We start from the raw sequence: 72,089 nt of genomic DNA, 5'->3' as shown, positions 1-72,089 counted from the left end.
TCTCTAAAAAAGAATAAAAATAAAAATCACCAAGAGGTTTAAACATGTGTCTCGCCTTCCTAAGCTAGCCCATTGGACCAGCCTTCTGAGTAGCAATAGGGAGGAGTAGGGGTGAAAGTGGATTAGGCTAAACCGAGTTTTGTCCCAAAAAGTAAGTCCATATCAAAAAATTTCAATTTGACCTGACCCGATAGCATAGTATAAGTCTAACTATTAGCCTGACCTGACTCATTTATAAAAATAAATGGCTTGTCCTGACCCGTTAGCATGTTAATTTTTAACTTTCAAGCAGGATATTAACCAACTTCACAAAATACTCAAATTTTGTTGTTAAAACAAAAATAACAATTTAAATGTTCAAACAAAACCATAAATCACAACAACAACTTATCACAATCTGCATTTAAGTCACTTTTAAAAGCAAGATGCCCAAACTAAATAAAAAATATTTCATCAGATCCAATAAATCAATCTAGACTATGTAAATTAAAATAACTGAATGAAGGAAGTACTAGCCCGTTTTCCTCTCCGGTGTTACTGGTCCGAAAGAAGGACGGCTCGTGGAGATTTTGCGTAGATTATCGCGCGTTGAACGTCATTACATTGAAGGATTGATTCCTCATTCCAACCACTGACGAGCTCTTAGATGAACTCCACAGCGCACAGTGGTTCTCGAAGTTGGATTTGAGCTCGGGGTACCATCAGATTCGCATGGACCCATCCGACATTGACAAAACGGCTTTCAGAACACACGATGGGCACTACGAGTTTCTGGTCATGCCTTTCGGCCTTTGTAATGCGCCAGCAACATTTCAATCAACCATGAATAGGTTGTTTCGTCCTTTTCTTCGTCAATTTGTGATTGTTTTTTTGATGATATTTTGGTTTATAGCAAAACAGAGGATGAACATGTGAAACACTTACGACAAAATTTTGAGTGTTTACTGCAGAATCAATTTTTTCTCAAGAAGTCTAAGTGTTCCTTCGCACAACGCTCCATTGATTACTTGGGTCACATAATTTCCAAAGGGGGCGTCGGGCCTGACCCATAAAAAATTAGAACCATGGTAGAATGGCCTTTACCTACTACCTTGAAGCAGCTGCGCGGTTTTTTGGGTTTAATTGGGTTTTATCGAAAGTTCGTCCAACGTTATGCTACCATTGTTGCCCCCTCACCGACATGTTAAAAAAGGATGCGTTTGAATGGACTGAAGAAGGCCGTCAGGCGTTTGATAACCTCAAAGTGGCAATGACACAGGCTCCCGTTTTACGTCTCCCTGACTTTGAGTCAGAATTTGTACTGGAGACAGACGCGTCCGGTTTGGGAATGGGTGCTGTTCTTTTACAATAAGGACACCCGATTTGTTTTTTCAGCAAGAAATTTTGTAACCGGTTGTCAAAGGCGTCTACGTACGTCTGAAAGCTGCACACCATAACCGAGGCAGAGCTAAGATGGCTGCCTTATTTGCTGGGGAGACACTTCACAATCCACACTAATCAACGGAGCCTGAGGGAACTCATGACGCAGATCATTCAGACTCTAGAACAACAGTACTACTTGTCCAAACTCTTAGGGTATGATTATACCATTGCGTATAAGCCAGGTGCATCCAATCGAGTTGCTGATGCCCTCTCGCGCATGGACGTTCCGTCTGCAGAATTGCTAGTCATCACGGTGCCCCAATTCGAGTTCATTTCCAAGATGAAGGAATCCTATCACAGTGAGCCTGATGTGCAACGAATTTTGCAACAATTGGAAACTGACCCTCATTCTCATCCTCACTTGAGGGTCGTGAAAGGGGTGCTGTTATACAAAGACAAGATTTCTATTCCGTCCAATTCCCCACTTAAACAGTTGCTCTTACTGGAGTTCAATGCCTCTCCTTTGGCTAGGCATATAGGAATCAACAAGACCATTGCGCGTTTACAAGAGAATTTCTACTGCCAGGGTATGAAATCTGATGTAGTTACTTTTGTGAAATAGTGTCTGGTGTGCCAACAGGTAAAATCTTCTACTCAAGCACCAATTGGATTGCTGCAACCAATTGAAATCCCTACATGCGTATGGGAAGACGTGTCCCTGGACTTCATCGTGGGGCTTCCTTCTTTCCAAAATCACACAGTGATCTTAGTGGTGGTCGATCGTTTTTCTAAAGCGGCGCATTTTGGGATGCTCTCTACCCATTTTACAGCAGCCAAGGTGGCAGATATGTTTGCTCAGCAGGTTTGTAAACTACACAGTACGCCGAAGAGCATGATCTCAGACCGCGATCCCATATTTTTGAGTCGCTTTTGGCAAGAGCTCTTTAAATTCAGTGGCACCAAGCTATGCTTATCCACTGCGTACCACCCCCAAAGCGATGGACAGACGGAGATAGTTAATCGCACGGTCCAGCAATACCTTCGTTCCTTTGTTCATGAGCAGCCTCGTCTGTGGGGAAAGTTTCTTCATTGGGCTGAATGGTGCTATAACACCACCGTCCACTTGTCGACTGGTATGACGCCTTTTCAGGTTGTCTATGGAAGGGAACCCCCAACTATCTCAGCTTATACTTTGGGTAGCAGTTCATTAGAAGCTGTGGAGGCTGAGCTCGAAACAAGGGAGATGATCCTGACCAAGCTTAAACACCGTTTGTTGAAAGCTCAAGAGAGCATGAAAAGGTCTGCAGATCAACACCGATGACATCATGAGTTCAAAGAAGGGGATTGGGTTATGGTGTGACTCAAACCATACCGTCAAACGTCAGTGGCAGGAATTCGTTCCCAAAAGCTAGCTAAACGTTTCTATGGCCCATATCAAATTGTGCGTTGTATCAACCTAGTGGCCTTCGAGCTGGACTTACCAACAAGGTCTAAGATTCACCCTGTTTTTCACGCATCTATGCTTAAGCCTTTTCACGCTGCTAATGCAAGTGTCCCTGATCAGCTGCTGCCTCTACCGGCTGAGGCCATCGACAATAAACTCATTGTTCAACCCTTGAGCGTGTTAGATGTGCAACCGAGATCTGAACCTAATATGACTAATGTAACGCCCGGCCGCTTCAATAATCAATGACAATCCCCACATATTAACACGAGACTTTTCAGTGTGCTTTTTCCTCACTCGCACACTTCCTGGGAAAACTTCCCAAGAGGTCACCCGTCCCAGAATTGCTCCAAGTCAAGCACGCTTAACTATGGAGTTCTTCCGTTCTGGGCTACCGAAAAGCAGACGCATCTTGTTTTTATAGGTAGTACCAATTAATTCTTATAAGCTATCCCAAACTGTGCAGTCTCATACCTGCAGAGTCTTTGGAATCTCTCTCTTTCGGGTGTCGATTCGATTCATTCATGCATGTAACCCCTCGCTGGAAGCCTGTCAGGAGCCGCTCCTTGTCCATGCCTCTTTGCACCGGCGATCACTCCCCGCCCTCGTTAGCGCTCGGGATGTTACAACTAAGGTCTTAATCCAATGGTAAGGCTTGTATCCAGAGGATGCTTCTTGGGAATTGTTGTCTGATGTGCAGAACGTGTACCCTGACTTCCACCTTGAGGACAAGGATTGTCTTGATGGGGTAGGGGATGTTATGAGCCCACAACTTGAGGAATCTTTGGGCTAGGATGCTGTAAGCATGATCTATGCAGATGGGGACATAGACGAGGCTGTTCCAGAAGATGGGCTGGATCAACAAATTACCCCACTAGCTAGGTGGGCCAAACGTCAGAAGAATAAGCCAAAGTGGATGCATGACTATCATGTGGCTTAGGATGAGGGATGTTGAATGTTCTAGAAGGATTGCATTGCTGTAATAGTTAGTTAGCGAGAATATCGCTACATTGTTAGCAGCTGGCCGTCGTTTATTTTCCTTGCATTCTGTTATGCTTGTTGAAAGAGGTGGTGATCACCTGACTGTGTATAAAGGCACCATAGTTCTTCCATTAATGAATAAGCAATCTTCAGTATTTCTTTGTTAGTGTTTCTTTGTATTTGAAGGAGGTCCCTCACCCTCGAAGTGAGGTTTTATCATACAGACTCTAAAATAATTTTTTAAAATCCTAATCGAATACCATGTGATTTTTTTTCCATCCATTAAAATCCGAATTGAATACCAATAGATTTTTTTGTCCAAAAATAATTCATTAAAATTCTTTGAAATCTCAATCTAATACACCCCGTAACTCTAATATCATAGGTGTTAGATGGGGACATATTAATTATTTTCTATGTTTTGTATTTCTCTAACACATAAAATCATTAAAAATGATGATGAATCTTTTGAAATTGAGACGATAAATATTTTTGCAAACTTATTTTATATAAACACCGACATATAAATTTCAAATTATGTATATTAATCCAATATGTTGTTTACATAATTCTTAACGTTCGACGCACATAACTGACATAAGTGATCTCTCTGTCTAACATTAAATTATGGAAAGCGTATTTGTCCTTTTAAGTGACATAACTTATATCATTTTACTCTCATAAAGAGATGATATCCATACTTTTATATTTTTTTTGTCCACTTTCTCTTCTCCTTTATCTATCTCTTTCTCTCACTTAAAATGACACAACTTTACATCCTTTAAGATGATACACACTTTTCTCTTATAGTTTATTATTTAGAAAAATATTATATTTATAAGTTTTTGTTTATAAACTCTTCTAGTTTACTTATGTCTTACTCTTGCTGATAAAATATTCTTGAATATAATTTGTAAGTTTATAATTTTTTTTTATCAATATAACAATCTTCCTTAGGAAAATATTAAGTTAGTGAAGAGTAAAATTATGTACAATATTCGTATTCTTGAATAATAGAATAAATTAAACAGTGTTTCCCACAAGGAGGGAGAGGGAGACTTGTTCGCTAGGAACAGAGAATATACAAAAAGGAAGATCCTTCTTCTCTCTTCTCTCACTTTCTCCATACGCATTCTTACTTCCAACAACATTCAACATTTCTCACTGTAAGATCCTCTCTCTCTCTCTCTCTCTCACACACACCCACACACCAACTTTTAATACATTTTTTTTTTGTTTTTACTCAAACTGTTACTATTTTGGTTCTGGCGGGAACTGAAATTTTGCGCCGTTTTCGGTGATTTTAGCTTAATGCGTCGCTTATATAGACTTTATTGTCGTGCTATTATTATTTTTCATTTCAATTTTTGTCTTAGAGATCTTTGTTGGTTGGTTTTGTGTCGCATCAGCTTATCAATTTTTTTATCCTGGGAAATGGTTAGGGTTTCTGCTTCAGAGACACGAAGCTATGATAAATGATTTTGAATGACAATGAGATTGAGATGCAGTTCAAAACATGTTTAGAGTTGTGAGAGTGTCTCTGCTTATTTTCAATGACTTCGTTTTCATTTAAAAACAAAGTTCACATTTTTTATGTTTTTTTTCCTCCCCAACATAAAGTGCAAGCACAGTCTAGTTAAGCTACTTTAGTACTGAGGTAGCTTCGAATTATAATTCATTGCAGTGGCTTCTGTTTTGCACTTTCTTATAGCTTGTTCAGGAATTGTAAGATCATATCACTTAAAAGGGTTCTGTTGTGCTGAATTCTCAATGAGGGGTTCTCTATTTCTTCTCTCTGTCTGACAGGAACTGAGGCTTTATTTCAATGCCTCTTTTGAGGAGAAAGCCTTTTGCCTTGGCTGAGCCACCTAAGGATTTGGAGCCAACTGAGACTGTTTATCAAATTCGGTTTACGAAAGAAATATTTCGAGATTATCAGTATCCTTTGTTACTCAGCTGTATTTTTCAAATTGGAAGTGGTTAAACAGGATTATTAGTTTCTGTGATTTAGCTTTTTCAACTATCTCGAAAATTCACTGATGGTATTAGTCTTTAGCATTCCATTCTTGATGAGAATACTGCTTAGTATTCCTTAACATGAATTAGTGAATATTTGAACCGGATAAATCTATACCGCCAGAGGGTTTGGATGTGCAAAGTCACTGGAAAAACTTGCTTGACTTATGAAGGCGCTCTGGTGTCAGAAAAATATGCAACTGAGAAAGTTCAACAGTTTCCTAAAGAATTAATGGCACCTGCTCTAAGGATTATTCAGTACAGTAAGTACTATTCAGTTCTCAAATGAAGTGTATGTTGATAAAATGATGTGTCTAATTTTTTTTTTTTTTTTTTTTGTCTTTATGGCCTGATATAGATTATTTCCTTTTGTTCTGCATGGGTGATTCTAAATTTCTAATGTTGTCTGCATTTGGTGAATTTAAATTTACTTGGTTTCATAAAATATCTTTCAATCTGCTGAGTCTATAAGAATGCATAGTTGTTAAAAACTTAATATCCGGTATATACATGCTTGTGTCAGAAAGTAAGATGCTTGCGAAGTACATTGTGTGCAGATGCACTTGTAATGGGATGTGTACATTGAAATCCACAGTCAGACTTGTCACTTGAAGGTGTGACGTTGCTTACTTGAATGGTTGAACCAAAGTGTCATACTCTTTTGATAATTTGATCCACTAATGGTATTCGAAAATCGAAGGAGAAAAGGAAGTAGCTTTAGACTGTACATTCTACCCTGCTCTGAAGTTTGGGATTCCTATGTTGTCTGAGTTTGTGGTTGTCTAGTGTCTACCAAAGGTTTCAAATCAAGTGTTCCAATTTTTGGTCAGGAAAGTAGCCTATCAATTTGCAACTTACTGGTTCAATGCATGTATTACCTTTTACTGGTTGTTTATAAATTATGATATACTGAGCCTTATGTATAGCACCTATGTGGATCAGGTTGGAGATGAGTAAGCTTTGGCTAATTAGCAGATATTTTATTGCATTAATAGATTACTGTGTTGCTGGCAAAACAAACCATACAATTTTATTTAAGCTTGCTTGTGTATATCCAGTTGGACCATCACCAATTTGTTTTGGTAGACGAAAGTTTTGGGGAGGGGAATTTGCCTCATTCCAAGGTTAGGACATGCCACATGCTTTAGTGCGGGCTTAAAAGTGATACTTATAGATGACCTGCTATTTGGTCATAGAATGCTGTGCAACAAATGAAAGAGTTTGCGAAATTCATCCTATGTTTTATAGGCAAGCCCTCGGTACACAAGGTTCCCCAATTTTGCGAGGGTAGGGGTGCGGGTCTATTGTATGCATTTTTACCCTTGTATTTCTGCAAAGAAACTGTTTTCTAGATTTGAATCCATGACCTTCCGGTCACAAAGGAGTAACTTTACCATTGCTCCAAGACTCACCCTGATCCTATGTATTATGGATGATCATAAAAAAAAAAACTTTTGGTTTTCTTTGAGAAATTCTTGCAATTATGAGTATTGTTCTTGATTATCTACCTTGTGTGACGTATATGTTAATCCTTTATGTTATATTAGGTTAATACTTCTGGCAGCACTTACAGAGTTTAACTTGAAGCAATTGGCCGATGCCTTAACTTTTCTGGAGTTAAACTTCTTAAATTGAGTGTTTGAAATCCTTTAAAGGAAAAAATGAAATGAACTTTAGAATGTTATGGCGAACTTGAAAGTTGAAACTACAAAAGCCATTCTTATTTAAGAATAGTTATATAAAAATGTTTTTGGGGCATATGTCAGGTGTTGATTCAAGTTAGATTATACTGTTACTTTGCTACTGATCAGAGTGCCTGTATTATTTTTCATTCTATAATCCAAGTGATCTTTTATTGTTGCAGGTATGCTCCCTTTGAAGGATCTTGCTGATTCTATTGCTGAAGAATTGCAGGAGCGGTTGTTTGTGGGTGCTGAAGTTTATGGGAAAAAGGATAATGGAGCACATCCATGCAAAATATTGAAAGTCTTGCAGGAAGGTGGTAACAAAGTCCGTTACGAGGTAGCTTGGCTTGACAAAAACAATAATATAATTGAAAGAACAGAAGTCAGCTCTGAAGATTTGGTACAGAAGAAGCTGCCTTTTAGTAGAAATATGTTGAAGTCTTTTATCCGTGAATCTACATATCGCAATGCTCCTTGGGTTTTACATGATAAAGTGGCAAAAAATCATGGAATCTCAACTGACATTCCAGAGGAGTTAAGAGGAAGGATTTTCTTCAACAATGGACTTTTAGTCTGCAGCAAGAAAAGAAAAAATGAGGTAGATAGAAACAGGGAGGTGGTAGTTTCAGCTTCTTTTTGATTCCTATAATTTTTTTTTTAAAAAAAAAATGATCTGAGAAAGAAACATTACAAGAACACAGGATAGATATCATAATTTATAGATTATAATCTGTTGTAAATAATAATATTATTTTATTTTAAATAGAAAAGTTGTATTCTAGAATCTTTTTTGGGCTTAGCCCATTCGGTTATTTAGTCTCTTTAAATAGAGAGCTCTTGTACAATTGTAACACACAATTTTCACATAATACAATCCTACTTTTTAAGTTGGTATCAGAGCTCTCGATCCTGAGGGCTCTACTTCCGCAACTATCGCCTTTAGAGCCAAACCTTATTTGTTTGCCTCTCGCCGCCACTAGCTGCCATTGGAAATTTTTTTCCGAGGACCTTTTGGACCAAGAAGACCACGATTTGACCCTGTTTTTCCAGATCTATCAATCCATGGACGTTTCCCAGTCACAAAACAACCCAAACAGCCCAAACCACTACTGTTTTTCACCGGAACAGTACTATTTCTGTGCCTTTTCAACTCAGATCTGCCTCGGACCATCTCGGTTCGATCCTCGCCGCCTCCCATTTTCTTTGATGCCCAATGGGTTCTCTTATGAGGGAGCATGTTAGAGATATATAAAAACCATTAATGTAGCCTCACCTAATAGCTTAAGCTTTTGGGTTGAATTGGTTCTTTACAATTGGTTTATTAAATGAATTTATAACATTATTTTGTTTTGTTTTGAATTTATCATGTTCAGGAATCAAAGGGAGGTACTGAAAACTGTAAAAGGAACAAGTTAGGTGGGGCAAAATTTGATAGTTCTGCCCAAGAGAAAGGTAGAGTCCCGGGATTAAATGAATCTTTAGGTGCATGTAAATCTGGTTTTGTTCCTTTATTATGCAGTTGTTTAATTTGGTTTTGTTTTCTGCTAGAATAAGATTTCAACATGCTTTGAGTTTTGCAATTCATTTTTCCCTCTATCCTCTTGTTCTCTATTTTGATGGAATGGGATGTTGTGTGGAGGACTTTCAGGACTGGGGGAGGATCTCTTGTTAGGTTAACTAGAAACCATTTTCTCTCACAGTTTGGAAAAAGTTACTGTCTGATAATAAGATTGCATTACGTTGCAGTTGTCATTATATTGAATACACACATAATATCTTATATTTTTTATTTAACACCCCCCCCCCCCCTTTTCTCTCTCTCTTCTTTCTCTCTTGTGATTTTAGTTTATTTGAGAGGTTTTCTTGTTGCTATCCTAAATTTTGCAGAAAATGACCATAACAAGGAGGAACCAATCAAATATCCAATTGATGATCTATTGGTGAAGCCTGATCCAGATGATCCGGTTTTCACTAATCGCCCTTCTCCATCAAGAGACTTCAATGTTCCAATTTATTGTGTAGGGGATCTCTTAATGGTTTGGGATTTTTTCATGTCTTTTGGTAAACTGTTACGATTGTGGCCTTACTCTCTTGAAGATTTTGAAAATGCAATCTGCCACAAGGGTAGCAATGTTGTTCTCCTTGTGGAATCACATGCCGTACTCTTTCGGGTGCTCCTGAAATGTGATGATGAATACTCTTCAACTGTAGAGAAAAGAAAGCGGAAGTCTAAGGTTACTATCCTTCATATATATTCTTTTTGTTAGTGTCATCGATGGATAATTGTCCTTATTCCATAAGATGGTTGGTCCCAATTGAATCTTTTTCCTTGTAACTGGCATCCTCCTTGACTTGCTTATCCCAGTATTGTTTTTGATTTGGAAATATCTGATGCAATTTTATTTTCAGATTACAATGATTAATTGGACAGACTATGTACGTGATTTTCTAGATATGATCAATATTCCTGGCCTACGACACTATGAAGCAACCATAAAACGGGGACATTATGGTTTTCTAGATGTCAATGCTAAATTAGAAATCTTTTGTGAATTGGTCAATCGAGTCCTTGAAACTGCTATTCTCAGGGAAAAGTTGGATGAGTTTGTTGAACAGCGGCGGACACTTGGGGCCTCTAGAAGGGAAGAAGCACTGGAAGCTTCTAGGAAGAGAAAAAAAGAAAAGGAGCAGTTGAAAGCTGATTCTGAAAGCAATGGAGGTGTAGGTGGACATCATCTAAGTATCTCAACAAATAATAATCACAGATTACAGAATGGTGACATAGGAAAGAATAGAAACGGAGAGATAGAATCATCAAGCCAAAAAGATGCTTTGGATAGAAGGTTTGATTTTACCTTGCATGCTACATCTGCATGCATATGTTTATCTATCTACAAATCACATATTTCTCTATTTGGCTCTTATTGTTGCATTAATTTATTTTTCTTTTAAAAACATATAGCAGTGTGATCAACCATTCAAACCCTGCTTCAAAAATGACACCTAAGAAGTTTAATCCAGAGCTGAAAGGACCAGCAGAAATTGGAAATAAGGATCCATCAGAGAAGAAAAGTAAAGAAAAGAAGGTGCAACCTGTCTCCCTTATTGGATTGTGTTTAGTTATTTATGTTGATATTTTATTGACATTATTTATTACAGAGAGATTATTTTGAACGGGAGATGGAGAAACGATTTATTCGCACAAGCCCCTTAGGGAAGGACAGATATCATAATAGGTATTGGTGGTTCCACCGCGATGGGAGGATATTTGTTGAAAGTTCTGATTCCAAGGAGTGGGGATACTACAGCAGCAAGGAAGAGGTACTGGATACAGATAGCTTGCTATGTATGAATTTCTACATATATATCTTTTCTAATATTCAGTTTGCATACTTGAATAGCTTGATGCATTGATGGGTTCACTGAATTGCAAGGGTGAGAGGGAAAGGGCACTGCAAAAACAACTGGAAATTTTTTATAGTAGAATATGGTGAGTAAGATTTGCTTTTCAGTATATGACTTTCATGGAATCCATATATTGCTTTTCCCCGTCCTTTATTCCATTTTACACAGGGTTTAAGCTGTATTTCGTTGCATACTTCAGCAAAAGCCTTAGTTTTGGACTTGTGGTCCGACATGTACATATGCTTCATAAATGCTCTAAGTGGATAAAAATGAATGAAGGAATACATCAGAAAAATGCTATTATATTATATGTTTACTGTTAAATACAAGTCTCTTAGTGTTCTTTTATGTATGGAAAAGGATGTCAAGTTGCGCTCGTATTCTGGAATTATTGGTTGTTGCTGAAGTAGAACTTAATGTGAAACTATAAATGCTATTAAATTAATTGTCATGATAAAATAAACCACCTAATTGCTGTCACATGGTGGAACCTTCTAACTTACAACCTTTCTTTGAATATATACTTGAAAGTGAAACACGCATACACATGCACAAGTAAGAGAACAAGTGGTGGAGATACTGGTTGAGAAAATTAAGGGTGCTTTTGTTTTTTGTTTTGTTTTGTTTTTTTTTTTTCATTTTCATTTGATATGTTTTCATTCATAATTACAAAAGTGCCACCTTATTTTCACTTTCTTTCCTGTTTTCAAGAATTTGTAGAGAAATGATTAAAACAACGAAATCTTGCTTTTTCCGTTTCCTTTGCAAATTCTTGAAAACAAAGTTAAAATTCTGTGACATTTTTGTAATTATTAGTGAATACATTTCAACTGAAAATGAAAACAAAAATTAAAGCAAACGCACCCTAAGTGAAATGGAGAGAATAAATGGGATAATATTATTTATTTTTCTTAAAAAATACTTTAATGACCTTATTTTTTATTAGTTTCTTTGACAAAATTTTGAATTAAGCATGACTATTTTTTAAACACTCGGAACAAAGCATGAGGGCTGAAAGCTACCTCTATGTTCCCTTTATTAATAAAGATTTTATTTTTTATCAACATTTTCCCTTTGACATGTGAGGTTCTTTCTTTTTTATTGTATGTTTATAGCTCAGAATTCCAGAAAAGATCAAAGGATTTGATACATAAGATGGCACTGGATGACTCTGTGGTCCGGAGGTCTACTCGTGTTCGGGCTCCTCCTAGGGAAAATCCTGCCAGTGCTTTCCTCAGATATATTAATAAGTGGAAAGAAGAGTAGCTAATGCGGTGGTCTGACATATGGTAAAGTTCATCAAAGTGATTCAACCTGAAACTTTTAAGTTACTTGTTTTTTGATTCATTTGGTGGGATACATGGGGCGAGGGGGGCAAGGGAATGAGTTAGTTCATACTTTGAAGGTAATAGTCTCGTAGGTTTGGAGAAGATAGGGATTAAGTAGTTTTTCAAACTACTTTTTGATGATGGACGAGCATTTATATATGCTTGTTTTTTAAATTTAATACATTGACTTTTGCCATTCTTTTATAATAGTAGAAACTAGTATGAAAATGTCACTTTACTCTTGTATTGTATATTGCATGATTTCACCATTTTCCATTTGGATGTAATCGTGGCCATGGCCAGGCTCGAGCTATTTCTGATTATTTGAATAATGTCGGTTGGTTTTAGAAATACTTTTATCTTGTCTCTAATATTTTGGTTAGCTTGAATTGCCCCGGAACTAATCTTGTCCTGCGCTTGTATTATTAACCTTGATGGGTGCACAAGCACAAGTAGAACTCTCAAAAAGCAATGGAGAATGACATATATCATCTTCCAAATCTTTTTACGTTTTCTGGTATATTCAATTTTTTTCTCCACTCAATTTTTTGATTTTTTTTTTTTAAATTCGGTTTTGAATACTACGACAGTTTATATGACAATATCTGGATCATTATGTCATGCTAAGTTTCCTCTCTGGCAGATGTGTGAAATACTTGAAGTGATGTATCACCAAGTTGGAATATAGATATCTCAAACATAGCTCGACCTACAATGCTTCCTTGGTTGAGTTCTTGGATTGCTTTGCCTGCCTCCTCAAAGGTGTATCTCCTAGGAATGTCATGGCCAAGATTGAAGATACCTGTTTCTTCAAATGTAATTACCTTTAGAAGATCTTTATGAGCTAGTTTGCTTTTATTAAGTACAATACTAATGATAGGGAAAAAAAAAAGAAGAGGAAAAGAATAAAACAAATTAACTTGACCAACCAAAATAAAAGGAAAAAAAATTAAATTCTGTACCTCTGGTGCGTTATTGGGTTGTGTAAAAATTATAAGAAAATGTTGAAGAAAAATATTTCAATCAATTTTTCATAGAAGAATTAATTTGAAGTTTCATGGATAATGGAATTTTAAGAAAGGGATAAAAAAATAGTTAGTAATTTCTAGAACAAATGCGAGCTAAAGTTTTTAATTTAGCTGTATTACATAAATTCTGCTATCAATTAAATAGAATATGAAAATTTTAAAACAAATACAATCAAGTTTCCAATAGTAAAAACAAAAATGTCTGGGCCTAAAGTGGCCTAAAAAGTGACCTCTTTTGGCCCAACCTAACCATGGCATATCGCTTGTTGTTCTCTTCATGAGAATTGCGAATAAAATGTTTGCCCAAAATGTGCTAGGCAAAATTTGGACGAGCCCAAAAATGACTTGGCTTAAGTGACATCTTTCTTAACAATTATTGATAAATTTGGCAATGAGTGAGTTAGGGATGAACTTTTGCCTAGCCTAACCATTGCACAAGTTGCTCACTTCACGAGTATTATGAATGAAAATCCCCAAGAAAACATCAAAACTCACATACTATCATTCATGTCCCTCATAAATGAACATTTTTAAATACGAAGATAAAATTAAGTTATCATCTAATTTTTTTTAAAAAAATTTGATTTATCATCTTATGTAAATGAAGAGATACGTTTACAATTTTTATCAAAGAAATATCCTTAATAAATGTTAAATACTAATTAAATTTAGTGAACGAATATTATTTAACACGAATAATAACTTACTTTATTTAATAAGTTAGGCATGATATTTAATTTTCATTAGGAGTGAATGGTCCAAGACATACTAAGTTACGAATCCCAAACCCGCACTCCCTTCAATTCAGGGGACATTGACCAAACTGACACCATTTTAATAAAAATTTACCGGATTGCCATGCTACGAAATTTTTTTATCAAAATGCCGCGTCACAATCCCGCTGGTCTGACAAGCAGGAATGAACTGAACACGTGGCAGTGTCTGAATGATCAACCATTCTAGCTAAGCAGCCCATCGCGAAAGACATAATGCTGACACGTGGCAAAAGTACAAGCATTCTCTGCAAAAGTATAGGATACCTGCACTTTTACCACGTGTTAGCATTCTGTCATTTGCGTTGGGTTGCTCAATTAAAATGGTTGACCATTCAGACGCTGCCACGTGTCCAGTTCATTCGTGCTTGTCAAACTAGCGGGATTGTGACGTGGCATTTTGGCCAAAAAAAATTTCTGATGTCGCAATTCGGTAAATTTTTGCCTAAAAGGTGACAATATGATCATTGTCCCTCAATTGAGCTCCATCTTGCAGGGGTACATTGGGCAATACAATGTTTGAGTTGGGTTTTGTTGTGTTGCCAAATGCCAACGTAGTGGCATGTTAGTGGATATATGGGATAAGAAGTAAGAAGGAATGAATGAGTGTGGCGCAGACGAGTCACACCAACAAAGACTAGAATCTGAGTCCAGCGAAACACAATGATGTATGCACCTGGACTTTTGCCCAAATAGCCAACCCTCTTTCTCTTTCACATTAATCAACAACCTTCACATGGCAATGATATGCTACTACTGCCTTTTTTATTTCTTCTTCTTCTCTTTAATAGATAACCCTCACCTTTCTTCTACTTTTAGCTATTCTTTACACCTATAGCAGTCAGTGACACACCATAAAATATACTAAATACTTAATCATGCATATCTAAGAATAATTAGACAAATAACAGGTAATTTTATTGAGGACCAAAGGTCACAATTATAAGAATAATAAAAATTATATATAACTATAACAAAATGATAAATATTTTAAGGGAAAAATAAATATTATGTTGTAGGAAAAATTCTTAGGTCATGTTATAGAGACAATCGATTGTGGGGTTCACTATTTTTAAAATAAATAAAAAGTAAAAGAATTGATGGGCTCATTTTTGTATTTGTGTTGGAAAATTATTTGTGTCATGTAAAAGAAAGAAAACATTATCCATATTTTAATTGGGAAATCTTTTTCTTATGTTGATGTAGATAAATCTTATGTCAGTGAAACAAAATAATAAGAGGGACCTACAAATGATTAAAGAGAAAAAAATAAAGGTGGGACCCACTTTTGTTATGAGTATATAAAAAGATGAATTATCCGATGTTAAATGAGATAAATAAAATCCATTTTAATTAGGTATAAACGAAACCTCGCCATTTAATTTCTAATTGCAGTGTGATTTTCTATCATAATTGGTGGTGGTATTTTGTTGCATTGTTTCATTGACTAGAAGGGTGATGCACATGTGGCGACTCCTTAGGTCATTTAGGGGGTATTTGGTAGGAATTTTTTTTTAGATAGTCAGGCAACTTTCATTGGTATTTTAACTTGATCATGTTTGGTACAAGACTCAAAAAAAAAATTACCAGAAAAATTCTTTGCCCAGCCATTGTGATTTGTTTGCAAAATTTCATGAAAAAAACACTGTTATAGAAAATCACATGAAAAGTGGTATTTTGGGTTGACCAAAATGACTGTTTCAGAAAACACTTTTCCAACCATTGTAATTCAAATTCAAAATTTAAAAGGATTACTTTAGTAATTTATATCCATTATCCCGATAATATTTTATCTTCAACTAAACATAGACTTAAAATTTAAATTATTTTTCTGATAATATTTCATCAGCCTATCAAATAACTTTCTTTTTAACTTTTCTACCAAACTTACTTTCCTACCATATTCTCAATAATTATATTTTTTTAATAATTTTTTTTCCTCTACCAAAAGACAGCAAAGACCCTGCATTTGTAATGAAATTTTTCGCTACTAAGAATGGTGGTATTTAGTTGTATTGTTGGGAGATACTAAGGGGGCGTTTGGCACAGGAGATAAATTTTATTACCAGGAAAATATAATTAATGGATAAATAGTTGAAAAATTAAATTAGTGGGGAAATGTAAAAAAAGTTGTTTGGTAGACCATAATATTACCAGAAAAATTAACAAATATTTACTAAGACTATGTTTGGTTGAAAGTAAAAGATTGATGGAAAAAATATCAAAAAACCGAAAATACCCCTTTAAAATATCGACTTTCTTTATTCAATAGAGCCGTTGTTGCAGTATCGTTGGACACCTATGATGCAACCAACGTTCGTCATGGCTGGAAATAACCCTCGCAAGCTCATGTTTATGTTTGTGGAGCTATAGCTGCATCACAAAGCATCCGCATGGCTGGATCAACTCGAGACCATGTGATAATTGTTGATGAGACAATCAGTGGATACCACAGAATTGGTTTGGAAGCAGCAGGGTCGAAGGTTAGAACAATACAGAATTATAGAAACCCCAAAGCTGAAAAACATGCTTACAATGAATGCACCTACAGCAAACTCCATGGGATGGCAGCTTACAGATTATCACAAGATAATATTTATTGATGCAGATTTAGTCATATTAAGAAATATTTACATGGTGGATCATATTAATGAGTGGCATGTCTTACAATGGAGGGGACCAGGGATATTTGATTGAAATATTTACATGGTGGCATAGGATAGCAAGACAGATGAACTTCTTGAAGCATTTTTGGATTGGTGATGAGGAGGAGAAGAAACAAATGAAAACTATGTTGTTTGCTGCTGAGCTTCCAATTCTTTGCATGTTCTTCACTATCTACACTTGATGCCTAGGTTATGCTATATGGACTATGATTGCAAGTGATGTTGCACATGAAAAGTGGTGGAAGGTGCATGATGCAATGCCTGAGCTCCCTCAAGTTTTGCTAGTTGATTTCTAAACCAACGTATCGTTTGCGCAAAATAAGGAACAACCACGTCTCATCAGCAACCAATGATACACCCCAGCAGCAACCACGCCTCATATTTCAATCTTCACTCCTTCCTGTGCAAAATAAGGACCACATAGAGGAGAGAGGATCTGACTAGCCGAATATCAGGGGCATTTGGGTAACAAAACACGTGCCAAAATTTCCACTTCCTTGATTCTCTCCAAATACCACCTCCACAGTCGCATTTGCAAACAGTGATTTCTACAAAAATTTACACACAACGCAAGGTTTCATGGGGGAAGAGGTTCTCTAGTTATTTTTGTCACACTCTTCTACCAAACAAGGCTTAATTCAAAAAACCACTCTCACTTACCCATCAATCCCCTTAAAAACCACCTACCAAACACCACTAAGGAGTAAGGATGCTTGAACATTAGATATTTTACCATGTTATGGGCTTAAAATATTGCCACAACAAAAGGTAAAATGTATTTAAAGAAATTTATTTCAAAGTAATTTTCAATTAACTATTAAATTCTCTTTACGAAGAAAAATCTTTTCTATCAAAGTTATATTTAATATTTAAATTTTCTCTTTACATTTTTTATTTTTTTATACCGATCCTAATTAATTCTTTAAAATAAATCAGTTTCTTAAAAAAAATTAATTAAATGTTTCTTGTCTTTCAATCAGATACTAACAATTCAAAAAAGGAAAATCTCAACCGACGACAAAACTTCAACATTAAATATTAACTTTTATTTACTAATTTCTAAACATTTAATTAAAAAAGAGAAAAAATAAATAAATGTAACTCATGTGATTTGAATGAATATCGAAAAAGGTAGTTGGTATACCTAAAACCTGTGGTACGTGTCAATGCAAGAGGGAAGAAGCACAAGGAAAATTATGAGGACGGGTTGACGTTAACATTTCCAGGCATTCATTGGAAAAAGAAGCTTTAGCTTTTGGGACAGATAGTCCTCATGGCGGTGCCATTTCTTCAGATAACTAAACCGTAACAGCCACCCTTCGATTCTTTTTCTAACCATTTTCAATTACTATTATACTTACTTTATTCTATTTTTTATGTAATTTAATCTTTCTCACAACTATACACAGTATACAAACCCTTTTTCCTAGTTATTATATTTTAGGGTTCGTTTTTTGTCATATCATATGACAACACTATTTTCTTGCACATACAAATTAAGTGTGAGTCTCACGCTTAAAAAAAAAAAGTCAAACCAAAATCAGGATACGGTGCCTTATTCTTAAGGGCATGTTTGGTGCATAGTATATGATAAGGCATGATAGTATAAGACCTGATAGTATAAGGCCTGATTGAATTTTAATACTATCCAACGTTTGACACGGTATTGTAAAATAATATATTGTATAAGATAATATCATCTAGTATTTGGTAATGCACTGTATAATATTATATAGGATAAAAATAAATATTTTTATTAATAATATCCTTTAATAAAGAATTTATATAATTCTTCAAAAAATATCATACGATATTAATTTTTATAAAAATTTATTGATTAGGATGTTCAAAACATAAATTAATTTTTATAAAAAAAAAATTAATATTTTAAAAATTAATATATCAAATTAATTTTTATTTTAATATATTAATATTAAAATAATATATTAATTTTTGAGAATTACACTGGTCAACGATGTTAATACACCAACCTCTTATCAGGCCTTATCCCCCCCCTTAGGCCGGATTAAGTTATACATCATTTTGATGTATTAAGGGATCTTGCTGTATAAACTTATACTATATGATGGTCACACCAAACAACTGAAATATCATAACGTATAGTATAAACTTATACTATCAGGCCTTATACGTCGCATCAAACATGTCCTAAGATATGTTGCCGGATCCTTGTTGCAGGAATGAACAGTGTTATTCCTGCAACATGATTCTTATATTTCCCTATATTTTATTAGGAATTTGCTTTCGTCATTTAACATGATCACAAAAAGTTTTTTACATATACAACATTTTGTGTGACCTACATGTTTTGAAAAAAAAAAAAAAGCTACGGCACGCAAAACAAATCTCTATAACATAACACAATTATTTTTTCGTACAACATAATTCTTATAACATTCATTTTATTAAATCATACTTATAAATTAATTTTTAATTTTTAATAAAATAATAATTAAATTCACATAAATAAATAATTAAAATTTGGTGTTTATATATCCTATCTTATTATATATCAGTTTTTCTTTTCTCACATAAGATGATATAACGTAAAAGTAATAAGAGAAAACATTTTCTCATGATGTAATAAGAGAGTTATTTTTTCTACAAATAATTTTTTGATTTTTGTGCAATATTTTTTTTTATTTTTTTAATAAATGTGAGCCCCAATTAAAATATGTTTGTAGTATGCAAAATTTTCTCCTTGAGACAATCGAAACCCACATAACAAATAACAGGTTCATCATTTGTTAAAAAAAAAAGTAGAAAAACAAAGAAGACAGCACAGATTTTGATAGAAAATTATCTCTTGTTACGTGATAAAATAATTTCCATTTATATATATATATATAAAATTTTCTCTTCAAGTAAAAAATTTGTCCACAACCTTAAAATACTTAGTTCCCCACTTGAGAATGTCATCATCATCATCATAAGCCCAAAAAGGTTAAGGTTAAGAACAAAAGAGAAAAAGCAAGACCTTTGGCTTTGGATCTTCCATGAAATGAAATGCTGAAGCTGTTAAGGGTCTATCAGTGTATCTTAGGTTTCTTCCTCGTCATCTCTGTCGTTGTGTCTGTCTTTTCAGGTGATTCTCACTCTCACAATATTAAACTCATGAAAATTTCGTTTCTTTGTTTTTGTTTTTGTTTTTAAAGGTTTTTTTTTTACTTTTCTTGAATTTGAATTGTGTCTCTTGTAGTTGTAGGTTTTGTTGATGTGTCTTAATTTAGATCTGAGCAACTGTAATCATGATTCGGTTAAGATGCTAAAGCAATTCATTTCTTATGAGCTTAATTATGATACCCATTATGTTTATCCTTCAACGTGCAATAATAAGTTTAACTTCATAGTTCAGAGTCTCATCTCAGCATGCTTTGGGATTTTATTTTATTTTTTTTAAATTAAGTACCCATTTGGCTTTTGGACTTACTGATTGTAATTTTGGCTTAATTTTCTTCTATGCAATTTCTTTGTAATGACACTGAAATTGAGTCATTTGCTGAGTTTCTGGCCTTTGATTTTTTTTCGGTTGCAGGGTAGTTCATGACATACTGTTCGGACTTCGGTTGCTCCTATAACGTGATGGCGTTTTTTACTTCGAACTGAGGTCAATTTACTGAAAGGCGTTTTTTACTTCATGTAGTTATGAATTATGAGTGTTCTTATAGCAAATTTTGGTATGTTGTTCTTCAATTACCTTCCATTCCCTGCAGATATTATATATAATGGTTAATAGTCTAATGTGATGTGATACCCAAACCCAAATTTTTGCTTCATACATTGCAAAAGACAAGGTGCTAACTAAAACTATGTTGATTCTGGCTTCCCCAAAATCTTAAGACATGGTCTATATTCTATCATGCTATTCATCTAAGGGGAAAAAGTTTGTTCTCAGTTTGGTCTTCCATTTTCGTTATTTATATAATAAAGTTATTATGTAAGGGTAAGGCTGCGTACAAGGATCCTCCACCTCACACTCGCTAGTCGGGTTTAACGGGGAGTGGTTTTTTTTTTTTTTATATAATAAAGTTATTCTCTTTTATTTTTTGTTTTTATGTATGTAATTATATGTTCCAAACCTTTATTTTCCTGTAGCCTTTTTTGGAAAAAAATTCAGAAGGTTTTTCTTGTTTCTCTTTGGCAAAAGTTGATAATCCACTGCATTTAATTTTAGTTGATATTAACTCTTTTGTTCCATGTTTTCTTCCTCTTCTGTAATATCTTCAACTTTAATTTTCAGCTCTTTATCTAGAAAGAATGGCAACTGAGCTAGTCAATGCTGCAACAAGTGAGAAACTGGCTGAAACTGATTGGACAAAAAATATTGAAATCTGTGAGTTAGTTGCTCGTGATAAAAGGTACTCTTTCATGTACTTATTTGTTGTTGTTTCTTTCGGATTGATCAATGTCCTAAAATATTGGGATTTGAATAATTGAAGCCAATTGTATCATGTGGAACTAAACTCAGTTAATTTTTTTTCATACATAACTCTTATCTTTTAGATCTTGATTATGGAACTTTATAATATATTTTTCTTTGCATAGGAATAGAACCTATGATCTCTACCCTTACCACTTGCGCTTTGCCCAAGTGGCTAATTTTGTGCTTATTATAGGAAGACAATCCTTACGAATGATATTTTTCAGTGTTGCCAAGATTGATTGTTGGGTTCCTTGGAATAAATTATTTCATTTTTAGCCTTACTTTTTGTATTTGGAAATTTATTTTATCTCTCAAAAGGAAAACTTATATTAGAAGAAGGCTTCACTTAGTTGGTAAATGACTGATATCTGGTGACACATGCTTATTTTGTGTTCAAAAATCAAAACAGCTTATAATAAATCTTACTGGGAGAGCTTTTGAAAAAAAGCAATTTTATCTTAATCAAATCCAAACAAGCTCTTAATTTGCAATTCAAATTATGTTCTTCATGGTTCTTGTTCACCACTATCCCTGGCTAGGCTTGCTTCCCTTGATTACAAACATATGATGAACTCATACATGTGGCACGATAATCCAAGCAGTTTTACTCTTTTAACAAATATCTCATAATATCTTAATTATATATTAGATTATCTCTTAAGATTGGTTTCCATGTTTCTATATATTTCATGATTTGTTTCCTTATTTAATTAGAATTATGAGTCTTTTATTAGTATAAATGAGTTTAGTGCTTTGTCTTTTGTATTGCATCATAACACATCACCATACACCATATATCAATACTATATTCAATTATTTAGATTTCATCATGGTATCAGAGTGTTATCATCCTCTATAACTTGTCTCATCATCTCTCTGCTACCTAGTTTCCTAAAATCCATAGCTCTAATTATTTTTTCCTTCAGATTAGTCACCTATCTTTGTCCCAGATGTCGTTTGGCTCTCATGTTCTCTTTCCACTTACAATCATTCCGATGACGTCTTTCTTACTAATGAGTCATACAGTGATGAACTATTTGTGAATTTGTTGTGATTTATACGGGCCTCCCATTGTGAACCATAGTGATGGTGATTTCTCCTATCTCACTTATGTGTCATGTTATCAATGAATTCTCCATGGCTGTGATGCATACCAGCCTCAGTTTCAATTTCAATTTTTTTTGGGGGGTCTCCTGAGCTTTGTTTCGGTTTAAAACTTCCAAATAACGACCTTGATAAACTTGGAGAAGTTTCAGTTCTTGCAGTGTATAATTGCTTGCAAGGAACTTTTTTTTAATAATCATTCTAGCAAAATCCCTTCTTCCTTGGTCATGCAACATTCCAGCTGTGATCATTCCACCCATCTTGTTGAGTTGCCTTTACAACAATTCTTATATCTTCGATGTCCCCACTCCCCAGCATCCCTGAGTTGCCTTTCCAACCATCCTTGAGTCTCTTCTAACAAGCTTAAAGCTTAGTAAGCTTTATCTTGAGGAGTGTTTGAATATATGAAAAATATCTCATAATATCTTGATTGTATCTTAGAGTATCTTGGATTATCTTTTAGGATTGGTTTCCATATATCTATATATTTCATGGTTTCTTTCGATATTGTAAAGAACCAATTCAACCCAAAAGCTTAAGCTGTTGGGTGAGGCTACATTAATGATTTTATATATCTCAACATGTCCCCTCACACGAGAGCCCACTGGGCTTGACGGGTGGACAATACACAGGTCCACCTACCTGTGCGAACAAAGAAATTCCACTTGAAAGAAAGTGGAAGGCGGCGAGGATCGAACTCGGGACACGAGGCTCTGATACCATGTAAAGAACCAATTCAACCCAAAAGCTTAAGCTTTTGGGTTGAATTGGTTCTTTATAGATATTATATTAGGATCAAGAGCCTTCTAATTAGTGCTTTATCTTTTGTATTGCATCATAACACGTCATTACACACCATATATCAGTATTATATTCAATTATTCAGTTTGTTCTCTCTTTTCCTCCTTCTCTACCCAAATCTCTACAATTTCAACATGAACTATCATATCTTTTGAATATGTAGACAAGCTAGAGATGTTGTTAAAGCTATCAAAAAGAAACTGGGTAGCAAACACCACAGTACTCAACTTTATGCTGTCATGGTGAGTATAACTACTTTATTTGGAACTTGCTTATTCATAATTTTTCATGTGAATTTCTAATTAGTTTTACCTATACTGAAAAACTTAGGTAAAGACACAGTTTGACTCTACATACTTTCCACTGTATCTGATACAGAGAAGCTTGGTTATTTGACTTTGTTGTGGTGAATATTTACATTCCTTGCTTTCCTATTCTATGGTGTTCTACTGAATCCTCTTTGATCTATTGATTTTCTAGCTGCTGGAAATGTTGATGAACAATATTGGAGAGCATATTCATGAGCAGGTGATTGATAATGGAATTATTCCAATTCTTGTGAAAATTGTGAAGAAAAAGGTGAGTTTTCTCCACAAAGATATGTTTTATTTAGCAATTTTAGTTTTTTTGTAACCTCATTTTTTATTTTGTCTTTTTCCTTGGTTGCAGTCTGATTTGCCTGTGAGGGAGCGGATATTTCTCCTACTAGATGCCACACAAACATCCCTTGGTGGTGCTTCTGGAAAGTTTCCCATGTATTATAATGCATATTATGATTTGGTGGTAGGTACAAATATGTGACACAAACCCCTGGGATATTCTTATGATTTGATCTGGATTCATTTGATTAAAAGGTGGTGGATAGCCTGTTGTCTTGTCAGAGTAAGAAAGAGTGAGATCATTTAAACTATATGATTTTTAATATAAGAAGAGGCTGATATAGCTTATACTATTCAATTAGTTAGCAATTGAATCTTTAATTGCTTACTGGAAGTAGTTTTTACCAAAAAGGAAAAAAAAAAAGATAAGAAAAAACAAGTGGTTGCATGGGATTTTCTTTTCCCCAATACTAGTCAATTAGTCATTATATGTCCTTTGGATGCCAATTCTAAAACCAAAGTCATGACATTGGGTTTATACTTTTTACAGAGTGCTGGAGTGCAGTTTCCTCAAAGGGCTCAAGTGGTCCAATCAAATCATCCTAGTTCACAACCTAGTAGGACTAGTAATATACCAAACAGGGAGCTGGCCTCACCTAGACATGAAGGGGTTGCTCAGCAAGCAGAGTCCCAGACTGTCCCTGAATCTAGGTGACTTTTGCTTTTTAGTTTTAGTCTAGTTGTAGTTGACAGGATCTTTAGAAATCCTTTTGTAGCTGACTTTATTGAAAATGATTTATAATGTTAAGAACATTGTTATTAATACCGCGCTATAGCGGGGAAGCAGCACATTGCATCCTCAGGTCCACTTTCTAGTTACAGGGGTGAAACCCCCTTCTTTACCTCCCTATTTTCTAAGTTATCAAACCCATTATTTTCCGTAGTTTACATCAGAAGCATACAGAGTATGTGTTTCGACAAAAAAAAAAGAAAAAGAAAAACTCAAAAGTGTGTTCTCTGTTTTGTTTCTGGCCGCTGACCCACTGTTCTAGCATTGTTTCCAGCCAACCCTGATGTTCTCCGAAAGACACACTTCTCTTGGGGGCGTTCAGCTCTCTCTTTACACATCTTTGCTCTTCTCTTTTATCATTTGATCTATGTTCATGGTAGGCATCATAACTCGTAGATCTCTGTTCTTTTTTTTGTGTTGTGTACTTCCTTCACACTTCACATTCTGTTTTTTTTTTGGTCCAGCTCCTCTAGAGTACAATTTTTTATTATTAATTACAATGGGTTTAATTTTAGATAATTTTTTATTTTTTTAGCATTTATATGTGTAAAACATAAATTAATTATCTTGTGTTTTTAATCTTTGGGATAGTGGACTTTCACTATGGTGATTTTAGGGTGGGCCGATCCTCAATGTTATCTGAGATTCATAACTTTGGATGAAAAGAATTATTTGCTTTAATTAGGGGATGGAAACTAAGATTAGAAGATTTAGCCAAATACGATAGTTTTTGGTCAAGTGAAATGACTGATAAGAAATAAGTTTCAAAATCAATTTTTGGTGGATGTTTTTTTGTTTCAAAATCAATTCATTCTAAAATCTGTTTGTAAATACTAAAAAAAAATAAAAAATAAAAATAATATCTGTTTGTATCCTCATTTTCATCTACTGGTATTCTGTGATCGTGTTGTGCAGCATTATTCAAAAGGCTAGTAATGCATTAGAAGTTCTAAAAGAAGTCCTTGATGCGGTAGATGCTCAACATCCTCAGGTGAGTCCTCAGAGTTAGTTATAGAATCTTAAATAATTACGGTCTAACTTCTTTTCTTTTCCAGGGAGCAAAGGATGAATTCACCCTTGACCTTGTAGAACAATGTTCATTTCAGAAGCAAAGGGTAATGCATCTTGTGATGACTTCCCGGTAAGGCTACTTTAAATTTTTCTTTTCTGCTTTTCGCCTATACAATTTCCTGCTTTTTCCTGCGAGTTCAGAGGATGGATTGCAATGCCTTTCCTTCTAGTCTGTTGGTTGCTCTAAGAATTCGCTTTGATACTCATCCTGTGCATATTAGCAAACAAAATAAATTTCAATGTAGGCTTAGTTTAACAACACGAGTTTTAGTGTTGATCCCAAGAAGAGTATAAATTTTGGTTTTTTATGGTGCTTCCTCTTTTGCCCTCACCCCACCTCACTAGTCGGAGTTTAATGGGGAGTAATTTTTATGGTGCTTCTTATTTTCTAAGACGAAGGCAGAAACTTAGATTATCATGTATGTACACTTAATATGGGAAAACCACAATAGGTATTCATGATAAAAGTATTTCTAGTTTATGAAACAGATAAGTCAATAAGTGGTTACTCATTAATCAGTCTTCGAATATTTTAATGTAGTTTAGTAGTTAATTGTTCCTAAACTTGAATTACTTTCAGCAAGAATTTCTTTCTTGTAATTTTCCCTAATATTTATGTATTTGCCTGTGCATGGTTTTAGTATATGGTTAATTTGTACCTTCAAGTGGTTTTTGCATTGGTCTTTTTGCAGAGATGAGAGGACAGTTTCTCGAGCAATTGAATTAAATGAGCAGCTTCAGAAAGTTCTTGCTAGACATGATGACCTTCTTTCTGGTAGAGCTACAACAACTGCTACTCGTTTTGACCGCGAAGAAGTAGAGGAGGAAGAGGAGCCTGAACAGTTAGTTCGAAGGTGCATTGCCTTTGAGTGTTTTTTTCTTTATGAAAGATAACACTGGATTTTGAACATTCATTCAGCTCTGTATGACCAATGCCTTGCAGATTACGCAAAGGAAAGGCTTGTGCAAGGCCTGAAGATGAAGAGACCGAAACCGAGTTATTTCGGTTGAGTTTGGTTGGAGAGAGACTCAATCGTCCACTAATAAGACCACTCTCTTTAGATGGTAATCGTTCTCCACCTGCAGTAAACCAACCTTCACCTCCAAAACAGAATGGGGAGGTTCCTCATGTGGCAATTCCACCACCACCTGCAAAACACATTGAGAGGGAGAGGTTTTTTCAGGAAAACAAGGATGGTTCTAATTTGTCTGGCCACACGAGAGGCCTCTCCTTACATAGTCGTAATGGCAGTAGCTCTCTCAGTGGAAGCTTTGATTTTAGTGACTGATATCCCTTAACAATAGGACCTCTTTTAGCCTTTTTCTTCTCATTCTTGTCTTAATTTGGATTTTAGTACTTGTGAGAATTTGGTGATTTCTGATTTACTCTTGGTGAGTTTGGAGAGAGAGAGAGAGAGAGAGAGAGAGAAGGGGAGATGGAATGCATCTGCTTCAGTTCATATATTACTTGTAATTAAGTGTTTTCTGAGATCATATGCTATGTGTGTTAAATGATATTGCTGCTGCTTTTTTTTTTTCCCCCCAATAATTTTTAGGAACTATATATTTTCTTCGTACTCTACTTAAACCATTTAAAAAAAAAAACTTCTAAACTAATGTTTTTATTTTTATTTTTTATACCGATTTTAATTACTTATTTGAGGTGACTCCACCATCCAATATTTCAATAAGTTTTGATTTTTTGAACTGGTTATGAGATTATTCGGATCGAGATTTAGTCAGAATTAAAGTTTATTATTTTTCTTCAGAGATGTATTTGGTAAAAATCAAAAATGAGTTATTTCCTTGCCTATTCATGCTGTGTCGCAAATTGAATTTTACTTATTTGTACTAAACTTCTACTTCTAAGCAATTTTTTTTTCCACAATGAAGTATTGCTATTTTCACAACTGGCAATTGTATTAATAAAATATACCTGATGCAAATGGAATTGTATAAATAAAATATACAATAAAATTAAAACTCGATACATTTTTTTATTTTTGGATGATTAAAGAAAAATAAAAATAAATGAAAGTATTATAATATACACTTTAATATATTTAAATTTATTATCGTATATGTTAGAATATTTACAATGCTTTATAATAAATGTAAAAGATTGATTTAATTTAAAAATATTTACAATATTCATATTGAGTATATTTGTGTATTTACAATTTGGAGTTTATTATGAAATCAAGATACCGCATTTGTTTGTACGAACAACTAATTTAACAATAATGGCTATGTCATTTTAAGAAAAAAGAACAATAGGTATATAATTATGAATCATTAAAAAATTATTGAATGAAACTATGTATATTATTTTTTATTTGCATTGTCATTCTATTAACTATTGCACTTCTGTTGTGTCGTTAGCAATAAAAATGTGGTATAATTTGATTAACAAGAGAAGAGCATATTCAAAAAAGTTGGATGCACAAGCCACTAGGAGTGAATTAGTCATGAGAGGCTTTGGAATGGATAGTTTGAATGCGGTTATAGTGATAGATCATTTTATAAAAAGAAAAAGGAAAAAAAGAAAAGTTGGATACACATTATAATCTGAATTCCTTTTCGTACGTGTCTCTCATATTATAACTGAACACTCGCATCATATTCTCAATAACAAATGAAAACTGTCAATTTATTTCCATGAATATTCCCACATCAAAGAGAATCAAGTCCATAAAAAAATAAAATAAAATAAATTAATGAGAGAATCTCATTAGCATTAATTTTAAGATGTGAATCATGCATAAGAAACCCCTTTAGCTAAGGGCTCGGACAAGATAAAAAAGATAAGATATGATATGTTATCATATCGTGTAATTATCCAGGTAAACCAACATGATATGATAAGCTTATCTTGTTGACTTATTTTATCATGTCCGTAATATGATAAGTCATCTTAAAAGAGGACTCGAATTAGGAATGGACAAATAAGATAATAAATGTCACATCTCTCTCATTTCAAATATAACCCTATGCTTTTTCCCTATGAACATTATTGGACATGTGAGGGTCAGCTCTTACCATTGACCGACCGCCACCGCCACTGCCGCCGCTACCGGCCATCAGCCACTTCTACCACCTACTAGCAGATATAATCATGAGCGACCAGCCACTACCATTATCACCAGCTACAACCACCCGCTACCACTTATCAACCCCCACAATTGCCCCCATTCACCATCATCACCATCGCTACAACTGCCACCACCACCAACCAGCCGCCACCTTGGGTCATCACCACCCCTAAACACCAAGCATAACAGCTACCGCCACCATTACCACCATCCACTGTCATCAATTAGCTACCTCAATTGCCACCTATCAGTGTTGGTGTCGCCGCCACCGCTACTTCCACCAACCACCTTCACCGCCACCATTGGACCAACAACTACACCATCGTCACCAGCACCCCTGACCACCGGGCACTAACTGTCACCACCATCGATCAATCACCACAATATTTTATTTAAAATTGTGACTTTTAATTTTTTTTAATTATTTAAAATAAGAAATAATGTGTAAATAAGTAAAAAAAAAAGGTTTAAAAATCAATTTTAAAATATCATATGAAATTCCATTAAAGAGATATTTTTGTCTATTTATATCATATCATGATACTATATAATTCGCTTCAAACACCGGATAAGATAACATTATCCTATCTGTTTATAGTGCATATCAAACGCAAGATAGGATATGAGCTTATGATACTCTATATCTTATTCTACTCTAATTTGGCTTTCGTATCATATACATTCCTATCTTATCATATACGAGCCCTAAAAGGCACGCACATATACCCCATATTACGTTACTCTTGGTAAACTATGGCATTTGCGGTGAAGAATATCTAAGCACCAAGAAATGCATCACACCCCATACTAATCTTTCTCGAGCACCAACTTTGTCACATTGAATTGAGCGAAACGAAGATACTGTAAATAAAGATGAGAGCTTCTAACAAATGCTTCACTTGGTCCACTTGCTGGTCTTCTCGGTTTGTTGCGCTCTTCTTTATACTAGTCCTAGTGGTTATGAAGTAGCAAGTCCCAGAATAGTGGAAGCCATATTTGCAGAATGTGTCCCAGTGTTGATTTCTGATAGCTATGTTCCACCCTTTAGTGATGTTTTGAATTGGAAATCTTTTTCAGTTCAAGTGGATGTGAAGGAAATTCCCAATATCAAAAAGATACTCATGGGAATTTCACAAAGCAAGTACTTGAGGATGTTGAGGAGAGTGAAACAGGTACAAAGGCATTTTGTGCCCAATGAGCCCCCAAAGAGGTTCGATTTTTTCCATATGACTATCCATTCCATTTGGCTCAGGAGGTTGAATATTTATTTTCAAGATCAGTAAATATGAAATCTGCTAGACACATTCTGCATCAAGCATGTACAGTATCCAGAAATGGTTTTTCATATGTACCATGGTGGATGAAGACCAATACAATTACCAGTTTTACCAATTAACATATTTGGTAAAACTCTGGAAATTAGAGTTTGACTTTTTGTGTTTTCGGATAACAGATTCATTATCAATGTGATCAATTGTTTGATCTTAAAAAGATGCCCCACCAACTCGAACCCTCAAAATGCAGTGTAATGACAGACACAGCACATTACTATATTTTTATTTGAGAAAGAGATGGTAGTTAACTTGTAAGTACTTTTTTCTCACTGTCAGTCTAATTCTAAATTTAAGTGTGGCAATGCTTATACATATATAAGTGAGAACTTTTAGGCAACATTATATGGCTGAGGTCATTGCTCATTGAATTCTGTAAAGAACCATGGGATACACCACCCCAAAAGCTAGTTCAAAGGGTGGGAGTGCCCAAGGCCTTATAAACTCCACATTAGTTGCTCATACATCCAATGTGGGTCCCCTCACACAAGATCCCATTGAGCTTGAAGAGTGGACAATGCAACAGGCCCAGCTTACCTGTGCTAAAAAATTCCACATGAGAAAGTGAGGGGCGGTGAGGATCGAACCCGGGACACGAGGCTCTGATACCATGTAAAGAACCAATTCAACCCAAAAGCTTAAGCTGTTGGGTGAGACTACATTAATGGTTTTATATATCTCAACACGCCTTCTCACACGAGAGCCCACTGGGCTTGAAGGGTGGACAATGCACAGGCCCACCTACCTATGCGAACAAAGAAATTCCACTTGAAAGAAAGTGGAGGGCGACGAGGATCGAACCCGGGATAGGAGGCTCTGATACCATATAAAGAACCTTGGGATACACCACCCCAAAAGCTAGCTCAAAGGGTGAGAGTGTCCAAGACCTTGCAAATAGGATCGTAACATTCCACCACGCTCCGTAGTCCCGACGCCCACACGGGCTGGCTTTCCACCACGCTCTGCAGTCCCGGCATCACCACCCGCGCCGCTTGATTGCAGCCGAGAGGCATAGTGAAAGGCTCTGATATCAGAGATAAGAACCTTGAGGTGCACCACCCCAAAAACTAGCTCAAAGGATAGGAGTGTCCAAGGCCTTATAAACTCCACATTAGTTGCACATTCAACCAATGTGGGACTATATATCTCAACACGCCCCCTCACACAAGAGCCCATTGGGCTTGAAGAGCGGATGATGCAACAGGCTCAGCCTACCTGTGCTAAGAAATTCCACAAGAGAAAGTAGGGGGCGGCGAGGATCGAACCTGGGACACGAGACTCTGATACCATGTAAAGAACCAATTCAACCCAAAAGCTTAAGCTGTTGGGTGAGACTACATTAATGGTTTTATATATCTTAATACGCCCTCTCACACGAGAGCCCATTGGGCTAGAAGTGTGGATATTGCACGGGCTCAATTTTTGGTTTACCTTTTTGTGCTTTTTATTTTAATTCCACTTTAAAGTGGAGGCGATGAGGATCGAACTTGTGACCTTATAGTCACTCAAGCTCTGATACCATGCAAAGAACCTTGGGATACACCACCTCAAAAGCTAGCTCAAAGGGTAGGAGTGCCCAAGGCCTTATAAAGGCCATATTAGTTGCCCACACAATCAATGTGAGACTATATATCTCAACAAATTCTTATTATCTGCTTCAAATAAAGATCATTTTGACAAAAACTATCTTGGAGATAATAGGGAAAGGTAATTTAGATTTCAGCAGTGTGCTCATACATGGCGATTTAGAATGTGATCAGACAACTATTGTTCTCATACATGGCGCCTATTGTAATACAAGTACTAAATTACAAGAACGGAGCCATGATTATAATACATATAAATCAAATATAATACACAAAAAAAGGTGACTTCTAGATAAAAGTATTTTAACAAGTACACAAGAATTGGAGTGCTTAACTAATTTGGAATTCTCCACTTGCATGAACCTCTTTGACCCTCTGATCATACTCATCTTCTTCATCCTCCACTTCTGCATCCAAATCTTCTGCCTCTTCATCTTCTTCACCTTCCCAACCAAAACCTTTGACAGGCCTAGATACTGGAGGTGGGTTTCTTGCCTCTCCCACAATTTTCATTACGTCCTCCACACTCTGAACATGAAAGCTTGGATTGTCTCTCTGATAATAGATAGCTTGAGCTGATTCAGTTAACTCCCTTGGAAGATTCTTTAAAAACCATGGGTGGTTTTTAATTTCCTTAATAGTAATTCTCTGTAAATAATAAATAATATATTCAGGCAGTTCGCTCCACATATACAAGTCTTAATTCCAAATGTAGTTAGTTATATTTTTAATAGCATCTTGTTTGACAAAAGTCACATTTAAACTCTTGTCCTTCACTCTGACGTGCAAAAGCCACAGGAGAATGAACTGAAGACATAATATTAGTAGAGCATCCTAAGAGGGAGATATTTTGAAGTGAAAACTAAACATAGTACTTACAAATGTATGCTTCTAGAACATAGAAGAGACATGGCATACATGATCTGATATGCGTGAAAGTCTAAACCAATTTGCAATAATAGCGAAAAAGTTTGGCAGCTTAAACATTATAACATACCCTCAATGGATTTGCAACAAATATACGAGAGAGGAGGTTTCTGCAATCTTGAGATATGTGAACATAATCAGGGATTTTGTATTGAACAGACATGATACGCTGTAGAATAGGACAGGAAATGGGGATAAGAACGATGTGAACATAACATAAGAAATATTATGAAAATCAGTATTGAAAGGGAAGAAACATACCTGAATTGTTTTCCTAAAATTCCTAGTGTCATCCTGGTCCTCAAAGGGATATGCTCCAACCAGCATGACATAAAGAGTCACCCCACATGACCATACATCAGCCAACTAAAACAATAATTTGAACAGAATCATTAATGCATTGGTTCAAAAGTAAACAAAATCCTTTACATTGAATACATGTAAAAAATCAAAATATACTTTGTTCCAGGTAACATAATCAGAAGAACAACAAAGCAACAAAACTAGTGATGAGTACATGTTTGATTATAAAATAAATCCCACCTGCCAATCCTGTCCACAAACACACACAAAAAAGAAGCTTCTGGTGACATGCAGCAGGCTAGAAAGATGATATATAAATAAATCAGATGCACGGAACTCTAAAGAACCTAGTGATTTGGAGCAAATATAGTACCTTTCCATCATATTCTCGCCTAGAAAGAACCTCTGGTGCTATGTAAGCCGGTGTTCCAACCGTTGATTTGGGTTGTGAATGCAGCAAAGAAGACTACACCACAAATAAGAAACACTCAAACAACTAAAACAGTAACCTACATATTATTCAGAACTTTAAGCTTGATGGTGTTTATTCTAATACCTTGGAATAACCAAAGTCACAAATTTTTAAGCGTGGTGCAGGACTTCCATCTAAAAGGGTGTTTTCTAGCTTCAAATCTCTGTGGCATATTTGCTGCAAAAGAAGATTAAAAGCATAAGTCCTCACTTTGTGAATTTATGGAAGTGCCATGATTTTCAGCGAACTTGAGCATGAGTCTACCTTGGTATGACAGAAATGGACACCGGAGATCAGCTGCTGAAAGAAATATCTGGCCTGAACAATCAAAGATAAGTGAGACATGGAAGCAAATGTAAGGGAGTGAAGCAATCAAGCAATGGAGAAAAATCTGAGAGTATATGACGCTATTAACCTCATCTTCACTGAACCTGCCAGCACTGCATATCCTCTCGAAAAGCTCTCCTCCAGCTGCATACTCCATTACTATTGCTAAATGTGTGGGAGTCAAAACCACCTGCAAAATCAAAATCCATTCAAATAAGAACACATAATTTCATTATAAATAGTGCTCAATACAAAGTGATCCAACAGGATTAGTAAAAGAAGTAAAATCCTTGCCTCCTTGTAACGAATTATATTGGGATGCCGAAGAGACCTGTGGTTCATAATCTCCCTTGCCACGTTCTCATCAATCTGAAATTTGAAGGGGGGAAAAACAAACAAAAAAACTTACAATCACAAATGTTAAAACAGAAGCCTTTCATTTGTTTATTTTTTCAAAAGAGAGTAAACTTTAGGGGAAATAAATAGAAGCCTGTCTTCAATACTGCTTCAAGTGCTAATATATGAGTTCTTAACTTCTAAACACTTCCACCCATCTCTTTAACTGCTTAATAATCAAACATCAAGGGGTTTATAGTTGAATTTAAAGTGAGAATGAATATTTAAGCATTTTTATTTTTAACAAATGGGAACTCCCACCTCAGTGGATCCAAATAGAAAACACAATTGACATAAACCTAAATTGAAGGAAAGTTTGAATAAAAGAAGAAACCTTGGGGCCACGCTCGATGTATTTCATGGCTACGAGCTCCTTGGTGACCTTGTTCCTCATAAGCCTTGCCACCCCAAAATTGCCAGTACCCAGATCCTTGACAACCTCGTACTTGTCCATAGTAATTACCCACACCCACCAACCTTGAAAAAAAATAATAACTTGAACAAGGAGCGATTGATTGAGTGGACTCAATTCAACAGAATCATAGCACCAACATTCTATTCTCTGCAATTTGATCAAAAGGGTATCCAAAAAAGGGTCGCTTTCACGGAGAAAAACGCTTCTTGATGAATGGAGTGGTGAGTGGCTCTACCTCTTCGTTATGTGTTTGGTTATCTTTGTGAGCTGTGAGCGTTTTCTTATCTATTAATCATCAAATTTAGTAAAGAGGTTGATGAGCTCTGTGTGGATTGTGGAACAGTGGAAATAGCAGCGTTCATTGTTATTGGAATTTGGATCTCTTTAAAAACGCCCTTGCGGGGTTGGATAGAGAGACATTAGGCCTTCCATTGACTTCATTCATTTACGATCGTCTTTGCCTTACGAGTAGGATGAAAGTGGGCTGGCCAAACTTTCTTCCGAAAAGTTTCAGTTTGTGCTTACAAAAATTAATTTTACCTAACTCGAAAATATAGTATGAGTTTAACTGTTAATTTGTCTAAATTTATTTATAAAAAATAAATAAATGGTCTGACCTGGTCTGATTTATTAACTTTTTAATTTTTAATTTTCAAACAAAATATAAATTAATTTTATAAAATACTCAAATTTTGTTCTTAAAACAATAAATCACAATTTTAACGTTAAAACAAAATGATGAATACAATAACAAATTACCACAATCTGCATTTAAGTCACTCTCATAAGCAAGATACCTAAAATAAATAATATATATTTCATCATATCCAACAAATCAGTCCATATTCTATAAATTAAACTAACTGCATGAATCCAACAAATGCATCATGATACTTGTAAATTGTAACAGCCAAAAACTTTTCATCATCTTCTCTCCCTTACAAATACAGTTCTAAAGTTACACAAGTTGGCAAACAATTTTTAAATGTAGAAAACAAAAAACAAGATTAAAGAATAGAAAATAAGATTAGAAATAAAAAAACTTTTTTATACCTTTTGTTATTTTTTCTTCAAGCCATACTTATTATGTTGTCAATCTCCACCATATATTAAAGTTTGGATTGTATCTTCAACCAAGTTAAAACGATAGGCATTAATAACTCTTCCTCCAGCATTAAATGTTCATTTTGATGTTACTGTAAAGATTGATACAAATATTCTATGAAGCACCGACACTTCAAAAACTCTGACGTGTCGTGTCCGACACTCCCGACACTTCAACACGCGTTATAGAAATTCAAAAAAAGGTTCAAAGGTTTCCTTGTGTTGAGTTTTTAGTTCCAACTATTAGATTTGTTGGATTACGATTATCATTTTATTGAGTTTAATATAAATATTTGGGATATCTTATGTTTCCTTGCAAAATTGATAAATATCATAAGTTTAGTTTCATTTTTTTGTTAAATTATTGAATATTAAATATAATATACACTACACAAATTAAAAATAATATTTAATATCAAAACATGTCCTAACGTGTCGAAATCTAACATTTTTTAGAATTAACGTGTCAGAGTGTCGTGTCGTATCGTATCACGTGTCCAGTGTCAGTATCGGTGCTACACAGCAAATATTATGCCACTCCCAAAGGTAGTATTGATTGGGGATCGAACCCAGGCCCTTCTATCACTTACTCAGCTCACATACACCAACTGAACTATCATCATTTGGTACTACATGAATAATATTATTTAATTTAATTTAAAATAAATAATATGTTATTACTAAAAATAAATAAATAAATAATATGATATAAGTCGGCATGTAGGCTTATAAGTCTAGCATATAAAAATAAGCCTATGGCCTGTTTTCTAAATAGATTTTTTTAAAAGCTCAGACTTGTTCTATTTGATTATATGTAATAAGCCAAGTCTGACTTGATATAGGTTAGGTTCTAAGTCCCTGTACGCCGATCTAGCCCACTTTCACCTCTACTTACAAGTCTTTCAAGATATTTACTAAACTAGCAACTTTGTTCTGGATTATAAATTATTTATAAAACTTATATTAATTTTAGGTAAAAGAATTCTCCTGTCAATGGAGATAAGTTATCTCTGGTGAGTCTAAAATTACGTCATTTTAGAGCGAAAATTAAGGTTTTTTTGGAATTCTAATATAACAGGGTTATAATAATCTTTATCATTATAATTTTTTAATCTTATAATCCAAAACGATGTTATTTTGAGCTCATTGGAGATAATTTTTATTTCTGGTGACTGAAGAAATACTTTTCTCATTAATTTTATGCTTATGTTTCAGTTTTTTTATTTAAAAAAATAAAATAAGTTGTATGTTATATAATTTGGGGCATGTTATATTTACAAATTTTTTTGTTTACAAACTTACACTAAGTACGACCGATCGTACTTTAATCATGCAGTGTACGACCAGTCGTACTTAGTGTAATTTGTAAAAAAAAATTTGTAAACGGATCCTATTCCATATAATTTTTATAATTTATTTTTTGGAGTTTTTTTTATTAGAACATTGTGTCACTCCATTCTCGAAGTTAGATGAAGACCCATAACAATTCCCATACAACTTAGCTTGGAGAAGGAGCACTACACACTCCAAGGTGATAAGGACAAAACCTTTCGCAACCCATAGCCATAAATGAGTACTTTTATCTTCAAAACTATCTTTTATGGTTTTGATTCCTCAATTAATCTGATATATAAATTATTAATATAGACAGATAATACTTAATTACATCATTTCTATAAGTGAATAAATCAGTTGGACAAATAATTAATAATTTCGTGGTCAACTATATATATAAATAAGTGATTAATTTTTTGGGTAATTAGAATATGTTACCTTATACTTTAGGAGTAGGATAGTACGAGTCATTTATTTATGATATACACTAAACAATAGGAAGTCACGAATTACAACCATAATTTTCAATTTTTTTTTTTTGATACATTTCAACTTTTTTTTTCTATTACATGGGGATGGAGTTTAAAATTTTATATGAATTCTTTTTTCAATAAATTTTAATCTATTATGAATGTAAACTTTTTTAATCCATTTGATTTATATCCTTAAAAAATATTTTAACATTTTATGTAGTTGTTTTTTTGAAAATATTATAATCGGTTCATTGCTTTGTAACTAATCCGATTCGGTGCGGGTCAAGGATTAAGGCTTTAAATCTTTCCCAAATGTGGTACTGGGGAGATTCGAAACATTTTATGTAGTTAATACTATAACATTTTATAGGATCATGATATATAATTAGATAATTGTGTAAGAAATTACATTAATATCTGATCAAATAAATTCATATAAGCCTCAGGATTTAGAAATTCTACAGTAAGTGTAAGATTGAAACATTCCTGCTATCATCGGAATAAAAATATAATTCTATATTTTATTTAATGTAATTTTATTAAATAAGTATTTATATTTTGTATCTGATTGTTTATAAAAAAAATTAAATAAAATAGTTAAGTAAAAGCATAATTCATGATCAATCTTTTTTTTTTTTTTTGGATAACACATGATCAATCTTTTATTAGTTATGCATGCTAAAAAATAATTTGATTCATTTTTTTTTTTTAATTTAGTGATATCAGGATTGTGACGTATAACGTATAAGTCACTTGTATAAAAAAATTTCACGGCTACTATTAATAGTTCATATTTTTATATTCACTAAGACCAAGTAAACCTTTAGGTGGTGTTTGGTTGAAAGCTTTTTAGGAGATATCTATCTTTCTCAAGTATGGCTTTTAGAAACACCATGTTTGTTTCAAAGTTTTTCACCAAAAATCCATTTATCCAATTTGTCTGGATTTATGAGAAACATAGATATCCGCACTGTTTAGAAACCCAATTTGAAGGTGGGATTTTTCGGAAAACCGGTTATCTGGCTTTTAATGCACTGTTGATTTCATAAAGTTACATAATTTTCCCAGTAAAGTTTTTCTCCACCAAACAACTTTTTTTTACATTTTTCTAGCTATCTCAATTTATCTATCTTTCCAATCATTTTTCTATCTATCTCATTTCCCTACTTTTCTAAAAAAAATTCCTCAACCAAACGTCCTACGGCTTTATGCTCTATTTAGTCTTTGAAATTAAAAAAATAGAAAAATATTGTGTGATCGGTACCATATTTCACTTTGAAATTAGAAATGACATGTTATTTTCTAATTGAATATTTACTATTATTAAAATAATTAAATAATGAGTAAATTCATAAATCGATTTTCAATCAAAGTATTGCAATATTAGTCGTCCAAAATTTTTATTAATACATCAATTTATATTTGTACAGGTGGCGGCCTGAAAAAATAAATTTAATAACTATTTTGCGTATCAAAGGATTAACTTATATCTGTATAAATTTTATATTAATTATTTGTGATCCCATTTACATCCGATAGTTTTAATTTATCAGTCAGATAAATCGTTAAAAGCAAGTTGAATTAACAATTCATAATGAATATAAAACTTGTTAAATTTATATTGGTGTAAACTATTCCTCCCCTTTCATATAGTTGACGAATTAATTTGGTGATAAAAATCCTTAAAATATTAAAATAGTGATATATACGTTTATTTTTAGGGGACCAATTTAAGAATTTACTTTAAAATAAATATATAAAAATTATATTAAAACATAAGATCAAATTATAATATATTCTACTAAAGTATTAAAACTGTTTTATTTAAATTTAAACTATTAAATCTTTAACAAGGTATGAATTTCAACCACAAAAAATCATCAAATTACATTATGGCCAATCCAAAATAACTTATTTCATATTTTTAAATAATAACGGATTTTTTTCTGACATATAAGTTTTGTAAATCAAAATTAAAAAGAAAAAGACATAGATATAACTTCACTAAAAAACAAAAAAAAACAAAAATAATTCTTAATAGTAATTCAAGCAAGAGTAAAACCCATTCGTCTAAAGTTGAAGCTTATGCGGATATCAGAGGGAGTCAATTCATCTCAAAGAAGTAATTACTAATTAGGGTTGGGTAACTCCAAAAAAAATAAATCCATTAATCTAATGAGGTTTAAATAAAATAAATAAAAAAACACGCTGACTAACATGCATATTGTGATTGGTTTTCGGTTTAAAATTATAAAATTACAATTTTAAATAAAATGGAAGAGATTATATTTACTATTAAGTAAGTTTATTATCTCTTACTATTTTCTTTCGTTACTGTTGAATTAAGATAAAATCAATGATTATCATTCAATATTTTTTTTTTTCTTCAATCACTCTCTTCATTCCCTTTTTCATATTTATCTTTTTATCATGTTTGGTTGCCACTATCTAACAATCATAAAAGGTGTACTAAGAAGTGATAAGAGCAATTAGTGTAACGCCCTCCCTTGTATGCATCCAAGAGAGTTGTTTGCTAAGCGGATTAGAGTTCTTAATGTCATTACTTGAATACTAAAAATTCATTTTCAGTTGCTAATTAGAAATTATAATTGAAATCGAGTCATTTACAAAAATCAAAGTGAACTTTCAAACATTTCTTAACTTGCTGAAAATAGTATTTTCCTGGCAGACGTTGCTGTCTTGCAAAATTCGTATAAAATCAAGTTCAATGATTCAAAAAAATATTCTTTGTTACATAGAAACTAGACATCTGGAACGTCGCGTGCATATAAATTATACGCGAATCGGAGGAGAATAGCCCCTTGAAACAAAACTTGTAAAGTACTAAAAAATCCAGTGTATTTTTCAAAAAACCTCCTGACTTGTAAAAATCATAATAAATCAGGATTTCAGAATTTCATGGTAAAGTTTGTATAATCTGAAAGTACACAACTGAGACTTTACATCCATGTAAAATATACCTCAATCGGAGGTCTGTAGCCCCAGAACGACAACTCTCGAAATGCTCACAAAACAGTTCAAAAATCCGAATTTTAAGTATAATTTTTTCCAACAAAAATTAGGGGAAAATATTTTTTATATAATATGATAAAATTATTTTCTGTAATTTCAAAACAATATCATTTGGAGATTTGAAAAAAAATTCAGAATATGTTAAAAAAATTACCTTTCTTTTACATCGTTTTGAGATAACTTCATTTTACATTGGAAGAGAAACACATTAATCCCAAAAGTTATTAGATAAACTTTTGCTCAAAATATGATTTTTTTTTTTTAAAATAAAAAATGGAAAATCGAAGATACATGAGAATATACCCCGCATTTTGGTCCCCGTAGGGCGTGACCGACACGGCTCCTCTTTTTCCTGAAACGTTATGGTTTCTGTCTATCGGTCACTATAATTGGGTGTTGAATGCACATAATAACATTATTGGCCATCAAACTGAAAATGTCAAACGTTGTCGTTACGGCATGGCACGTGACTAGTGTGCCTCCTTTCAAGTGCAGTGCTCATGTCTGATGTCCCCAGTCCCTCTCTTGTCTTCTCTGATTTAATGACTCATTTATGGTCTCTTTTCACTCTCACAATTTTCTTCCCATCCCTTTCCTTCGCACTTTCTTCGTCTTTTTCCTATCAAGTACTAGGGGTGTTCGCAGTTTGTATTGTATTATTTTTGGAAAGAAAAATCATCTGATCCACTTTTTTCGATTCGATCATGTAATCATTCATTCGGTTTGAATCTTTTTTCAAATCCGATCCAATCCAATCCAATTTTTTCGGTTTGGATTGGATCGGTTTTCAATTTTTTGAAAATTTTAAAATTTATTTCATGATTATTGTGTAAATAAATCTTTTGTATATATTGGCTTTGTAATTTTTTTCTAAAATATAAAAGCATTAGTAAACGATAATATAGTTATTTTTTTTTTTGACAATGAGATATAAAGCTCTACACAAATGAAATTTTGTTAATGAGATGTGACTAGGTTCTTCTTGGGTTTAGTTGATGGGTTAATGGATCTTGGGTTTAAAAATTTTTAGGCTATAATTGGAAAAATATCCAAGTAGGTAAAGAGAAATTAATATATTGGATCGGTTTGGATTGGATCGGTTTTCATCAATCAATCCAAAACCGATCCAATCCAATTAAAATTTGCAGTCTTTTTTTTCGGTTTTTCAATTTTTCGATTTTCGATTCGGTTACCGCGGTTTGAATCGGTTAATGAACACCTCTACCTACTATCAACTTAATAAATAACTCTTCTCTTTTCTCTTTTTTTTTTTTTCCTTCTCTGATTGCTGATTATGTTAAGGATGGCCCTGACCAATGGCGGAGCCCCGTGTATTGTGGATGTGGCCTCGGTCCGGGTTAAGTTTTAACAAATTGTACTTATCATATATAATTATATAATTAATTATAATTTGACCCGGATTAAAGTTATAATTTGGCCCAGGCTACAATTTGTAATTTGATTCTATGTAAAATTTAAAATATTTTTGGTGAAATATTTGGGTAAGTTGTATTAGGTTATGTGTTTAATCTCCACTTGTATAAAAATAAATAAATTATTTTTAGTAAAATTAAAAATATTTAATAAAATTATAACTCTTCTTAATGCTGCTTGCTCAGATGTTTTGTATTTAATATAATTTAAATATATTATTAATAAGCTAACTATAATGAAAAAAAATACACATATAATTTTTTGACCCGGGCTCAAATTTGAGTCCAGCTCCGCCACTGGCCCTGACTTTGCCATATGCACAAAATATACATTATATCTGCATGCACTCAGTAGAGAAATACATGCATAGATGTGATGATCCTAAATTAAGTATATATTTAATTAATAAATTTATTGGTATACTATTAATTAATAATCAATCATTGTAGTTAATTAATAATTATTTATTTTAACTATTAAAATATTCATAGTTTATTGACTTATTATACACAATTTAAGTGCACCAAATTTATGCATGAATTTTCTTATTTAGTATGCTTCTCATTCGTGCAACATTCTTAGATGTAATTTTTATGAAAAAATAGTAATAAATTTAAATATATATTATTTATTTTTAAAACAAAAAATATCTATAAGTAGTTAAAAATAAGTTTTGTAAAGACCATTCTTATTTCAATTTAGAGTTTTAATTTTTAAATTTTATAAATAGATAAAAAATAGTCAAATATTCTAAATCATTTATAATCTCATTTTAAGTGGAATGAGATAGTCTAAAATAAAATATTTTTTTAAATAATAAATGATAAATCTTAAATTAAAAGCCCTAATTTTATAATCAAAACATAATTTAAAATTATAAAACTAAGTCTGCAATCTACGCGTACGTGACCTACTTTTCTCATCTTTGCTTTTGAACTACAAAATATTATACTAGTAATAGCATAATTTTATATTAGTCTTATATCAAATAAGTTAATGAAAAAAAAACTTCCGATTTTATACGAATCTCACATTAAATAAATCAAATAAAAATTAGAATTTCTCATTTTAAATTAAAGTCAAATTCTTATTGGATATTTATCTCACATAAAACAAAATATGAGTTTTAAAACTATCAAACTATATATGTTTTGCCTTGGAAGTATAGGTAAAAGACATGTATACATGGCCTTTGGTTGGCAACTTGGCATCAGTGTTTTAAAATCCCGCCCCACCCCTTAAGTAGACCCGGGTCAATTTTGACCACTCTCTTCTGAGGGTTGGGGTCGCAAGTTGGACCCTATATGTATATCGACTCCTCCGACCCCCATAACCCGGCCGAATTTTAGTAACTCCCGGGTCTGAGAGGTCAAAGAGGGTCATTGCATGTTTTTTTTTTTTTAAAATTCTATGTAACAACATTGTTTTATTAAAAAATAAATAAAAATGCTTGCAAACCTAAATCTAATTGTTCTATTCTATTATAGTGACCTAAATGTTTTCAATCTTCACCTCACTGCCGTAAATCTTCTAGAAAAGATAAGAATTTTACTCCTTCAAATGAAATTCTTACGGTTGTCGATGGAAAACAAAAACTCATTCTTACTTTAAATTTTCCTTTATCAGAGACCTTCTCAAAAGAGGCAGAACCGGGCTATGATGCACGGACATGGACACGGACACGGGACACGACACGACACGCCGACACGTTAATTCTAAAAAAATGTCATATTTGGACACGTTGAGACACGTTTTGATATTAAATAATTTTTTTAATAAATATAATATAATTTATATTTAATATATATAAGAGTCCATAATAAGTCATATAACCAATCAAATATTTAAATTTCATAACATAAATATAAATATAAATAATTTTTCATACTTTGTTAATTTTTCATGTCAAATTTCATAACAAAAAAAATCAATTTATAAATTATTTCTTTTATATTTAGTTAACAAAATAAAATTAAGATTTAAAAAAAAAAAAGCGTGTCGGAACGTGTCCGAGCGTTGACCGCGTGTCGAAAAAAGTTGACTGCGTATCGAAAAAACGTGTCGAAACGTGTCGGAGAGTTGACCGCGTGTCGGACGCGTGTCAGAACGTGTCCGTGTCGGACACGTGTCCCACACGCAAATTTTCAAAATATTTGCGTGTCCGTGCTACCTAGGAACCGGATCAATGTAGTGACCCCATTAGCATATGAGTTTTGTACTTTGATATCTTGAGACTTTAATTAGGTTGTATAATATTGACTTGCGATTGTAATTGGTGAATTATGTTAAGTATATTTTGAATCTTTGATGATTGGTGATTTATTTTTTAATATTTTCATATAGGATATATCTATTTATATTTTTTTAATATATAAAACCGGATCAGCGTAGTAACCCTCTGACCCCCCAATTGAACCCGTGACCCTTGACTTCAGCCGGGTCAATGTCCGGGCCAGATTTTTAAATACCGCTTGACATTGATTAAAGCGCATTTCAGCTTCACCTCAAGTCTTCAACTGAGGACCCATATTTCATATTTGGGCTTTCAAAGTTATCCCTTGAAAGTTGGGCTTAACAGATAATAAATTATGTTTCTGTTTCATATTTGAGTTGGGCTCATTATAGATATTAGATGTAATGGAATAAAAACTCAGATTACGCAATTTATTTAGTTGAGTGAAATTCAACAGTCTAAAGTTATCCTATGTTATGTATAATGAGTGTAGTCAATTAATTTTTTCAAATTAACATAAAAGGATAAGATTTCGATAAGAATTGCAGGACCAACCAATTAGTATGAAGGGGAAAATGATAATGGTATTGATTCGTGATTATTCAATTAAATTAAAAATAATCATTGAATTCAAAATTTGAACTAAACAAGTTCTTAGGAATTGTTGCTAACATAATTTTGTCGTTTTGTCTGTGCTCAAGATTAAAAGCATATTTGATCTGTCATGGTCCGTGTTCCCAGAAGTGAAAGAAAAGGTGATACAAATATTAGAATATGTCGCGTTATAGTTTAGACTTAGTTTTGTTATTTGGGATGTTTAATTGGCTGGCAATTATTGCCTTAGATTTTATCTCTGCCCTCGTTCATTGGACTTTAACTTTCGGCGGTTTGAGGTTGAACAGATTCTGCACTCATTAATTTATTAATTCAAGCTAATATAATATTGAAGACATAGGATCCCTTATTAAGATTGCTAAGATCAACAAAAGTTTTAAATTACTTGAGTATTACTTTTAAGATCTCTGCCACCGTGAAGCAACAGTTCTCTTATATTATCGTAGAACCGATTTTTGGGTCGAATTGATTTTTACATGAAATTAAATAAGACAGATAAACTAAATAATTGGATCTGTATAATATCCACGCTTCAAATCTAAAGGGTTTTTGCGTGAGGAGGTGTATTAGAAAATAATATAAATCATTAAAAAAACTCTCACCCAACAACTTAAATTTTTGGGTTGAATTGGTTTTTTACATAATACTTCTTTGAGAATTAAGTTATACCAACAAGTTACTGAAAGAGATTTCACGTCTTTGGCCAAAGTTTCCGCAAAGAAATTCAGAATTCCCTTTGGCAGATGAAGGGAACAATGTTATTTAAAAAACTTTACAAATGAAATCTCTTATTATTAAGAGGACTAACTAAATTTTATTATTTAAATGAAATACTAGGATGTGGTTACATATTAATATAATTAATATTATCAGTTAGCACTCGTCAATATTACAAATTCAGTTTATTTATAATTCTGAACCTATGTTGTAGTTACTTTTTCCAGCAATCTTTAGCTTATTTACACTGAATTTCATCATAAAACCCACTCCTTACTCCGTGCTATCTATCTTTCTATCCGTTTAAATATACTTTATGTACCAATATGCCTTCGTTTTTAAGCACCCTTTTTTGAGTCTTTTTAAGGCATGAAGCTGGACGAAAATGATCATCATCTAGACCAGCTCATCAGCAAAGTTATTGAAATGTTTCTCTAGTTAGGTGAATGGATAAAATATGTTGATACACCTTTTCAACACTAATCAAGATTGTTTAATCAATAAACAGTTTCATCTTTTACTAAAACACCATACAAAATTAGGAGAATACGAATACGAATTTTATCATATTATAATCATAATATTATCGCAATAGATTTCTTGATTGTATCTTGTAAAATTCTTAAATATTATCGTAATACGAATTTTACAAGATACAATCAAGAAATCTATTTCAACGTTTATATATCATTTTTAAGTTTATTCAAATAAATAGTTACTTGGGCACATCAACTCATTCGTGGCCAAGCCCAAGGTAAAAAAAAAACTCTGAGCCGAACTTGGGTTTGATTTTATATTTTCTTACTTTTTGATGAACAATGCGTTGGGTCATAGCAACGGGGAAAGAACAGAAAGTTCATGGACTCCTAGGTTTAATTTTAGGATCCCTTTGGTACGCGTCATTTTGTAAGATTATCGGGAAACTGTTTTTTTTAAATTTTAAATTATTGAATATTATCGTAAACTGAATATAAAAATCATATTTTCAAAAATCGAGATTCTCTGATTAAAAAAAAATTTCTCCTGTAACAAATTTTGCATTTTTTTTTTCCGGTAATCTTCTTTACATCTTTCATAATATAAGTCTTTTGCATATCAAAATCTTTATATAAATTATTTTTACATTTTTTTTTCAAAAGTAAAAAATAAAAAAAGTTGAAAATACATGCATGTTTCTATTATTTTACTCTTTTTAAAAAAGGAAAGCGTGAGAATAATGTAGGTTTTTTGTAGGAAAATATCATTAGCTTGAACCTTTTCTTTTATAAGAATTCAAATTATTGGACACTCATACTTGAACTCATAAAGAATTTGAAACAAAAACAATACTTGAAATGTATGTAGATATATATGTCTACCGATCAGGCGTTTCTAGTAACGTTATGACGCGGGTAGGATGCAGCTAGTGCAGGTAGATATAACCAAAAATCACAGGAAGTAATTTACGAGTTTGGATCCGTTTTATTGTGCAGGATTCCATGCAACGAGTTATATATAGACTCTTTTGTTAAAAGTTTTTATTACATGGGCTGTATTAATTAATTCTATTTTAATATTTTAAAATAATTTGAGTTAATAAAATATCTCAATTCGGTTAATTATCAAACTAAGTTTATTATGATCATGTTGTGTTTTTGGCCTTATACTTTGTGTTTTAGTGTGACCTTAGATTTTATGATGGTTGGATTCAACAGACACAGATAATTTTGATTAGGGATTTCTGACTAGGTCTTTCTCTAGCCTATTATGCAACATAAGGTTTAATTCTATGTGGTGTCAGCGATTCCTTCATAAAAATTACCAAGAATGATAGGCGATAGAAAGGAAAAAAATACATAGATTTATGCTATTAATAATATTATTATTTGATATTTTATAATCATGTACATTATTTAAATTTTTTAGATTTATCATATTTGTTAAATTATATTTAAAACTAACATTTGTGTTTTTAACTTTCCAATAGTACGAATCACTCATCATGTTACTCAATCCATACCCTTTAAAAATAAAATATAATAGATTAAGGCACGAAGCACAGGTTAATTAGTGGGTTACAATGATAAAAGGTAATATAGTAAATTGGTGATTTTGTCATTTTCCTTTTGGAGTTACATCTCTTGCAAGCTTAACGTTACATGTTTACCCTTTTCCAAGTTACAAGAGCCCCCACTGTGCACAAGTTGCAGGTTTGCATGTGAATCTGGTACTGTTTTCGCAGTGAACAAAGTGACAAAACTTTGTATTGCTCCCTCCAAAATGTCACGTGAAGCCCCATTTCAAATCTCAAGATTGTGATCTGAATTCAACTTTGCCACGTCACATGCAGCTCTATATGTCTTTATCTTAACACATTTCAGTATATATAACACAACCCCAAGAGTCACATTAGGTTCACTGATTGCATAATAACACACTAGAAACTAGAAAGCAGGTTGTGTGGCTTATTATTATTACTATTATCATGGCGAGGAAATCACTTGGGTTCTTCTTCTTCTTTCTCCTCATTGTCTTTGCTGCTCGTAAGATTACATTTATTATGTCTTTCTCACTTGTTTTTTTATGTTATGTCTTTATAATTAATTAATTAATAAGCGTTTCTCTTTTGTGATGTGTTATATAATTAATGAGAACAGAAGTGGTGGTGCAGACAGAGGCAAGGGTGTGTGAGTCACAGAGTCACAAGTTTAAGGGAGCATGTGCGGGTGACCACAACTGTGCTGAGGTTTGCAGGAACGAAGGTTTCTCTGGTGGCAGATGCAGAGGATTCCGCCACCGTTGCTTTTGCACCAGGATTTGTTGAAAGCTTTATGTGGAATCAGAGACACAAAATAAATTGTTCTCATATCCATTAGGAAGGAGAACCCCAACTGATTCATCATATTATGTAGTGTTGTGCCAGCTTATCTTGCTAATTAAAATAGCTTTTCTCTTTGTGTATGGTGAGGTTGAGCAAAATATATTCATCTAATTATGGTTTTCTTGCTCAGTTCAAAGTGTAATCAATTTATTGAGGTTTGTACTCAATTGCTATTTAATTATGTCTTATCAACCCCTGATTAGCGTGTGCAATATTTCAATCCCTTTCTGTTGACTACAATTGTGCCCTTCGTTGTTTAACTAATAATCACATTTTATTATGAGGAATATTGGGAACGGAAGAATGGATAAAATATTATTGGAATATAGATCCGAAGACTGTTTCATAAGTCGCTTGAATTAGTAGCGTTAAAAGCTGTACAAAATGGTATTACTTGTGAAAAAAAGTATATATAAAGAATACATGTTTGAATAGAGTTTAAAATATAAGGTTATGGTAGTTTTTGAAATATTGAGTAGCAAATCATTGTAATTTTATGATTCTTTAAATAACATAGTTTACCAAATTGTTAAATTAACTACTATAATATCAAAATTCAAGGAGAAATACATTCTAGGTATTTTGAGAGAAAACAAATTGGCAAAGAAATAATTTCAGGTTTTGTGATGAATCCATAGTCTTAGTTAGTTAATGAAGTTAATTTCATGAAATAAGAAATTTCTTAATTTGATCTATGAGTGATTGAGTGTGTTTATTTGAATTCTTATTTATTATATGTCCGGAAAAAGTTATATTTATAAATTTTTTGTTTACAAACTACACTTATGTACTTCCGAAAATACACTAAGTTATATTGTACTTCCGGAGGAATATAGTGTAATTTGAAAAAATTTGTAAAAAAAAAATTTGTATACTGATCTTTCCGTTTATTATATACTCGTTCAAACTTAATTTTTTATATCAAACAGTTTTTTTTTTATCTATGTTACTTATTTATTGTAGGAGAAATACTTTAATAAAATTACAATAAAATCAGTCATTTTATCTCAATCACACTTTTATATATATATATATATATATATATATATATATATATGGACAAAATTCAAAACATATTGATGTAATGAGGAAATGATAAAAAATGTCTAGTTCACTTTTTTAATGAATATAATATTTTCACCTTATTTTAATTTTATATCAAAATCCAACATATATAAATTTTGGGAAAAATGTTTGTACTTTTAAATGACACAACTTATATCTTTTCACTCTCACAAAAAGGTGTGACCCACACCTTTATATTTTTTTGTCCATTCTCTCTTCTCCTTTATCTATCTTTTTCTCTAACTTAAAATGACACAACTTTATATCCTTTAAAATAATACTTACTTTTTCCATAAATTTTAAGATAAAAGCTACAGTAAGTTAAAATAATCTCCGGTTCGGAATGCCCCATTTTGTCTACCAAAAAACAAAAATCTCCGGTATGCAGAAATTTATTGTACAGGGATGTTCCTGATTTGAATTAATTATATTTTTACGGAAAAATTATAAAAAACTAAATAATTAGTATTTTTTTCAAAAAATGATCGATCCAGGTTTGATTAAATAATCGAGCCAAATGTTTACCAAAAAAAAAAAATAATCGAGCCAAATCAAATATTCTGATTCGGTTTATTTTGAGTAATACTAATCAGATTTTTTTTACCGAACAGTTCTTTCAAAATTAATTTTATCCTTACTTTTTTATTATATAATTATAAAAAGTAATTCACGACTCTTCAGAGTTTTTCTTTCGCCAAGAGCATTTATATAGTTCATTGATTCTTTGACTCGATTTGAGCCAAACTGGACTACGTAAATGGTAAATTTCTATGAGTTTAAGACAATTATTATTGGAGTCCACTCTAGCTACTTTGGCCCAAGACACAGCCCAAGCCCAAGTTAACATATCAGCTTCACATGCTGATATTATAGCTGTAGATGCACCCACGTGATAGAATAAGAAAGCTGTTGTAGAAAGTTGTTATATATTTCTGTTAGTCAGTTAGATTTAGTTACCTGATTAAGCTTGTATATAAAGATAGGTAATATGTATTATGTACTCACTTTTTACCATCAATGAAATTCAGTTCTGTAATTTCTAGTAAGATGGTATCAGAGCTTTAAAGAAGCTCTGGTATTCTTTCTTTCCTTTTCGCTGCATTTCTCTTCCTTTTAACTAACATACCAGTGCTTCCTTCCTCATTTTTTCTTTCTTTTCAACAATGGCACAACCTTTACCAGATTATCTTACCAATCCTGCAAACCCATTTTTCCTTCACCCAAGTGAGAATCCTTCTCTAGTTCTTGTATCTCCAAAGCTGAATGACAAGAACTACCATAGTTGGGCTAGGGCAATGAAGATGGCACTACTTTCAAAGAACAAAGTAGGGTTCATCAAGGGTGGGATTGTGTCTCCACCAGCAGAAGATCCATTGTTTCTTGCATGGGAATGTTGCAATACTATAGTGCTTGGATGGATTCACCGATCCATTGATGATTCAATAGCAAGATCAATTCTCTGGATCGACAAAGCTTCTGATGCATGGAACGATCTCAAAATTCGTTTTGCCCAATCTGATATCTTCAGAGTATCGGATATTCAAGAAGATATGTATAAGCTTCAACAAGGAAGCATGTCCATCACATAGTACTTCACTGAATTGAAAACTCGTTGGGATGAGTTAGATAACCTCAAGCCTCTATCGATTTGTAGGTGTGCAAATCAATGCAATTGTGAAGCATTTGATCAGATAAGAGCAGATAGAGATCGTGATTATGTGATCCGTTTTCTTAAAGGCTTGAATGAGCAATATGCTCATGTCAAGTCACAAATCATGATGATTGATCCTATTCCTAATGTAGCTCGAGCTTTCTCTTTAGTCATTCAACAAGAGAGACACCTTCAATCTGAAGCAATTGTAGAAGTTTCAAGTGATCTCCGTGCTTATGCAAATATTTCTGATAACAAAAATAAACCGTCTTATGGAAGAGACAAAGGTGGAAACAACACAAATGGTGGACGTGGTGGAACAAGGATATGTACACACTGTGATAAGAAGAATCACACTATGGACACTTGTTACCAAATCCATGGATTTCCTCCTGGATACAGAAACTTGTTGCCAATGAGACCAAGAAATGCTGCTAATCATATTGCATTTGGTGACTTTGAAGAAAATGCAAATGATGAATCCAAGAATGTTCAGAATTCAAATCTTTCTTTAACTTCTGATCAATATCATCAGTTAATGAATCTTTTGTAGTCATCTCATCCTCAATCATAGGCTTCGATGCAAGAAATCACAACACCAGCTAGCAACCACTTCAAAACCTCAGTTACTTGTTTAGCATCTAATGCTAAAAATGATGAAAAATCAGGTAATGGTATAGTTTAATGGCTACTTGATACAGGTGCCACGGATCATGTAACATCAGCTCGTTCTTTTTTTTTCTTTACACCCAATTACTCCTCTCTCTATTACATTACCTGATGGATCATGTGTGCAAGCCTCTTATTCTGGAATTATTCATATTTCTCCTCTTTTAACTTTGTTTAATGTCCTATATGTTCCTGAATTCAAGGTAAACTTGATTTCTGTTAGCAAGCTACTTTCTACCATATCTTGTTATCTCATATTTTTCAATTCTTTGTGCTTGATAAAACAGTCCTCCACCAAGAAGACGATTGGTACAGCTAAGGCTAAGGATGGATTGTACGTGATAACTAACCAAATACCAAAACACAAAGGCCAAAATACAGCCGATTTCAAGCTATTGTTAATACAACAGAAACAAATAAAGCCTCATTATGGCATCTTAGATTAGGACATGCGTCTTCATCTGTATTATGGCAGATTTCTTTTCAGTTTCCTTTTATACCTTCAATGAATGTATCACCTTGTGATGTATGTCAGCTAGTTAAGCAACATAGGTCACCTTTTCCTTCAAGTATTACAAAATCCACAAATGTATTCCAACTATTACATGCAGACATATGGGGACCATATTCTGTTCCATCTATTCATGGATATAGATATTTCCTTACTTTAGTAGATGATTTCTCTAAATTCACATGAGTTATTCTGATGAAAACCAAAAGTGAAGTTCGCACAAATATTTAGAATTTTGTTGCATACATTGAAACTCAATTCAACACCAATTTGAAAACTTTTCGTAGTGACAATGGATTAAAATTCATAATGCCTAACTTCTTTGACATCAAAGGTATTATTCATCAAAGAAGTTGTATAGAAACTCCCCAGCAAAATGGAACAGTAGAAAGAAAATATCATCATATATTAAATGTGGCACGAGCACTTTTCTTTCAAGCTCACATTCCTCAACATTTTTGGTCTTATGCTGTTAGACATGCTGTTCACCTTATAAACAGATTACCTACTCCTTTGCTTGATAATAAATCTCATCTTGAGACTCTTTTTCAATCTCTTCCCATTCTCACTCATTTACGTTCTTTTGGTTGCTTAGCTTATTCTACTACTATAGCTTCTCATCGTACCAAGTTTGCTCCAAGGTCCCAGAAATGCATTTTTCTTGGCTATCGAGAAGGTGTTAAAGGTTTTATTCTGTACAATCTTAATTCACACACTATCTTCATATCTCGAAATGTTATTTTTTTTAAGATAAATTTCCTTTCTCTCAAACAGATCAGCCCCAACCTACAAAAATAACATCTTTTCAAATTTTCTTGCCTAATACTGACATTGATCTCTTTCCTATATCTTCATCTAATGTCAACACTGATATTATTGCTCCACCAGCATCTCATGTTTCCCCAGATCATCCTCGTCGCTCCACACGACAGAGAACCCAACCTCATTACCTTCGTGATTATCACTGCAGTCTCTCCAATGCCATGGTTCACCAAGTGTCTTCAGGTATCACTTCTTTTCCTCTTTCTCATGTTATTTCTTACAATCGTTAATCACCAAACTTTACTAGATTCTGTCTTAGTACTACGATCCACACAGAACCAAAAACTTATGCTCAAGCCTCTAAACATCCCTCTTGGCAACAAGCAATGACTGATGAATTACATGCCTTGGAGTTGAATAAAACTTGGTCACTGGTTGACATCCCACCCGATAAGCATATTATTGGCTGCAAATGTGTTTATAAAATCAAGCTTCGTGCTGATGGTTCGGTGGAGCATTACAAAGAACGTCTAGTTGCAAAAAGGTATACCCAAACCGAAGGAGTAGATTACTTCGACACTTTCAGCCCTGTTGCAAAAATGACAACCGTACGAGTTCTGCTTACTATTGCATCTGCACGCAACTGGTTCATTGAACAGTTGGATGTTAATAACGCGTTTCTTCATGGGGATTTAACTGAAGAAGTGTACATGTCTTTACCACAAGGCTATCAGACTTCCAACCCAGCACAAGTTTGTAAGTTACAGAAAAGTTTATATGGCCTCAAACAGGCTAGTCGACAGTGTATTCGAAGCTCTCTACCACTCTTATCTCCCTTGGTTACATTCAGTCCAACGCATACCATTCTTTATTTGTAAGGAATGCCACCTCTTCCTTCACTGCCTTTTTGGTGTACGTCGATGATATTGTTTTGATAGGGAATGATAATGGGGGAGATTCAACGTGTTAAGCAAATCTTAGATGCTCGTTTTCGCATTAAGGATCTGGGACAACTTCGTTTCTTTCTGGGATTAGAGGTCTCACATTCTAAAGCTGGTATAATGATTAACCAGCGTAAATATGCACTTGAGCTCCTTGAAGACAGTGGTTTATTGGCTTCTAAACCTGTCACCACTCCAATGCTGCCCTCTACTAAACTTCATCGTGATCAAGACGAGCCTATCATGACCCTTCCTCTTACCGTCGATTGATAGGTTGTCTCCTTTACTTAACCACTACTAGACCTGACTTGAGTTTTTCTATTCAACAACTCAGTCAGTTTATTTCAGCTCCTTCTCAGGCTCACTATCATGCTGTTACCCGAGTGCTTCGTTATATTAAAGGAGCTCCAGCAAAGGATTGTTCTTCCCTTCCTCCAATGATCTACGTCTATCTGGTTTCTCTGATTCTGACTGGGCTTGCTGTGTTGATACACGACGTTCTATCACAGGCTTCTGTACTTTCTTAGGCCCTTCCTTAATTTCCTGGCGATCTAAGAAACATAACACTGTGAGTCGATCCTCCACTGAGGCAGAATATCGAGCCCTTGCCTCTTTGTCTTGTGAGATTCAGTGTCTTCATCTCCTTCTTCAAGAACTTCAGGTCTTTCACGATAAACCTGCTACCATATATTGTGACAACAGGTCTGTAATTTATCTTGCTCGAAATCCTGTTTTTCACGAACGTTCAAAGCATATCGAGATCGATTGCCATATCACGCGTGAGAAAATACAAGCTGGATTGATTCATTTACTACCGGTTGATACCTCTGATCAGTTGACCGATGTTTTTACAAAGGCACTTCATCCTATTTCTTTTATTTCTATCATTGGCAAGCTTGGACTCTTAGATATTCATAGTTCAGCTTGTGGGGGGTATTGGAGTCCACTCCAGCTACTTTGGCCCAAGACGCGGCCCAAGACACAACCCAAGTTAACATATCAGCTTCACATGCTAATATTATAGCTGTAGATGCACCCACGTGATAGAATAAGAAAACTGTTATAGAAAGTTGTTATATATTTCTGTTAGTCAGTTACATTTAGTTACCTGATTAAGCTTGTATATAAAGATAGGTAATATGTATTATATACTCACTTTTTACCATCAATGAAATTCAGTTATGTAATTTCTAGTAAGAATTATATTCTTAAAAACTCAAATCTAAAACTACTGATTAAGTTATAACAATCCGTTATGAGTTTACGTGCTTGTGTATAACCCCTATGCCCTTGAATTGATAAAAGTGTGTTAACGGGACACAAGTCCTCCATGAATATTTAAGAATTGTCCGTTTCCCAAACTAGACCTCATGTGTAGGAACTTGTCTCGTCTCTCGACAACGTCCCTAGAAAAGTACTTTTTTTTTTCCTAATCAGTTTCCCGAAAATTCGTATAAATATTAAATATTATTTTTTCATTTACAGAACCACTTTACAACCTCAGCCAACGCTTCTTGGTTACGAAAAAGCACTCATCCTATGTATTGAAAGAAAAAGGAAAAAAAAGCACTCATCCTCGGCTCCTAACGGACCCTAAAGTGGACCTGAGTACACTTTGAGACAAATTATATAGTTTAATTATGAGTGTCATAACCGTCCCATAAACTCTGGCCAACCTGTATCCACTAGGGTTAGCTTAGTGGTGTGGGTGTGTGTGAGTGTGTGGTTGTGTGTTCTATTCCCTGTGACCTACAAAAAAAAAAAAAAAAACTCTGGCCAACCTGTGTATTTTTTTTCCCCCTCTCTTGCAATCAGCACAAAAATATATGTGCCCTTTACAATGCATTACACGTCCTTCAGCAAGGTTATGCGCACCATATTCAAATGACCAACCATTTTTTTTTTCTATATGTGGACAACCGGGTCTATTCCCTCATTCACGTGATCAGATTCTCTTTGTCACACCGTCACCAACGTTACTACCATAAAACAATGTGCAAACTTATGTCTGGTTTTCGAAATTTCTAGTACTTACAGTTTACACTCTCTTTTCGCTATAAATAGATAGCACTAAATTAGATCGGAGAACACAACTTGCTTGTTAAATTTCAGGGTGAATATTATAGGTGGTAACTATGGACAAGGCACGATTTGGGCTTTTCTTCATGTTGCTTATTCTCCTTGCATCTCGTAAGCCTCTATGCATATATATATGCCATTGCACAACTCAATAATTAAAAGTTATATATACATGAAATATGTATTTAATTAAACTTTGTTTAATTGTTTGTGTTAATGACTAATGAATGCAGAGATGGTGGTACAAACCGAGGGAAGGCGACACTGTCAGTCACAGAGCCATCGTTTCAAAGGGTTGTGCTTCAGCCATCACAATTGTGCCTCGGTTTGCACTGTTGAAGGTTTCACTGGTGGAAAGTGCAGGGGATTCCGTAAACGCTGTTTCTGCACCAAGCATTGTTAATTGCTGCGTGCATGCAACTTTTTCTCTGGCTATTAACTACCAATTCCAATTCTGTTTCTCGGATTGGGAAATAAATAAGTGCCATGTTCTGCTGCTTTCATGATGTATTTGCATTCAACAATTAGTTAAACTATTTTGATTTTCGTTTCTTATATCTATATATTGTTTCTGATTATTATTGTTACTATTGCATATATAGACGCTCTTGTGCATTAATTTAATTTCCTGTAACCTTTTACAAATATTAATTAAGGGAAGAGAGAGGAAGAAATTTTTTGTAATTTAAAATTTGAAAACACACACTATATTTATCTAAAAGAATCATCCTTTTAAATGATAAACAATAAACCCATTAAATAATGATGGGATTCGAGGCATTGGGATATGTGCGCTATGCATAAACATCTCGTTGAACTATCACTAGTCACCACATCGCTTGATCGTGGTTGGAATGGGCCCAGCGGTTTTTTAAGTACTATGAAAGCCCATGTTTGAGCTCGTTGGGTCCTATGCTTTTCGGCCCTATGTAATACCCTAATTAAACCCAATAACATTAGCCATATCAATTACTTCTGGGAGTTGACCAAAAACGAAACTTCTAGCACTATTAATATTTGGGAAATATAGCTTTTATGTAGGAGAAGTTTCTCCTCAATTAAGGATATGTTTGGTGTGATGTATAAGGTCTGATAGTATAAACTTATACATAACGTTATGACTTTTTCAGTTGTTTGGTGTGACCATCGTATGGTATAAGCTTATACAGCAGGACCCCTTTATACATCAAAATGATGTATAACTTAATCCGGCCTAGGAGTGGTGGATTAGGCATCATAAGGGGTTGATGTATTAATATTGATTACAAGTACAATTCCCAAGAACTAATATATCATTTCACTATTTATATATTAAAATAAATTTTTTTAATATATTAATTTTTTAAATATTGAAGGATATTATCTTATACAATATCATACCAAACGCTGGATAATATTAAAATTTAATCAGGTCTTATACAATCAGGTCTTATACTATCAGGTCTTATACTATCAAGTCTTATCCTACACTATGCATCAAACATGCCCTAATATTATGTACTATATATAGTATATAATTATAATTTTAAAAGTTGTTTTTTTTTTCTTTTTTCAGAGACTGTTCACTGATGTGACAGAGAGAGAGAAAAATTAACTTTAATATTACAATTATATACTACCAATAATACATAATATTAATTTATTGCAGGAAAAAATTATTCTCCTATAACATGAGAAATTGGGAATCCTTAATTATTACGGGATTGTTGTTTTAATTTAATTAATAGTTTTGAGTTGGAATTATTTTTGTAGTCCTGCCGACTTGATTTTATAAATAGATTAATGGATGAATCAGGGAGAATTTTTTTTAAAAAAAAACAGTAAATTTTGTTTTTGAATAAAATGCAAGACGCAACTTTCTAGGGAATTTGAATCTAAGATAACAAGAATTGAGTAAACCTTTTTTCTTACATCAAATCAATTTTCTCCAACAAATTTTGCGAGTGATGCAAATTAAAAAAAATAAGACTCGTAAAATTAAATATTTTTCATTTACGATAAAAAAGGGTTTTTTAAATTCGAAAAAAGTAAACATTTCTCGGTATAAAGACTTTAAATTGAACTTCATTATTCATTAAGGAGTAGGTTTTTTTTATTATTAAAGAAATTCCTGCTGGTTCGCGCACACCTAATTCTATACAATGCATATAAAGTGCATGGAACTGAACTCTCTAATTTTAACTAGATGGAATCCGATTCTGCATATCTAGTTCGGTCTGGTTAGAAAGACTTTACAAAGATATATATTTATATAAAAACATATCTCTTTGAGAATGAATTGGCATGTCCGAATTAGGCACTTGATTCAGAGATGATAAAGCTATGAATTCATGGATTGGTTTGTCAACAGGAAGAACGCGTCAACAAATTATGATGCCCTTTTAATCATTTTAGAATTGTGGAATATATGCAACGTGCCATTTAACAGTTGCAAATTATACTGGTCCTTCACTTTTTTGGTTGTTCCTCATGTGGGCCTACATCAGAAAATCTCTCAGTGGTACCAATTAATAGACTCATGGTCACAGTCAAAATACTCCAAGATAAGAACAATATCAATTCAACAAAATTTTAAGATTATAACAAAAAGAAAGAACTTGAAAAGCATGTGTGTGTACTGGACGGGGCATGAGAGGAGCAAATTAAACAAATGAATGGCCCAACACATTCCAATAGAGAAGGTGGGAAAACCATGGGAGGAAGGCGAGTCTTATATATATTAAATTCTCTTCTAGAAGCAACAAAAAACTAAGGTAGGAAGGTGAGCCTTACCAACCATGTCCATAAAAAAGTTAAAAAATGACATGGCCGGCGCAAAATGGCATAACTGTGTTGGATGCGAAAAGAGGCCGGTTGAAATTTGACAATGCCACTATTTGTAAGATACCCATCATTAGCATTATTTTAAGAGATTAAAGTTTCTTACGTCGTCGTAGGAGATAATTTTATTTTATATATATATATATATATAAATATGTAAAACTTATGTGGGATCATGTGGAAAAAAAAGAGAAAAAAAAACATGATTACTTTTACATGGGTATGAAATAAAATTTATCTCTTATAACATGAGAAAAATTAATTCCTTATTTTAATCATATAAATGGATAAAGTGTACGTTGTGACCTAATACTACCACAGTCATACATATTTCCTTGTAAACGATTTTGTTTTCACGGAAATTAACTCACAACATACTCCACACACGAAGGAATATATGGTAACGGGACCACTAACAAAGAAAATCAAATTTGTTTCTTGTTAGAGGAATATTCTATAAAATATAAAATTATTAATTTGCCTTCATTTAAGAACTTAAGTTTTTGATTTAATTGATTGTTTTATGGGAAATAATTATCTCATGTTGCATGAGATAATTATCTCATGCAACAAAGACAAAATAGTGAAGTTCATTATTTTATTTTATTTTTCTTTTTTTGAAAAAGTAGTGGACCCCACAATCTTATATATGTTGCATGAGATAATTATCTCATGCAACATGATATTAATAAATCCCTTGTTTTATATGATATTTGAATTTTTGTGATTAAGTAGTCACGAGTTTGATTCTTAAGGCTCAATTCTATTAGTAAATAATTAAATAGGGACATATGAATTGCTCACACTTCAAACTCAGGAAACTCTCTTGTGAGATAGGATGTGTTGGAAACAAATGATCTAAAATTAAAATAATTAACTTATGCTTTTGAGTTGAATCGGTTACATTACACATATAGTATTATATATATATATATATATATATATATATATATATATAGGAGTTTGCATTTGTCATTTAACATGACACAACAAAGTTTTCTACACACACACAGCCCACACTATTTTGTGGATAACATTACACAATCACTTTTCCTACAACATAACTCTTATAAAACCCATATATATATATATATATATATATATATATATATATATATATATATATATATCTCAATTAACATTAGTAAATATTTGGTCAATTAATACGAATGAGGATTGAATTTGAAATCCTTTCCAATAATGCAAATCATACTTTAAGCATATTTTACGGTAAAGAAAATGAATACTATAGGAAAAAAGTCATTATCATGTTGTTTGGGTTGGAACTTGGAAATTAATTAGCCAAATTGTTAAGTGTAAGGCAAGTTCAATATTTTGTGCTTACATTAATTTACTTGTCAAGTGGGTGAAAGAATTGAAAAAAGAAAAGAAAAAGAGAGGATACTATTGATGAGCACTAACTACTAATTTCAACAATGGATGGTAGGGGACGTTAGTTACTCATATCAAACTTGAATTGACAAGAGTAAGTGGAGTAAGTTGAGATATGCTTCTAGAATCCTTTATAAGGAAACAAAATATGTAAAGTAATAAAAAAAAGTAGTTAGAAAACAATGGAAAGGCGGAAGAACTGAAACTATAAAAAGCTTGAGGGGGAAACAAATCAACGAGACAGCGAAGATAAGGGAAAGTTTTGGGTTTGTACTGTAGAAAAGGTTTGGTGTGCATTGCCTTATTTTAAACTTCTTAATCAATGAATCATATGAATGTGGGCAAGAAGCTTCTGCTCTGGTAGTGGTAGGTCTTGAGAGCCTTTATTTTGTCGTTTGGTTTGGTTTCATATTGTTATTGTTCCCTACTTAAACTTTATTTGCTGCGGCTTCGATAATTACCACTTGGTCCTTGCATTATGCATCATTTACCCGAAGATGATGTGGTTTTTATGGCTGAGGTCAAGTTCAACTTATTTCATGACGATTGCTGCTTTAACAGATTAAATGACAAGAGTCAAATACAATAATCCACTTTAACTCGACAGGAAAATAAAATAGCATTAAAAAAAAAACCTCTGGCCTTAAATTCTGTAAGCGCTTCCTATTTAAAAAAATTCTACGTATTGTATACTGTTTGTGCATATATAAGACCACAATTATAATTATAATGCAAGTGTACATTATTAACAAGTAATATAATTATGATTTAAGATATGTTCACACGGAGAAAATATATAAAATTTGTCAAGTAAACTAATAGAGGAAAATAATAATTGGATTTTTAGACTTATAAATGAAAGCAATAATATAAACTAACTATGATTAACTAAAGCTACTAAAATTATAAAGCAAAGGTTTGCAAGAGATGAGAGAATTCAATTAAAAGAATATGTTAAGTTCAATTTCTCCATTATTGCAATCTTGTAATGATGTTGTATCACTATGCTAGAGTAATGCGCAGATAGTAACCAAACACATTTATTATATGTAGGGACTTTCGTCAATCTTATATGTATAAACCTTAAGTTTAACTCTCATATCTCTATGCAAAATTAACCTTAAGATTCCTTAAAGAATGTTACGGTTAGGCCCAAAAGAATAGTTGTAGAACCATTATGGGCCAAAGATTACGATATGGATAGGTAGTCTGTACTTGTAACATTGTATTTTTTATATTAGTTGTTAGTGGTGTAAGTGAGGGGTTAGGTGGCATATTTGTACAGACAGGTGTCACATGATACAGAATTGATAAAAGGAGTTCCATTGACGAAGGAACCATCTAGACAATTGTTGAACCATTTTTTCAGTGAATAAAAATTCTCTCTGTTTCTTTCCTCTTATTCTTGTATTTGTTCTTGTTGTTGAACTCATCATAGGAGTAACCTCCTATCATTGGTGCTTTCATCGAGTTCATCGTTCATCTTCAATCGGCAATAGCGATTCAAGATGCGTATTCAAGAATTAGCCGAGGAATTTGGGGCTTTTCAATCGCGCATTGATCACAGCTTGGAAGATATGCAATCACGAGTTGAACAACGATTCAACGAGCATCAATTGCAATTTTCCAACATCAATGTTCAGTTACAACAAATTCATGCAGCGGTCATAGGAGGAGATCATCGGGTTGGTGAGAATGCACAATCGCGAGGTTCACAATCCTCTTCTGTTCCTGATCCTTTAGGGAAACCTCGTTTGGACTCCAATGATCCACGTTTTTTGCTTAAAAATGTCCGAATGGAGATTCTTATTTTCAATGGGACAGACCCTAATGGCTGGATTTTTAGGACCGGGATGTATTTGGGGTTGCAGCAAATTCCAGAAAACCTGAAAGTTTGACTTGTAGGGATGAAGATGGAAGGTATGGTGAGGCCATGGTTTCAATGGCTGTTTAATGGAGGAAGTATACGTTCGTGGGAGGATCTAAAGGTGGCAGTGAGGCAACGATTCAAAGGAACATCTTACACTGATTTGAGAGGTGTGTTTTCCAAATTATCTCAAGATGGAGCCTTGAGTGAATACATCAAAAACTTCGAGGCCCTAATTAACCAGGTGACAGAATTTTCTGATGAAGTCTTAATGAGTTTTTTCATTTTGGGTTTGTAACCTGAGTTGAGAAGAGCAATTCAACTTCATGTCCCTACAAGTCTCCACCAAGCCATACAATTGGCAATTACTTATGAAGCCCACCATGCAGAGCTTCGATCCGGCCGGGTCATTTGACGGAAATGGAAGGCTTTTCCCTTACTTCAGGCACTAAGAAAACCTTTACCAAGGGATCTTACTCCTTCGATCAACCAGCCCCTATAACCACTGTTCCACCGGCACATAAATCAGTGTTTCTTGCATTGCCAGCACCTTCATCGTTTAAAAAAATGTCTCATGAGGATCTACTGAAAAAAAGGGAACTTGGAATTTGCTATTATTGTGATGAGAAGTTGAATTCTAAACACAGATGTAAGGCTAAGATGTTGTTGATGATTGGTGATTAGGAAGAATTGGGAGCTGATGGTGAGGAGAAAATAGTGTGGCAACCTGATACAGTGCAAGGAGAACCTCAGGAAGCTGCTTTGCATTCGTTAGGGGGAGAGCAGAATCCTCGCGTTATACAGTTTCAGGTGAGATTTCATGGGAGAACCATTGTTATTCTTGTAGATTCAGGCAGCTCACATAACGTCATTCAAAAGAAGTTAGCTGATGAAATAGGGTTGTCGAATGTTAGAATTCCTAAAATGCGTGTATTTCTGGGGAATGTGGAATTCCTTCTGTGTGAACGGAAATGTTTGGCAGTTCCTCTGAATATACAAGGGTTTAATTTTGTTGCTGATTTGTGGGTGATAGAATTGAACAATGTGGGTGTGGTATTGGGCATTTCTTGGTTAAGTTCTTTGGGAAGAGTTATTCATGATTATGAGGAAATGTCAATGGAGTTTGTTTGGAAGAATAGCAGGGTGAAATTGCAAGGGGATACAAATGGTGTGTTGCAGAAAAGTGTTATTGCTAATTGTGCACATATGGTTGGAGATGTGGAGGAAATTGGGAGTCTTTAGTACTGCCTGAATTGTTGGAGATTAAACAGAAAGTCCCTACTATTATATGGGATATTTTGGTTCATTTTTCAGCTGTGTTCCAACTTCCCCGAGGCTTACCACCATCTAGGAAGTGTGATCATGCTATCCACTTGGTAGAAGGGGCCAAACCTGTCAATGTGAAGCCTTATAGGTACGCTCACCATCAAAAGGAAGAGATTGAGAAACAAGTTTCTGACTTGTTGGCTGCTGGTTTTATTAAGGAAAGCAAAAGCCTGTTTTCTTCTCCTGTATTGTTGGTGAAGAAACATGATTATTCGTGGCAAATGTGTATAGATTATAGAGCTTTAAACAGAATTACCATTAGGGACAGGTTTCCTATTCCAACAATAGATGAGCTCTTAGATGAATTGAAGGAAGCTATTGTATTTTCCAAGCTGGATTTGAGAAGCGGGTACCACCAAATTCGGCTAATTCCTCAAGTCACTTCAAAAACTACTTTTAGGACTCATGAGGGATATTACGAGTTCTTGGTGATGCCTTTTGGCTTAACCAATGCTCCATCAACTTTCCAAGCAACCATGAACAGTATGTTTAAACCATATTTGTGCAAGTTCATCATAGTCTTTTTTGATGACATTCTAATATACAGTGATTCATTAGAGGAGCATGTGCAACATCTTAATGTGGCCTTGCAGTGTTTAAAATAGAATTGTTTTATGGTCAAGCTCAGTAAATGTGGGTTTGCTCTCTGAAATCGATTATTTGGGACAACTAGTATAAGAAGAAGGTGTGAAGGTTGATCCAAGAAAAATTTCTGCAATGACTAATTGGCCCCAACCGAAAAATATGAAACAATTGAGAGGTTTTATTGGGCTTACTGGTTACTATAGAATATTTATTCAGCATTATGCTACTATTGCAGGTCCATTGACGGACATATTAAAATCTGATCCTTTTAATTGGAGTGAGGCAGCAGAGAAGGCTTTTGGAAGGTTGAAGGAGACAATGTCAAAAACACCGGTGTTGGTATTGCCCGATTTCTCCTTGCCTTTCATTGTTGAAACAGATGCTTCCTCCATTGGCATAGGTGTTGTCTTGCAGCAAAGTAACCGTCCCATTGCTTTTTTTAGTAAGAAGCTTGGCCCTAGAATGAGAGCAGCATCTACATATGTTAGGAATTATATGCTCTGACTGAAGCAGTAAAGAAATGGTGCCATTACCTCTTGGGATCCAAATTTATCATCAGGACAGACCATAGGAGCTTGAAGGAGCTGCTCACCCAAACTGTCCAAACATTGGAGCAATAGAAGTATGCTTGCAAGTTGATGGGTTATGATTTCACAATTGAATACAAGGCTGGTTCTACTAACATTGTAGCTGATTTGTTATCCAGGAGCTTTGAGGAGGAACCAGGTATGTCCTTGTCGCTGTTGTCAGAAATTTCATATAATATAGTGGACCAAATCAAAGCTGAAAATCAGTTTGATTCTGAACTGGCTGGAATTAGGCATAAACTACTTGCTAATGAGCTTGTAGACTGTAATATAGTGGATAAAGATGGAATTCTGTACTATAAGCATCGTTTTCTGTTGAGTTCTTTCTTCCCTTTACATCAACTTATTTTGAAGGAAGCACACACCACTCCTATTGGGGGACATGCTGGAATTACACGGACATTGTTGAGAATAACAGCTACTTTTTATTGGTTTGGTATTATAAAGGATGTAACTGAATTTGTTAAAGAATGCCATACATGCCAAGTAATTAAAACAGCCACTGCTCCTCCATTGGGCTTACTGCAGCCTTTACCCATACCTGAGGGAGTATTTGAAGATTTGTGTATGGATTTCATTACCGGATTGCCCATGTCAAAAGGGTTTAATGTAATTTTAGTGGTGGTTGATCATCTAACTAAGTATGCTCATTTTGGGGCATTGTCCAATCCATACACTGCAACAAAAGTAGCTGTTCTGTTTTGTGAGATGGTGGTTAAGCTTCATTGGTTCCCTCAGACAATAATATCTGATCGTGATCCTATTTTTTTAAGTCAATTTTAGACCCAACTTTTTAAAAATAGTGGCACAATCTTACGGACTAGCACAACCTATCACCCTCAATCAAATGGGCAGACAGAAGTGACTAACAGGTATCTTGAGCAGTACGTTCGTGCTTTTTGTTGTGATGAGAACCACCGTTGGGCTTTGTATTTAGGGTGGGCAGAATTGCATTATAATACTGCCACCCGTTCATCCATTGGTATGAGTTCTGTCCAAGCTTTGTACGGCAAGGTTCCTACTATGATTCTACCATATCAAAGAGGTTTAGTCTGAGTTGAAGCAGTGGATGCAACCTTGGTTCATCGAGATAGGCTGTTAAAAAGGCTGAAGGATCATTTGCGTGGTGCTCAAAATCGAATGAAGGTTTGTGTTGATAAACATAGAAGGGAAATGGAATTATCTGTTGGTGATTTAGTTTTGGTTAAACTAAAGCCTTATAGGAAAATTTCTGTGGCAAAGAGGAGAAACCAAAAATTAGCCAAAAGATTTTTTGGCCCTTTTCCAGTGACTCAGGTTCTAAGCCCGGTTGCATACAAAATTGGGTTGCCTGATGGTTGTAAATTTCATCCATCCTTCCATATTTCAGTCCTTAAGCCTTACCATGGAGATGTAACAGCTATGGCATTGCCTTTACCAGAATTCAGTAATGGGAATAGTCCAATCCAGTCCCCTTTAGCAGCTGTCTCTAGTCGGATCAGTGAAGGGCAAAAAGGAATTCAACGTTAGTGGTTAATCCATTGGACTAATGCTCTTCCAGAAGATGCCACTTAGGAAGATGAGGAAGACTTAAACGTGCATTACCCAGAATTCAGGCTTCCACCTATGAACCTTGAGGACAAGGTTCCAATTGCAGCAGGGGATAATGTTACGGTTAGGCCCAAAAGAATAGTTGTAGAACCGTTATGGGCCAAAGATTACGATATGGATAGGTAGTCTGTACTTGTAACATTGTATTTTGTATATTAGTTGTTAGTGGTGTAAGTGAGGGGTTAGGTGGCATATTTGTACAAACAGGTGTCACATGATACAGAATTGATAAAAGGAGTTCCATTGACGAAGGAACCATCTAGACAATTGTTGAACCATTTTTTCAGTGAATAAAAATTCTCTCTGTTTCTTTCCTCTTATTCTTGTATTTGTTCTTGTTGTTGAACTCATCATATGAGTAACCTCCTATCAAAGAGAAGTTTTCTATGTTAAGTGGTGAGAATCGTTTTCATATTCCCAACTTGACTAAGTTCTAAAGACCTAATCAATCCACTTTGTTTTAATAAGGGTCAGGGTTTGAATACTTCCTAACATCGGGCCCCATGGATCATGCATATCTTCCCAGCAAGCACACAAGATGAAATAAAGCATACTCATTAAACAACTAAAAATAACAATGGCATATCATGGTTTAGGCATCAAAACTCAATTACAACATGGGTACTCTGTCACCTAATAAAAGCAGATACAAGAGATGAAGGATTCATAAGGAAAACACAAGTGAACTATAAAATTGTGCTGCTTCGCAATAGTTGCGCACCAACTATGCTTCTACCTTGCTACATCGAAACATGATGCTCTTCCTTCATTCTTCACACTTGAGCGAATTCTTCACCAACTTCCTTTGTCTTCCTCGCGCCTCCAAACTCTCCTCTCTCCTTGATTGCATCCAAAGTGTATCTCCGTCTCTTTTCTGAAGTGGGCTTGGGTGGCCTTGTTTGAATTTAACTCCAAGTATGATTTGTTGCTTGAATCATAGAGTTTAAATTTGAATTCCAGTTCTACAGCCATATCCTCTGATTTGTGTGCAAAATAGCAACTCAACAAGTTACCTATTTCAACCGCAAAATATCAACCAAAATCACCTAAATAGCACTTAAACATCTCAAAACACTTAGTAAAATATATTAAGAAATATCACATCAAATTTATCATGCTTTGAGGTATTATATGGTCAATTTAAGCTACATTTCTACTTAATTTGACCTCACTCTCATTTGGAGAGTTAACATATATATATATATATATATATATATATATATATATATATATAAACTAAACACAGATATTCAATAGAAAGAAGAAAATGACAACATTCCATCTTTTTAACTTTCTCTTTTACTAATAAAATTTAGTTATCTTGTCTTGCGTTATATGTATTTTTTTAATATAATGATGGTTACATTTGAACCTATAGTTTTAGGCTTTAATGTTTCTAAAGTGAATGTTGATAAGTTATCTACATTCGCTCCCAAAACGACGTCGTTTTGGATTGAAAAGTTAAAAATTATAATAAAAAAGACTATTATAACCCTGAAACAAATTATAATTATAAAAATACCTTGATTTTTGCCTTAAAACGACGTCGTTTTGAGCTCAATGTAGATAAGTTATCTACATTAACTGTAGAAAAACTGAATCCATAATTTTATGTAAACAATCAAAATCTCATTATTGTTCCATTGTATGTGTTTTTTTAATTTGATATTTATGATTTTAAGGATTTTATTTAATAAACAAATAGATCATATTTAAGTTAGCTTATTTATTTCTAAATAAAAGTATAATTAAAATATTTTAAAGGCTAAATTGGTTGAATTTTTTTTAACTAAAAAATACATTAATATAAACAAATTTATGATATGATAAATAGAGACAGTTATATTTAAAACTTAACAACTATATGAAACTTTAGTTTATATGTTTATGGAAATTTAGTTGTACTTATAGTTTAAGTTTATATATGTGTATAATTTGATAATTATATTAATTTTTTTTTTTAGTATAACCTGGAGGATATCCTCATTCAACCACCTCCGGTCACCTTGTCCTCAGAGTACAGCCCGAAGGCTACCCCCTCATTGGAACATCAGGTGCATTGAGCTTCGCTACTGGAGAAAGAATGAGACTATAATTTCCCCTTCAATGAGAGAGGCATGTCCTCTGGCCCCAAAGATTTTTCAAGAATTTGGTTGAGATATGATTTAAACCCCTGACCCAAGTAAACCTTGGAAGCCCAGTTCCCAACTGAGCTACCCTTGGAAGTTATATTTAAGTATTTTAGATAGTGAAAAAAATATTAAAGATGTTTATTGAAATACATTTTAACATGTTTTGTGAACTTATAAAATTTTCTAACTCAAACTTAATTATATTTTGATACTTTTTTTTTAAATATTATTTAAGTGTTATATCTATACTTATCTATCTCAACTATCTTAAAGTAGATTCTCCATTTGGTTTTAATTACTCAATTCATATAAAATAAATAAATTATAAATACTTCTTAATATATACATAAATATTTAAATTAATAAAATTAAAAGGAAAAATTGTAAGCATTTATTAGTTTCCAATTGCAATTGTCATTAAACACTTTACAAACTTTATTCTGTGTGACTATAATTCACTTCAAGCATTTTCATTCTAACTTTTTATATCTTATCAATAAACATAAAAATACAAATTGACAGTCAAATAGGGTCATTGAATACGTTAGTCTGGATTTTTATTTTTTTATTTTTTTTGGTAAGTGTAACAGCTCCAAACCACCCTGTAGCATGATATTGTCCGCTTTGCCCTCGGGCTCACGGTTTTGTTTCTTGGGACACCCCACAAAAGGCCTCACACTAGAAGAGGTATCCACACCCTTATAAGGCATGCTTCGTTCCCCTCTCCAACCGATGTGGAACATTACATCCTCCCCACTGGGAATACAACGTCCCCGCTGTACACATCGGTCCAGGGCCAGGCTCTGATACCAAATGTAACAGCCCCAAACCCTGTAGCATGATATTGTCCGCTTTGCCCTCGGGCTCACGGTTTTGTTTCTTGGGACACCCCACAAAAGGCCTCACACTAGAAGAGGTATCCACACCCTTGTAAGGCATGCTTCGTTATCCTCTCCAACCGATGTGGGACGTTACAATAAGCAGTCTGGATCTATTTTTTATTTTTTTTGGTAAAAGATCTGGATCTATTTTATTATAAAAGAAACTTACGAATTTGGTATTAATTTTTTTTTTCAAAATTGGTATTATTAATTGCTTATTTAATTTATACATAAATACAAAAAGATTAAATTCTACTCAGGGAGAGTAATTGCTACTCCAATTTGTGTATAAATTTAATACTTAATAATATTACTAATTACTTATTAAGATAGTATTATATTTTTATGTTAATTATCAAGCTATTGGTCCTACCCGACTTGAATCGAGATTAGTCAAGTAATTGATGAACCAATGATATATATAAAAAATATTTAATAATAAATAAGCAATAGTGATCTTGACTACATCCCAAGACAATTTTACATACCTATATAGAATATAGCTAGAAACTATTATTCATTAAATTATAAAAATATTGATTGCACTCATTTAATTTTTAAATATTTGAAATCAACCAATTTGTTAGAAAATCTATTAACTTCTTCAAATAAACTAGATCAGATTAATTAACGTAGGTATTTATTTTTGTTCTAAATACCGAAAATCTTCAATTGGTTCATTATTTGAAAGAATGATACTATTTCCCACAAAAACCGCTTTTACGAAGCAAATAATGTGGCAATGTTATTTTTAGCGCCAAACCCTTAAGTGGAATGCATAATAATTGATTTGCTTTTTCTAAAAAGTTTCATAAATATCTATTGTGCTTGTACTTTCACATGATTACTTGTATAAACACATACATGTGTTTTAATTTTTTTTTTTTTGGTAAATACATGTGTTTTAATTTGTTAGGAAGTAATCAAGATTAAACTTATATTAAATAGTGCAATGTGGTTGAGTTGTTTTTTATTTTTCGGTTTTGATTTGTTGTTTTATTTCTTTGTCATTTCACCACTCGTGTATGACTTGTTTTTATTCTAAATCTTCAAGCAATCACTAATTAACTTTTACATTGAGCTTTTTTTTAAAAATTTTTTTATGGATATTTACTCACTTCATATTACTTGTTGATGATACATGATCTAGACCTTATATATGCGAGATGGAGGCTCAATCCAATAGAGGTTCAAGAACCACAAACTTAACCTTGAAGGAACCAAATCCATTATGGATATGAACTATGGGCATCTCGCCTACTTGGCTGACAAACTAAAAGTAACCTAGTAATCAAGGAAACATCATTGCCGAGATCAGTAGCTCAAGGAAACTTGACCTCCGCATGAACCCAATGAATGAATGGCAGCACCGGCTTGCTAGAACATCTACTAAAGCTAGCCTAACTGCATGCTTTTTTTGTTCAAGGAATAGCCTATTAAAGGTCATCATTTTCCACCAATGAGAATTGACACTGCTATTAGAAAGGTGGCATGAAACAAGGCACCCCGCCACTATATATATAGAGGCATTTAGCTCAGGTAAAATTATTTATCCTTTAATACTTGAACTATATTGAATACTGAACTGACTTGAGCGTCGGAGTGTCTTGTAGGTATCCGTCAATCTCCTCGAATTGCCCAAACATCAAGTGTTCTAAATCAATCATTTCTCCAAGCAGCCAATCATCTCGACAAGCTTATTTGTCATCAACCATTCTCTTCATCAACATCATTTACCTTCAATCTTGTGTGATCAGGCCCAACCCAACATCTGTTAGACCGATCATTGGCACCGTATGTGGGGATGATAAATTTTGACTCCCACTCCATATAAATTAAAAACATGGTTGATACCCAAAGCAAGATGACAAAATCTCAAAACGCGTCCAAAAACAAAAAGCAGAAAGGCCAGACATCTCGCGAGAGAACAACCTCATCTATATCTCCAACTTCTCCTCAGCAGAATAACCCACCATCAATCCAGCATGTTGCTGCTATAAATCAACAAATCCTTGAGCTTCTCAGGCAACAAAGCCAGAAGCTCGAAGAACAACAAAAAATTGCTAAAATTGAAAAGATTGCAATTTGATCACGAAAAGCATTCAAATATTGAAGAAAAATCCGATGAAACTGAAAGGCGAAATGAAAACGAGCGAAATGAAAATGAACCAGAGCAATCTTGGAAGGATTTCGGTCCTTCAAAAAAAGGAAAAGAAATAAACAGAAAACCACCAACCTATGTTAGCCACGTCGCTAACCACCATATTGACCAAAATTCTCATCAGAACCCAAAGACAACTTTCAAGGTGGCCCATCCTTTCACATCACAAATCATAGACCTCCCAATTCCTAAAGATATCAAGATTACTACTGAAAAGTACAATGGAAAGGGAGATCTTCAAGAGCATCTGGAATAATTCTAGACATATATTATGGGTCAGGACATTCCTGATGCAATAAGTTGTCGCCTCTTCCCAACCACACTGAAAGAAGTAGCTTTGAGGTGGTATTCAACCTTACCACCTAATTCCATCAACGATTAGGAAGATCTCGTCAATCAATTCTTGGGGAGATTCGCAACCAGTAAGGCCAATATAAATCAACCCATGCCTTGAAAATAGTTAAACATGGAGTTAGAGAATCCCTGCGAGATTATCTGAACAAGTTTTTCGATGAAGCACTCCTTGTTAGAGATCTTGATCTCCAAGTCTCTTTACATCTTATCTCAAATGGTCTCCAAGATGGACCATTCTCCGTATCTTTGGCAAAGGAAAGGCTAAAAACCATCGAAGAATTGCGTGTGAGATCTGAAAAGTTTGTAAGTTTAGAAGATTGTCAACAATCTCACGACAATCCAATGCAAACACCTATGACCAATGACTCCAAACGAGATTTCAGAAGAAGGTTTAAAGACATTAGAAAGTTTGGTGAATACACACCATTGAACATATCCAGAGCTCGCATGGTGAAAGAATTTTTTAAGCTGGCTTTGTCAATGTCGCCAGGCCAACACCTATAAAGAAAAGGGACAATTTGGATAAAGCCAAATTATATGAGTTCCATGAAGACATAGGACATTCC

General features: G+C 33.8%; 6 protein-coding genes across 8 annotated transcripts; 5 read left to right on the top strand and 1 right to left on the bottom strand.

Moving 5' to 3' along the window:
• The first annotated feature begins 5,612 nt into the window (after nt 1-5,612).
• On the top strand, nt 5,613-12,359 carry LOC133316671 (uncharacterized). Its single transcript, XM_061518452.1, has 10 exons — nt 5,613-5,725; nt 5,894-6,066; nt 7,668-8,086; nt 8,862-8,940; nt 9,376-9,722; nt 9,898-10,331; nt 10,451-10,574; nt 10,648-10,809; nt 10,890-10,978; nt 12,009-12,359. The coding sequence occupies exons 1-10, from the start codon at nt 5,613-5,615 to the stop codon at nt 12,157-12,159; spliced, it is 2,091 nt and encodes a 696-aa protein (XP_061374436.1). The 3' UTR covers nt 12,160-12,359.
• A 7,295-nt stretch (nt 12,360-19,654) lies between these two features.
• LOC133316638 (TOM1-like protein 5) lies at nt 19,655-27,018 on the top strand. 2 transcript variants are annotated; one of them, XM_061518428.1, is made up of 11 exons: nt 19,655-19,794; nt 20,245-20,316; nt 20,950-21,067; nt 23,201-23,279; nt 23,518-23,616; nt 23,707-23,820; nt 24,187-24,347; nt 25,342-25,417; nt 25,482-25,567; nt 26,190-26,351; nt 26,441-27,018. In XM_061518428.1, exons 3-11 carry the CDS (start codon nt 20,967-20,969, stop codon nt 26,784-26,786), a joined length of 1,224 nt encoding a protein of 407 aa, XP_061374412.1. In that variant the 5' UTR covers nt 19,655-19,794; nt 20,245-20,316; nt 20,950-20,966; the 3' UTR covers nt 26,787-27,018. The 2 variants fall into 2 exon arrangements, with proteins under 2 accessions (XP_061374412.1, XP_061374408.1); XM_061518424.1 differs by having other exon boundaries at nt 20,245-20,386.
• Nucleotides 27,019-31,623: 4,605 nt separating this feature from the next.
• Nucleotides 31,624-34,812, bottom strand: LOC133316589 (serine/threonine-protein kinase SRK2A-like). Of its 2 annotated transcripts, none has more exons than XM_061518369.1 (9): nt 34,266-34,812; nt 33,830-33,904; nt 33,615-33,725; nt 33,473-33,526; nt 33,293-33,385; nt 33,110-33,202; nt 32,695-32,799; nt 32,504-32,602; nt 31,624-32,154 (listed from the first exon to the last, which is right to left on the bottom strand). In XM_061518369.1, the coding sequence occupies exons 1-9, from the start codon at nt 34,383-34,385 to the stop codon at nt 31,837-31,839; spliced, it is 1,068 nt and encodes a 355-aa protein (XP_061374353.1). In that variant the 5' UTR covers nt 34,386-34,812; the 3' UTR covers nt 31,624-31,836. The 2 variants fall into 2 exon arrangements, with proteins under 2 accessions (XP_061374353.1, XP_061374345.1); XM_061518361.1 differs by having other exon boundaries at nt 33,624-33,725.
• Nucleotides 34,813-47,754: 12,942 nt separating this feature from the next.
• Nucleotides 47,755-48,099, top strand: LOC133316652 (defensin-like protein 1). The gene is made up of 2 exons (XM_061518437.1): nt 47,755-47,812; nt 47,927-48,099. The coding sequence occupies exons 1-2, from the start codon at nt 47,755-47,757 to the stop codon at nt 48,091-48,093; spliced, it is 225 nt and encodes a 74-aa protein (XP_061374421.1). The 3' UTR covers nt 48,094-48,099.
• Nucleotides 48,100-50,378: 2,279 nt separating this feature from the next.
• On the top strand, nt 50,379-51,419 carry LOC133316602 (uncharacterized). Its single transcript, XM_061518381.1, has 2 exons — nt 50,379-50,767; nt 50,870-51,419. Exons 1-2 carry the CDS (start codon nt 50,379-50,381, stop codon nt 51,417-51,419), a joined length of 939 nt encoding a protein of 312 aa, XP_061374365.1.
• Nucleotides 51,420-55,817: 4,398 nt separating this feature from the next.
• LOC133316661 (defensin Ec-AMP-D2-like) lies at nt 55,818-56,344 on the top strand. Its single transcript, XM_061518447.1, has 2 exons — nt 55,818-55,939; nt 56,062-56,344. The coding sequence occupies exons 1-2, from the start codon at nt 55,885-55,887 to the stop codon at nt 56,229-56,231; spliced, it is 225 nt and encodes a 74-aa protein (XP_061374431.1). The 5' UTR covers nt 55,818-55,884; the 3' UTR covers nt 56,232-56,344.
• The last annotated feature ends 15,745 nt before the right edge of the window (nt 56,345-72,089 follow it).

Source organism: Gastrolobium bilobum, unplaced genomic scaffold (genome assembly GCF_033153095.1).
Source record: "Gastrolobium bilobum isolate Gb01-03AN ecotype WA unplaced genomic scaffold, APGP_CSIRO_Gbil_v1 utg47204, whole genome shotgun sequence".
NCBI classification, from domain to species: Eukaryota; Viridiplantae; Streptophyta; class Magnoliopsida; order Fabales; family Fabaceae; genus Gastrolobium; species Gastrolobium bilobum.
Note: the sequence above shows the minus strand (reverse complement) of the source record. Positions and strands in the feature narration are given on the sequence as shown.

Bases quoted from the DNA above. Each gene is read 5' to 3' on its own strand.
- LOC133316602 (XM_061518381.1), top strand. From the start codon at position 50,379: ATGGCACAACCTTTACCAGATTATCTTACCAATCCTGCAAACCCATTT. The intron at 50,768-50,869 runs GTATAAGCTTCA...ATCGATTTGTAG, and splicing joins TCGGATATTCAAGAAGATAT to GTGTGCAAATCAATGCAATT.
- LOC133316589 (XM_061518369.1), bottom strand. From the start codon at position 34,385: ATGGACAAGTACGAGGTTGTCAAGGATCTGGGTACTGGCAATTTTGGG. The intron at 33,905-34,265 runs GTTTCTTCTTTT...TTCAAATTTCAG, and splicing joins ACATCGAGCGTGGCCCCAAG to ATTGATGAGAACGTGGCAAG. The intron at 32,603-32,694 runs GTATGTTTCTTC...CCTATTCTACAG, and splicing joins ATTTTAGGAAAACAATTCAG to CGTATCATGTCTGTTCAATA.
- LOC133316638 (XM_061518424.1), top strand. From the start codon at position 20,362: ATGAGTGTTCTTATAGCAAATTTTG. The intron at 23,617-23,706 runs GTGAGTTTTCTC...CCTTGGTTGCAG, and splicing joins TGAAAATTGTGAAGAAAAAG to TCTGATTTGCCTGTGAGGGA. The intron at 26,352-26,440 runs GTGCATTGCCTT...AATGCCTTGCAG, and splicing joins CCTGAACAGTTAGTTCGAAG to ATTACGCAAAGGAAAGGCTT.
- LOC133316661 (XM_061518447.1), top strand. From the start codon at position 55,885: ATGGACAAGGCACGATTTGGGCTTTTCTTCATGTTGCTTATTCTCCTT. The intron at 55,940-56,061 runs GTAAGCCTCTAT...TAATGAATGCAG, and splicing joins GCTTATTCTCCTTGCATCTC to AGATGGTGGTACAAACCGAG.
- LOC133316652 (XM_061518437.1), top strand. From the start codon at position 47,755: ATGGCGAGGAAATCACTTGGGTTCTTCTTCTTCTTTCTCCTCATTGTC. The intron at 47,813-47,926 runs GTAAGATTACAT...TAATGAGAACAG, and splicing joins CCTCATTGTCTTTGCTGCTC to AAGTGGTGGTGCAGACAGAG.
- LOC133316671 (XM_061518452.1), top strand. From the start codon at position 5,613: ATGCCTCTTTTGAGGAGAAAGCCTTTTGCCTTGGCTGAGCCACCTAAG. The intron at 10,810-10,889 runs GTACTGGATACA...ATACTTGAATAG, and splicing joins ACTACAGCAGCAAGGAAGAG to CTTGATGCATTGATGGGTTC. The intron at 10,979-12,008 runs GTGAGTAAGATT...GTATGTTTATAG, and splicing joins ATTTTTTATAGTAGAATATG to CTCAGAATTCCAGAAAAGAT.